Genomic DNA, 72089 nt, shown 5'->3' on the forward strand with positions numbered 1-72089 from the left:
CACCATCACCTCTCACCACCTCTGGTCATTTACAACTCAACTAAACACACACAATTCAAATTGGTCAACCATTTGAATTCAATCAAAAATAGACAAAATTCACAAATTGCAAATATGGAACTATTTGACACTATTTGAAATAGTGATCTACCTCAACCCTAATCTATCCTAACCTAGTCTAAATGGTTCCCCTGCCCCCTCTAAGCCATTCAATGATCAATAGAAACCCTAGGGAGAGAGAGAGCAAGGCTAGACATGGCCATGCCGGCCATGTCGCCACCTTGCCGCACCACCTCTTCTCCCCTTGCTTCTCTGCCCTGGCCACCGTGCCAAAGCTCGCCACCGCACACTCCTACACCTCCCTAGCCACGCCACTGTCAAGCTCGACGACGACCAATGCCGAAGGACGCGCGCCCAGAACGCGCCCAGATGCCGCTTGTGTCGCGCGTGTGCACGCTGTGGACACGCACTGGACACGCGCCGCGCCACCACCTCGCGCTCGCCCTGGCCCCGCTTGCTAGCCGTTGAGCATCACCGTGCCACCGCGACGCCGCCAGACATGCCCACGACCAGACCCTGGACCGCCGCCGCCGGAGAAGGAGAAGGAAATCCTGTGAACGCCGCCGCTAGACATGGAAACAATGCGAGCTATTCCGACGTCGCCCGACCACGCTGTCGCCACCATTCGCTTCGCCTGGACAAGGAGAACGTTGCCACACCCTCGCCTAGCTCGACCGCTCGCCAGAAATGCCGCGCCAAGTTCGACCACCTCACTGCCCCGCAACCCTCACTCGCCTCTATAAATACTGAGCTCCCCTGAGCAATCCAGGCACACCATCGCACTCCTCACCTCTCACTGCTTCTCAACCACCTCACCACTCACTCGATCGTCGCCGGAGCAAGCTCAATCGGGAGATCACCGCCGCGGAAGCCCTGCAGCAATCACCGGCGATCCCGACCACCTCAGGTGACGCCACCTGTACTAGGAGAACCGCCGTCGTCCACAACTTCGTCAAGCATACTGCCAACCCTAGCTGGAGCCGCCGTAAGCCCTCCGACCCCCTACCTGAGCCGCCGGCGAACTCTCTCTCTCTCGCCGGCGAGACGATGAACATGAGCCGTTGATCCGTGTTCTAATCCAACGCGCCAGAGTGATCCATACCGCTTCGGGTTTTAAGACTCGCTGACGGGTGGCCCCCGCTGTCAGGCAGCCCACGCGGGCACAGACGCGTGGTGGGCTGGCCTTGGGCCGTTTTAAATCGTTTCGGCCCAGTTAGTTTTCCCGCCGGCCCTTTTATTTCAAATCTAGTTTAATTAATTCCAAATGAATTACAATACTGCCCAAACTTGGAAATTGAATAGATTCAAATTGGCTTAACCAAATTCAATGAATTTTATGTTGTTGGAAATCTAATGAAAATATCTACACAATGCCACTGGTCCCATGACCAGATTAGTTGTAGAATTAATTTGACAAAAAGAAGAAGGCAGGGACTTTTCCCTATTCAAACAATTATTAAAAATCAACCAAAATAGATATTAAGTTAATTCCAACTCTAATACCTCACATTTGACTTACACTAATTGATTATGCAATAAAATGGTGTGGTCACTTTGCATGATCATGCCCTAGTTTAATTAATGGATAATATGGCTAGTTTAACTAGTTGATATTGTCCAAAACTATTAAGTAAATTATATGAAGTCTTATACTTCATTTAAACTTTGTCTCATTTGAATTCATGTGATGTTTGGACCCCTGGCCAAACTCTCTTATATGAATTACTTAGAGATTTAAATCATATTTAGTGTTATTAAATGTTATGAGGTGATCTACCTCATTTAAATCATTTTCTCAAATGATAATGATGAATATTTGACTTAGGTCAATATAAGTTCATCTATGATGATTTGGGAAATTAAATCTTAAGAAGATTTCAATGAGAGGAAATTATTTCTCAAGAACCCTATGGAAACTATCATTTACATATTAATTAAAAAGAAGTGAATTCTCCTCAAACAACACAACCCATGCACCTAATTAGATTATTTGTTGTGCATAGAATAGTTTGTGTGTTTATATGTGATACATGGAATAGCCATTGAATTAGTGAGTAATTATACTCGTATTCAAATTTAGACGCTAGCACCGGAGAGTACACCGAGGAAGAAGGTTGCTACCAAGAGGAGGAGGAGGAGAATTTTGAGAACTACCAAGGCAAGCTAATATTCTTGCAAAGTGCAAAGCCCCTTGGGGCAAGGCACCATGAATCTTACCTTTTCTTACATAAGCCTATCCCAAGTTTATACATTACAAGTTTTCTACTTGTTTTCTCAAGAAGTTACTTTTATAGTTAACTTTGGTCAAAGTAAGGAAGTTTACTAGAGTAGTAAAGTTAGCCTCCATCAAGCAAAGCAAGATAGCAACCCTCATGAATTAGAGCTAGTGTTAATGAAATAAAACTTGACTACTCTTGATGGGAACAATGTGACTTGAAATGAATTTGAAACCTTGGAATGATGAAGCATTCCATTGAATGATTTTTGAAGGTGAATATGACCAAGAGAAGATGGTGATTTTTGATAAACATGATGTTGGTTTGAATGCGATACCTTTCCAATAGTAAGTACCCCCACAATACCTGATTATGGGTAGGGCTTAACTGGAAGTTTATGCATCTTAGTATGGGTTCCCTCTGAACACACATCATAGGGGTTATGCTTGAGGCTGCCTCCGTTGTTGAGAAAAGATGTGAATTGAGGTGAATTGTACGGCCAAGCCTGTGCGGTTCCAGGTTGACAGTTGGTCTTCACTGGGAGGCCAAGCTCATGGGGAGAGGTGCTCATACTAGGATTTGTAAGTGAAAGGTTATGGTTGATGATCCGCGTACTGTGTTACGATGATTCGGGGTAATCCCGACGGATGAAATCAAATGTTGTGGCACAAGTGTGCAGCCTCTGCAGAGTGTAAATCTATTCGAATAGCCGCGTCCACGGTTACGGACGGTTGGAAAGGCCATACAGTTTCCGATGTCATATCTTTGAAAATGATGTTGAAAGAAGATGGTGAAATGACTTGTGGTGAATTGAATTGAAATCACCACTTGAATGGTGGGAATGACACTAATGTTCCCACTTGAGTTAGTTAGCATTTGAATACGCTTTTCTCAAATACTTGTGAACTAAAATTGGCTTTATGCAAATAAACTAGAGCTTAGCAAACCTTACTAGAATGTCTAGCACTTACATTAGTATTAGTTTGCGAGTACTTAAAGTACTCACGGCTTTGTCCCTGGCTATTCAAATGGCCAGAGTATGAAGATGAACAAGGAGATGACCAGCAGGACGCCTACGACAACTAGGAGTTTTCCGACGTCAAGCGTTGGCCTGTGGACTAGAGAGTCCTTGTATCTTATGCTTCCGCTATGAACTTGTGTTTGTTCGTTGATCAATAGATCAACTATTCGTGTAATATGGATGATGTGATTCCAAGTTGTAAGACATTATGGTTTGTAATGAATGATGACTGTGATACTTAACTATTATGCCTCGCAACAACAATATTCCTGGGATTGCGATGTATGACATAATAGGCATTCGGACTTAAAAATCCGGGTGTTGACAGCTGTCGACCAGAGAAGCAGAGGAGAGGCATACATAAGCTTTTCACAGCCAAAACCTAACCATTCCATCGACAAGGAGCATCTGGGTAAGAACAGCAAGAACACACAAGAACAACAAGAACAGCCACTGTTGTTCAACCTAGTCCAGCAAACCACAGAAATTAATCAAGCAGCACCAGCTTGCAAGGAGGAGCAGGGCAAGCACCAGCACATCATAGAAGCAATCCTCTACACGAACAATTAATTCTAGGAGCTGGAGTGAGGTATACACAAGAAATCATGGGCAAACATCTATTTTGCTCATAAATAAGCATGTGCATCAAACACACACAAGCCATAGGGTTGAGTACCCTGTTTGTGTCATCATCTGGCTACCAAGTCAGGTGGTGCAAGCAAATAAGGGTGAATCAAATAGGAAATCACCAAGGGAACACTGGTTAACCAAAACAGTGGCTTAACCAAGGAAATCCATCAAGGAAATTATCCTATCCAATCAACCAAAGTCACCAAGCACCTAAGGCTTAGCACACCATCAGACAGATAGACAACTTGTGTCTATTCTTGTTTGTCAACAGCAAAGATCACTGGAAATCCAACAAGGAATTATCCAGTGAGGTATTCACTAAGCCACAGCAAGCCAACACGGGGGTGGGAGCTTCCTGAACAGCAAAGAGTTGCTGTTGAGGCCACCTCAACCACAAAACCAGCAAACAAAGCCACCCATCATCACCCAGAGGGTTCAGAGTGAGCTAGGGTCCCCAACAACTGTTGGCATCCCTCTAGCTCAATCAAATTAACTGTAAGAGTCATCACTGCAAGCAGTTCATCTCATTTATCCAATAAACAATGACAGGCTATACAGATAAATGAAATACATAAGTCACCAGTAACTGGAACACTTGCACATGATCCAGAGGATCACTGCAAGCATCAACTGATGCTTAAGCAAGCACCAGCACACACCAGCACATGTCTGTGACACACACACACACATCACAGATTGAGCAGCAGTAAGGCACATACAGAAGCACAGCAGTTAACCATCAAGCAACTGATGATCATATGATCATCAGAGTTTGCTAGAACTTGCTACAGACTGATAGAGCCGAGCATGGCATCAGTAATTAGCCAGTTATTGAAGAAATACACCCAATCCATAACTGAATAAACAGAAACTGAATTAATGACTTTATAATTGTATCCAGAAGCACACCAAAGGCATGAGGTACCACTGGATCAAGTTACACAGGGATAACACACAGCACACATCACTGGTCCATGCTCACGCAAGGATTACTTAAAGTAATCAAGCCAGGGATGAGCCATATAATTACACAAGATCAGGCAGTAGCCTAGCAACATCTGGAGCAACATGGCAATGCCATGAGCATCACAGCATGCTCATGAGCAAGGGAAGAAGCTTCACAGCAACACAACAAGCATAGCTGGCACTTGCAAATGCAAGTATTGCAAGCAGCAGTAAGCCAGAGATGCTTAAACAGATGGCCTACACATATATCCAAACCACTGCCACAACTAGAGTGATCAAGCAAGCAATGAAGCAGGCAGTAGCATAGACAGTAGTAAGGAAGGAACAGCACAATAGCTAGGAACCATGGCAGCAGCACAGCAGCAGCATACGCATAGCAGTAGCGCAAGCACAACAGCTAGGAGTCATGGCGCATGTAGGCAGCAGCAGCTAACACAACACCAGAGCAGGCATGGCGCAAGGCACAGAGGCGTAGCAGCAACAGCACTACAAGATGGATGCCCAGGCATCCAGAGGAAGGAGAGGAGGTAGAGAAGACAGGAGAGAAGGAGGCGAACGTACCTGGAGCAGAGCACCGCGGCGTGCCCATGGCGGCACCGCGGCACAGACCGACTACGGCAGCGCCAGGCCGCAGCCAGGCCAAGCGTCGCCGGGCGCAAGCGCCCCAGCATCACCACGGCGAGGCACACGGCCGCGCCACGGCGCCAGGATCGTCGACGGCAACGAATCGCCGCGGATCACCACGGCCAGGCGAGCAGAGGAGTTGGGGGCGAAACGAGGAGGCGACGAAGAACAGATCGACGCGGTGGATCTGAAGCACCGTCGAACGGAGGTTCAGATGCGCCTCATCTCACCGCCGGCGATGGCCGGAGTTGGCCGGAGAAAATCGGCGAAGACGGCGGCGACACGGGAGTCGCTAGAGCACGGGGAAGGTTAGGGTTAGCGCGTGCGCGAGAGGAAGGGGACGGGTGCGTCCGACCGAGCCGGACGAGCGGCTCGGGTTAGGGTTAACCACTAGGCCACCCTGACAAGTGGGCCCAGGGGCATTTTAGACTTTTCATAAATCCATTTAACCCTGAAACTTTGAAAATGCATAGAAAATGATAAATAGCTCTAAAAAAATAATTAAAAATATGAAAACTACTCAGGATAAAATTCTCTATCATAATAAAATATGAAAAGGAATTTTTAGAGACAAACAAGATTAAGTCCAAATTTGATGATTAAAATAATCATCTAAATCACACCTTATATTTTCAATAATGAAAATAAGTCCATAAATGCTTTTGGACTTTAAAAACACCTTGACAACATTTCAAGGTAGTATTTTACCCTAAACAGAGTATCCCTAAATCATTCTTAGTATTAACCTCTCACATGAAATGATAAAAGCACCGGAAGGGGGGAAACAACCCTAAAAGCTAAATCATGCATAATTGCTTCTTTAACCATTGCCCTTATCGGACAATGATGCTATTTTTCAGCCACAGAGGACAAGGGTCAGTCCACACCATCCAACTACAACACTTTGCAGTGTTAAGGCAAGTTCATCACTTGCTCATGTCATTTGAGTATTTTTACCAAATTACTTGCAAAGTACTATGTTTATCACTATTGCATAAAAAGCAAAACCACTATTTTCATAACTATGAATATGACTATGTGGTGGGCAATGGAACCATGAATTGTTTTGATATGGTGGAGGTTCCATTGCAAGGGTTTATATCCATCTAGGATTAAACAACAAATGTCGTCCAGTGATTCTTGTGCCGTAATACCCGTGTTAACCATAAGATCCGGAGTGGGACGGAGTAGTCAAAAGTGTTTCCACCTCTCGTTCATCAACGGATGTGCATTACCGTAGGCACTTGATCTCGAGAGACAAGATGCAGGGTGGGGAACCCGTTGAAGTCCCCACGGTAATGTGGTCTATGATGGGTTGCAACTGCCGGCGAAGGAATTTATGGTAGAGCCCTGAATTGACGTCGTGGTCGGGGTCCATCCTTAATTGGTATTAGAGAACCGGCGAGGACCCAGGGTCGGAGATTGCAACAAAGGGTGGGTGTTCGAGGTAGCGGAGGAACATGATTGGCTAGACCTTATACCGGGCCTCACACCGAAGGAAGTGTGGACGGGAAAGCTGCCCGGTTGGCACCAAGGTTAAGATCTCTTATGGGTAAAGTAACACACCTCTGCAGAGTGTAATGAATCATGACCTGTCACTCCCTGTTCCGGGATTTGGAACTGCGAACGCTGCCGGAAAGGAACTCCATGAAGTTCTAGTAAACCGGTGAAGGCTGACGGACATAGTTCTTTGGAATAAAAGCAACCTCTTGAAGAAATGTTTTTAAAAATCTGCATTGGTATTAGACTTTCTGGTCTGATACCGTAGATAGTGCATTAAACACATCTTTTCTATAATGAACTTGTTGAGTACGCTCGTACTCATACCACTCTTAAATCCCCTGCTTAGATTGTCTGAATCGACTGGAGGAGGACAACGACGACCCTGAAGGAGCCGAAGTCATCGGCTATGAAGAACCAGATCTCTCTGGAGGTATCGAAGGAGTAGACTACCTCATAGTCTACGGAACCGGGGAGGGTTCCGGAGGAGAGCAAGCTTAGACCTACCGAGTAGTAGTAGTATCCGAGCAGTACGAACTCTTAGTACTTAACTGCTCGAGGAGAATAAAATGTATAACTTAGTAAGCCTCTTATATTGTAAGTTGAGTCGGGTTCGCCTCGAACCCAGGAGTATTCCTCTTAGGACCCAAGAGGAGCTCCGAGATGATATGTACATGTTGCTTGTAATAATAAATGAATGAGTTATGGACCTGCTATGTTCTGTTGTACTACTCCGAGGGATGTAATATTTGCGGATTGGTATTTAGTGAATGTTATATCAACGACTGGCATACTACAACATGCAGTGGTATGCAGGGTCACCATAGATCTTCTCCAAGGTGAAATCCCAATATCTAACCATGTTGATTAGTCTGGATGATGATGGTGTTTGTGCACTATTACCTTCTACTGGTATTGGTTTTGGAGAATTTTGTTTGGAGCAGAGGTGTTGTACCCACTAGTGATGACATTGTTGATGCAAGTCTCTTGTGGTGGGGTCTTTGTTTTCTTTTTTTCTTCTTCTTTTGTTTTTTAGGTGTGTGTATCATTCATGTCTAGATTTTCTCTAATCTTTTTGTTGTTGCATAGGCAAAAGATGCAATTGGCATTAATATATTTTCTTTATTAAAAAGGAATATTTGGTATCATTAAAAGGTGTTTTTAATACAAATCTAACCATACCAATTATGTACCATATAATTAAGATGTTGTTGTTCAAATCTTTCTGTCAAAGTTTATCTGAAACGACTATATGGAATGTACTCTAGCTAATAGCATTTAGAAGCAAATTCGTGCCTAGACACCTATGAGGTTTGTCTGAGCTGGCATATGGAAAAGCGTACAAGTACGAACCCACCCAAACCCGTTGCCTCCTCCGCTCCTCTTTTCTCCCACCTCGGCTTCTCCTCCTCCTGCCTCTCTCTCTGCTCTGCTTGGAGTGAAAATTTGCCATTTCGGGAAAGAAAGGTGGAAGGGAACTCAAGACGACGCCGTCGCCGCCTCGCCTCCTCCCCGGGAAGGAAAAGAAAGAAGAATCGGACGGATGTACATGGCCGCCGACGAGGCCGCCACGGCCTTCGTGGCAACGAGCCTCGACACCCGCATCGCCGTCTCCTTCACCGCCTCCGACACCACCGTCGCCGACCTCAAGCGTACGTTTCCTCCTCCCTTCCTAGCCTTAAGATGAACCCCCATCCATCCTCCTACAAAATCTCCGACATTTCTTGCCTCTCCTCCGCGAATTCGCCCAAATAATGCCTCATCAACTAACAAAAACCCCTATTTTGATTTATCTTCCTGATGATTGCTGTGTCCGGATCGTACGTGCGTGCCAGGCATAGTGAGCGACGAGCACGCCGCGTCGTTCCCCCACATCGGCCGAATCACCGTCGAATCCTTCAAGGTCCCCTGCCTGCCTGCTATTTCTTCTGTAAAACCCCAATCTTTATTATCTGTGTATGATTCAGGAATTTGGTTGATCACATCGCGCCTTGCCGCATCAATTTGCCTTCCGCAGGTCAGGCGCAGAGGTTCCTGGTACCACCTCGCCGACTCCGTGGCGCTCCGGACCGCCTTCCACGGGGTCAAGGGGGCCTGGCACCTCCAGGCGCATGTTCTGCCTCACCCTGCACCTCCAAGCTCCGGCAATGATGACATGATCCACCGTGTGCTCTGCTCTCAGCAGAATGCCGTTGGTGCCGTGCCGGCGGCGGCTCAAGGGGCCCTCTCCTACGCTCCATCGATGGACCGGCAGGAGGATGGACATGATCGCATTGGTGATGCCTCTGCACTGACTCCACATGTGAAGCGCAGCAGTACTGTAGAGGGAGGTGGGTACGCCATGCGTGGTGGAAATTCAGATGCTGATGCAGCAGATCCTGTGAGGGGGCAAAGGGCAGGTGTGATCGAGGATCCGAGAGGGAAGAAAAATTTCAGGGAGGGAGATGGAGACCGTGATCAGAAACTCCTCGTTGACTGCGATGGCCAGAACAAGTGCAGAGATAATTCAATGTCCAAAAGGATATGTGCGCGAGAGGATGAATCTTTTAATGAAGTGGATGCCGATTCTGCTGGTGGTGGTGGTGCGGTCGATGCGCACTCTTCTCATGATGACATGCTTGAAGACGAAGGTGCTTCATGTCAGCACGATGAAGGGCTCGATTCTGTTGAAAAGAAAGAGGAGGCAGTATCGACCAGGCCGGCAGATGAAGTTGAATCATCAGTGCAGCTGTGTACCCATGAGACCATGTCCATAACTGATGATAAAGCGTCACAACTCTGCTTCTCAGTGAACAAGAATGTCTCCACCCCCGCCACAGAACAACATGCTGATGAAGGAATGGCACAGGGGAAACTGGTTGAGCAACAAGATCACCTGGACAAGGACGATAAAGTACAAAAGGGAGATAACTCCAAAGATACCGAGGCCATTCATTCTGAGTATGTATCTGATTCTCACCAATATGAGGGGCCATCAAGGGTATTTGACTTAAAATGCCGCAGGAGTTCAAAATCTGAAATACTGACTGATCAGGTTGCTGGCCACAATTTTGTTGGTTCAGAAGTTGAAGTGACCCCCATTGAAAGGGCATCCCAGGAGAATCATGATAGATCGGTTAAGAGACATGGTTCCGTGTCTGCTACTGTTTTTGGCCCTTCAACTCCTAATTTAAAATTGTCAGAGATGAAAGTTAACAGCACCGAGCTAGATTATCATAGAAGTAATCCCCTGCCGCATGATTTGGATGATTGTGCGCGCAGTTTGAGGGAAAAGCTGGTCTGTGGCCACAAGGAACCATGGTTAGCTGAGGTGTGCAACAGTGCAAGCAGCAAGAAAGGAAGAGATCTTCCCCCTTGTGCCGAGTCCACGGAAGAAGGTAATTCTTCAGAAAAAGAAGCAATGGCGCGCAGAGTTAAGGGAAAGGAGCTATGGACAGCCAAGGTGTGCAATGGTGAAATGAGCAGCAGAGGAACTGATCATCCACCTCGTGCCGAGTCTACAAAACAATATAATCCTTCAGAAAAAGAAATGACGGCACACGAAGTTGTGGAAAAGGAGCCATGGACAGGAAGAATATGCAAGAGCGAAAGAAGCAGCATCAAAGGATTTGATCATCCACTTTGTGCCGGGTCCATGAGAGCAGGTAATTCCTCAGAAGCGAGACAAAGCACAAGAACAGTCACATTGGTCGATATGGATGGAACCAAATGGGAAATGCAATTGGACGAATCTTTCGAGCTCGGTCCGCAAGAAAGCAGCAGTTTCACCTGGTCAGAAAAGGAAAACAGCAGTTCAGATGCTAAAGAAATCCAGAGTCCTTCGGCGAAACCCCGTCAGAATGTTGAAGAACGTCCACAGGGTGCACCTGAGAATGGAGGAACTAGGGTACCGATCGAGAGGAGCAATCTTCTGCGACATGGTTCCTTCAAGACCCCAGCGTCCAGCGATCGAATGGTATCGAAGCATGCAGGGGCCACATCAGCTGATGGCGCTGAAGGGGCTTGGGACAAAAGAAGGCAACCGAGGCAGGTGGTTAGGAAAATACCCAATAGCAGGGCAGCGAAGATATATGGCTACAGGTAAATATTCAGTTCATCAAGATCCATGATACTCCCTCCGATTCATATTACTTGACACTAATATAGATGTATCTAGACATATTTTAATTATAGATACATCAATTTCATTGGAAAATAATATGAGTCAGAGGGAGTACCTTTTTTATTCATGTGTTCCCTTATTACTTTCTGTTTCTGCCCCTATAGTTCGTCTGAGAAATGAGCATCATGTTTTCCAAATTATTTTGAGGGGCCACTTGACAACAAAAAATAGAGTAGATTCACTTTATGGTTGTTCAGGTGTCTTTTCTCATTGCATATTTGTGTAATGCCCATGCTTTAATTTGATATCCCTATTTAAGCAACTAGTTTGTTTAAGAATGGAAAGTGTTAGAAGTGATGCAGCTTGGGGACATTTACTGCTTGTAGACATGCTCGTATATGCCATGGCTGAGTTATATGTGTTAAACTATTTTTGTGAATAGTTACATCATGGATCCCTTAGAAAAACTTGAAAGAAAGATACTAGGTAGTATGGTATATGGAGTTAGACATTTAATTTTGATCATTTTTTGTAATGCCATGCCTGCTATTCTAGATATCACTGCTGCTTGGGTGCCTGCTTCGTGTCTGAATGTGAGAATAAGTCTAGAGAATAGACTGTGGACCTGACTGGCAAGCATGAGAGATCCAGCATTTTTTATGATTTTCCTTGCGTCTGTTGTGACATTATATGTGCTGCTTCTGTTTCTGTGAAACAATTTTCTCAAAATAACAGTGGCCGATAAATGTGTAGGTAGGCTGAAGGTGAAGGCAGTGCTTGAGTTAAGATGTTGCTGAAAGCTGTGTCGCAGGTGAATAAAACCTACCCAGCAGGGCTGCAGGAGGACATTGCATTTTGGCTTGGAAACCATCTAACTAGACTGAATGCCACGGACGTTTATGGCTTTGCTTTATGCACTTGAGACTGCAATTCTACTTCGTGTATGTACGTAATGTGAATGGTTCATTCATCGTGTGGAACCTGAAACCAAAAAAGGCTTGAAAAACAGTTGCCAGCATCGTTTTGTCTAGCGCCCAACTCCAGCGTTGTTGTTGACAATCACCCCAGGTGGTTCATCCTCGCTAGATGTTCATCTGTTGCAGGTCAAGTCTCAAGGTTATGTCAAAACGGTTCTGTTCTAGCGGTGACTGCCATTCTCAGCTTTCTTTTGATACGACGTGGTCAACTAAACGATTTTTTTCAGGAATGTACGAGAATGTGCGTCTTTTTTTTATAGATAGATGAAAAACCAAATACAAAGTCTATACCTACAACACACAGGGCCAAAGCCACCTCTTAGACTAAGGAAACTGCTCACAGAACCCCCACAACTTTCCACCTATCCGCCTCTCCGACAATCGCATCATGAAGAAAGCCTTCCCGCTCAATTCAGATGGACCTGAGGGCAAGAGGGAGTGCACTTGAGGCTGCAGCATGGCCGGCCAAGTCAGAGTCACCTGCGGCCACCACTCAAGGAGACCACACACACTTGTCGTAAGAAGGGATGCATGATTTAGCCACTTGAGAACCTCGAACCAAACAGTCCTAGAGTAAGGGCATTGGAGTAAACGATCGATAGTGTCAGAGTGCTGCGAACATAAAGCACATGAATCAACATTTGATAGACCGTGCCTCCTTCTTTCTCCAGTCCAGCACCGATTCCACAACACTTTCCATGCAAAGATTTGAATTTTAGGGGCACCTTGCACTTTCAAATTGGATCATGCCACAGCCACAGGGTGCGGCCCTCAAAGAAGCAATTAAACAATTAAAAGGCATAGATTAAAAGTTGGATATGCCTATAAATTGGGAACCACTATGATCAAGATTTTTGGGGGTGTTTTCTCAGGCATAAGAATCGCCTTTTGAAGAAACTCGTTGGATGTCACAAATCTAGATTTTGAGTGGCGCATTAACTCATTTCAAATTCCATGTCAGCTGTCAAAGAAGACAAGCCCCTATAAATTATCAATGTTGCTTATTTTATAGGAATTTCTCTTGACTGCGTAAGTCCCAAGTCAGGTGAAGATGCAATTCAGTTTAATTCCTGACACAGAAGGATGAAAGGTAGAAACTCCTCATTGTACATCTAGCGATTATGAACTAGGACATGTTGCTGATCTTGACACAAATCTCAGCCTATCCCCAAAAAACACATAAAAGACGCGAAAGTGAATGCACAACCGGACGAACAGAAGCTCAGTTAGGCATCCAATGTCAAACCAAAAATGAATTATCACCACATAGTGCTAAGATATCGAGAATTCAAGATCAAAGTGTGCATGCTACTATTAGAAGATGTTTCCAGTCTTCTAGTCTAGCCTGGCGCATGCAACTTGTGTACGTCACCCTAACTGCAATAGAGAAAATATTGATTTTGGCATTTCAGTTGACAGCTACATCTAGCCAGATAGTCATGCCAAGATATCCAGATTACAGGTTTGCAGTTTAACTGCATGGACCAGACAATCTTCGTAGCTTTGAGCAGCTAATTGACAAAATGAGCCTTTTAAAATTGGAAAAAAAATGCTCAGAACGGAAATCCGACACAAACAGGCATGAGTAGCAAGTGACAAAAAGAATACGAGATCACCAGATGCTCCTCCTCTCTTCACACTGGCTCGGGTTAGCTGTAGCACCTGCAAAACAAACAGGACCAGGTTAGCCACATCAACAGCTAGTATTCACCACTTAGTGAACCAATTAGATATTATAGCTTATCTAAGTGCAGTTCCTGGTTGCAATATAGGGTTTACAAAAGACAGGTTTCATGGATTCTAATTTTATAATGGTCTATATTTATTCCACAATGTTTGGATTTCCTGGACGTTTTTGCCTACTTCATGCGACACATGAGCTTATGTGTTTCCTGCTTGCTTGTGGGCTCAAAGAATTGGAACTTTGCATGTGTTTCACGTGTTCTTTAAAGTTTGATTAACCTGCCTAAACATGTGTAGTTCTTAGTGCTTGCATCAAACAATTAGTTTTGGCATGTGATCAGAAATAGGGGTGGCAATATCATGGTTCTTTAAAGTCCAAGTCCATAGGAACCGAGGGATGAAGACACGGGAATATTATCTACAAGGGAAGTCCTCTCCGTGAAGACATGTTAGATAGTTGTAAGGACCTCGCCACGTAGTGGCGTCTACACAATGGTGCCTGGTTTTATTTTATTTTAATTTGATGAGAAAGCAGTTGTTGCTTATTCAATCCAAAAGGTTTTAATGGTAAGTGTTCGCTGAATATTGCAAAACGGTCATCACACTATTGGTTAACGATGAACTATCATCATATGACTACAAGTTTTTACCAATAGCTTTTTCCTGTTTCGGACATCTTTCCTTGTCTGTTTTCGGTACAAGTTACACAGCTCCGCTGATGTGTTAATTATTTGTTCAGGAGCTGAGTACATGATTAAGCTGCAAGTGCGGGTGTGCTCTTTTCTTTCAAATCTACCTAGCCTTTTGTGGAATGACATGAGCTTCTTATGCTTCACGAGTGGAGTTATTTGCATTGGCTAAAGTATTCGGATATGAATTGGTCTATGCAATTGCAACATACAATATTTTGATAATGGTTGGAAGTTGACTGACACCATGTACTTAACAATGCTATCTTTAAAACAATGGAAATGCTTCTCTATATGTATGTTTGAAGTACTTCATGATCCAATTTGATTATAATCATGGTTTTAAAGGCGTCGCTTAGGCGTCCAGGCGCTCCCCCTCCGCCATGCAAAATCAACCGCTTTAGGCACCTAGGCGTCCAAAGCGCCCGCCTAGGCATCAGAGCACCCCCTCTTCGCTCTAAGATGCCTTAAAGCCTTTAAAACCATGATTATAATAGAACGTTATCGGTTATCGTGTAGTTCTAGCAAGTGATCGAGCAAGGCATTCTCTGGATGGAGCTCTTTTGTGAATAAAGGGAACTTGTTTTGCACGATGCAATCTTGTTTCTATCGTAAGCCTTCATAGAAGTAAAATAATCTTTGTTCCACAAGAGTGGTTGATCATAAAAATGAGGTCGCTTCGACTATCGCAGCTCTTAGAATAACTCACCATCGTCCATGAGTGATTTTTACAACATTTTTTGCAACCATGCATATAATTTTCGTTTCGGCATGATACTGTAAGGTGGCGACAATTAATAGTAGGATGTAAACCTTGATGTATTTGTAAATCTCAGGCTGAACACACAAAAGCAGTCATACTTGTCAAAAATAATGTCATGGTATCGATGTTTCCCTATTTCAGGACTAATCAGTCCCCATATTATTCACTGAACATGATGCAATATAACTAATTAGGGTCGAGGAGCATACAAATTACCCCTGCATATTTGCATTTAAATAGGGTTGCTTCATCAGATACTGTTGTGCCATATTGCAAGTTTTCTGAAAGCCTGAACCATCCATTTGTACGGGACTGACGTTTAAGATTTATTACAGAAGTCAAGATGTGATTGATGGGTCTAGCTTTCAACTCCAATTAAAATTTTGTTTTACACAGCATGTTTCCGAGTATCACGTTCTGTGTTGTAGGTCCTTCCGAATGAATCCTCAATTATGGCGTTGGTGATTTGATGATGAACCAAATGTTACAGGCACAAAGACATAAAGTTCTTGGATGTGGTAAAGTATAATCACTACTGGAGTTAGGTTTAAGATTCATTGTTCATTAGAGGTCTGTCCCTTTGAACTTGATGTAGTTTACTATTCCCTCCGTTCCAATTAGTTGTCGCAGTTTTTTCTAAAATGAGTGACCCTACATACTGAAATGTGTCTAGATACAGACCAAGTCTAACCCAAGCTGCGACAACTAATTTGGAACGGAGGGAGTACATTCTTTACTGTTTTACTTCCGGCTCAAATCAAGAATAATTATAAATGCTTTGTAGGATCAACCACGAGCTAAATAACACTCTCTCCATGGATTAAAAGGAAGAAAGCCAGTAGTGTGGATTGTTGTTAATTGGATCCTTTTGTATAAACCTTAGCTCAAACATTTTGTGCTTCCATGGTTGTAGTACTTGAAACTCCACTCTTGGCAGGGCAAAAAGCAAGAACAAGACATGGGCTGTGACTATTGCCGTCGATCATGAATGCACAACAAGTTTCTATTTTGACTCCTCAATGCATGATTATTGTAATAGGGTTATCATGCTTATGTCCTAAACTGAGTGTTCCTTGTGTATCAATGGGCCTGAAGTAGTGAAGTTGTTACTACCCCCGTCCCAAAATATAAGAAGTTTTGGTAGGCTATTTTAGCCTACCAAAACGTCTTTTATTTTGGGACATAGGTGATAGAAATTAAGAACCTTGTGCTCTTCTATTGCCACTTTGGTTACAACCTTTTAAGCTGTAGAAAGTTTATACACTATTCTTAAGGTTCTGTGACGGGCATCCTACTAGTTGTATCAGAAAGATCACTGGCCCGAAAAGAAAATCACTGTTCAAGAGACGACAAGGTACCTGCAGTTGATAGCATCCACGTGGTAAACAGTATTTTACTGCTTCGCCCAAGTTCAGTGGTAAGTCGAGTCATACTGCATTCATAAGCAACAATAGATGTCATTCTAAAGACAGTGGTAAGTTGAGTCATACTGCTTCTGAACATTATGACTGTTACGCACTTGTTTCTTAGTGAGCTGGTCTGCTGGATGGTGGTATTTGCAGTTCATCTGAAACCTACAGGAGCCATGCCTCATGTAGTTGAAACACCGAGGTTCACCAGGCCTTTCAGGGTACATAGTCTGTTCTTGTTTCTGCACAACATTCTCTGGTCTTGTGAAATTATCATTTGCCAAGTCAGTTATGTGATCAAATGCTCCCTGAAACAGCATAAGATCCATGTGTCAAGCTTCATGCACTAGCCAACGCAACCAAAAGTCCGAACTGATGCCACGTATACACTTCAACAAGCGCCACATGTAGAAACTAACAAAAAAACAGAGGAACAATTGAGCGTCTATTTTGTTTCTATTGGGTGACATGACACAGTTCTTCTGATAAGTGAACAATATTCAACCAGATAACGATCGTTATAGTACAAAAAAAGGTCGAAGCATCTCACTTGAGGTTGTAGATAAAAAAAAAGTATTTGCTACTACACAGATAACCAACTTAGTATTCCTAGCAGCTCCATAGTCCATGGATAGAACAGTCATTTTCTTCCCAGTAAGCACTTTTTAGTAAATAGGAACCGAAAAGGTTCAAAATGGACTTCATTCATACAAGGAGGTAGTACATAGCACAACAGAAGCGTCTCATGTACACACAATCACATCAATAGTAACATACTCACTGCAAATTGAGCAGAAATTCTGACCACAGAAGTCATTATGTTTCTACTAGCATAAATGTCAACACTAGTGAACATCTCTATCAGCTAAAAAGGGCAATAGAATAGTGCATAAAGTTTCTATTGCCACTTTGGGATCAGCCAGGCAAAAGGGAACAATTGAAAACTAGTTATGACTGAATCAGTAGTGTCTACTTGAACATCAATAAGATAAAGACATACCTCTGTAGTTGAACACATATCTTTGGGATGACGAAATTCACATGCTGACCCAAATTGACATTTTCCAGATTTCATATAGAATGGGCATTCTGGCATGCCATGTATTACAGGTCTAATCTGATCAGAGTGAGCTGGACCTGAGGGATTCCACCCAACTGGAAGTCCATCTCTTGGATGGTGAAAGATACATGCAGACAGAAATTTACATTTCCTAAATTGCAGGTAGTACCGGCAGTCTGGCTGACCAGGTCTCTCAGGATACTGCTTTTGCTTGGGCATATGGTCTTCTAGTGTGACTCCCGTAGATTGATGATGTTCATCAGTGACAGCAGATTTTTTTGCAGTCGTTGGGCTCCGCGCGGTAGGGTTTGAATCCTTTGGGTGATTGAACCGACATTTTTCCATGAATTTACAGAACCGGTTTTTCATATAGAACGGGCAGTCTGGTTCCCCAGGTCTCTCAAGATATTTTGTCTGTTCCACTGACGGAATTTCCGGATGGTATCTAATTGGGTATCTGTCTTTTGGGTGGTGATAATTGCACGCTGACGCAAATTTACAATCACCGAACATCTTATAGAAGGAGCATTCTGATCTGCCAGGCCTCTCAGGGTAATCCACATGCTCCTGCTTGCACAAAGGACCATGTGAACTATCCACATGCTCCTGCTTGCACAAAGGCCCATCTGAACTATCTGCTGAACAGCAACCATCAGAATTATCTGAAGTAGATGACCAATTTGGATCCTACATGAATCAGATAGGATAAGAAATTATCACAAAGGTGTAGACCAGTCATAATCCATAAAAAGTACACAGTAGGTGTCACAGAAGTAGCAATATCGAAGCGATATGTGCAAATACAGATCTAAACATCGCAAAGATAAAAAAGCGTACCTTTTTCACCTGCATCACCTTTCCTTCTGTACCAGGCAATACTTTTTTGGGAGGTAAAAGCATTCTTAATATGTTTGGTGGTAGGACCTCTGAGCTAGATGATGTGTCATCTATGGTTGCATGGTCAGAAGACTTCTTTGAGTATGATGTGTCATCCAAATTTGCATGGTCAGAAGACTTCGTTGAGTAAGATGTGTAATCCAAGGTTGCATGGCCAGAAGACTTCTTTGAGTGTGATGTGTCATCTAATGTTGTATGGTGGTCATAAGATTTCTCCAATTTCAAAGTACTATCCTCCCACCCTGTTGGTGCATAGAACTGAGCATCAATGACATGCTCTGGGTGGTTAAAGTGACAGCGTTTGCCATATTTGCAAGCACCATTCCTCACATAATAGGTGCAATTTCTTGCTCCCTGAAAAGTAAATTTAGACTAAATTTCAGTTTCAGCATCTGCCAATATAAATAACCTTCAGTAGATGAAAAAAAATCATAAGCATACTTCTCGTATGGGGAGGCCAATGCGGTTCAGTTCCAGAATATCTTCAACGCCATGATTTCCTTGTTCAGAGGGACACCATGAATCATCAGGCTTGGCTTTAAGCTGTAGCAATGACAACATCAACAAAAAGAAGGAAAATAAATTACTAGATATCTCATGGACAAACTAGTGAATGAGGTATATAACCAGGCATTCAAATGTCCACGACATTTATCGGCAGATAAAACAATAAATTACTAAATCGTCTCCTGTTTATTCGGGACTAGAAAGGGTGCGACAGACTACATTTTTATAGAGAAAATTCAGGCACATATACTCGGTTCATGGATTTTTGTTGCATTTCCTTTCATGACCATGTCTGACAATCAATCCCTGAACACAATCATGTTGCATTCATGTTGTGTGTTATATCTGTGCCATTAAATCAAATAGGAAGATTTTGCAGTGCATAATCTACAAGGTAACCTCCAATTTATTGTTTACATATAACAAGGTGGATGTGTCTTATACTGAAAGCACAACTTCGCTGAAGAATTCTCTCAAAAATGAAAGAAATAAGTTAACACTGAAGATGCTGAAACCTATTGCCTATTAGCTCTTGTTTCCCATGGCTAATTTGCTGGAATCTCTGTGTCAATGATATTACCATGGAACTCTTTTGTTTCCACTGTCCCATGTGTAACCAAACAAAGTACATCTCATTGGGGAACTATAAGCGCTTTAATAAGAAATGAAGTATCTGGTGTGAGATATAAAATCATTTTTTCAATGTGGTGTGCCTAATTTCATAATTGTGTATTATTCTATCTTCGACGAAGGCGTGGCCAGCTCTAACAAAGTTTGCTACTCTTCACTTAGCAAATAAGAAGCAATGGTAATAATTAGCGTGCCATATAACCATTGGAAGTCTGAGTAAATCATGATACCTTAGTCTACGTTTGTTTACTCATTTTAGTCCTGTCCTATAGGAACAGGATGATTAATATGCTGAAAGGAAGGTTATGGAAACATGTGATAGTTATTTTCTGCTTCAGGGTTAGGTCAGCAGAGTAATTCCTACCATGGCTGATTCTTTATGAGCAAGATGAAGGTACACATTGATCTTTCACACAAATACACTATGGATAGGAATTTGTATATGTGCCTGTTCCTCATGTTTATGCAACAATCGAAGTTTTTTTATATTATACCAACTAACAAGGCTCACTTTCTAATATTAAATGGTATCATTGGCATCAGAAATCCTTCTAGGTAGTCTCATTTTGATGTACACAAACTTGCAAAGTAGTATGACATGAATGAAAGTCAAGTAGTTGCTAAATGGAGAATCGCCTTCTTTTGGACCCCATGCTCAAGCAAGCTAGGCTACTTTATTTTTTAGAACTATTAGTACTTTATTGCTAAAGTTAACTAAGCATTATCTGGAAACCCATAATGTGTATATATCAAGCATGCTGGCCATACCGAATAATGCTCTTAAAAGACAAAGGAAAAAGAAGTCTTATGATAAGACAAATTTACGGAGAAGTAATAGAGTAAGGTTTAAAAAAGTTTATTCTTAAAATGACAGGATTAAGGGGTATGTCTTGGAACAGTGAGGGTTTTAAGGATCCAGGGAAGCACCTATTTGTGAAGGAGGCTATCCGGGAACACCGACTAGATTTTATTGCTTTATTAGAGACGGGTCGGTCAAATTTTTCCAGGTCTTTCTTGAGTAGCCTAGCCGGTACAGCCGATTTTGGTTGGTTTTGTCTCCCTCCTTGTGGGAGGTCCGGGGGGGTTTTAATTGGAATCAACACTTCAACTCTTATGGTGAACAATGTGGACAATGGAGAGTTTTGTGTGAAATTATATCTCCGTTCCAAACATGATGGTTTTGAATGGATTTTGGTATCTGTATATGGAGCAGCCCAAGACTCAAGAAAACCAGAATTTCTATCGGAATTGGTTAGACTATGTGATAATGAAACCAAACCAATTTTGCTAGCCGGAGATTTTAATATTCTTCGTAGACCGGAGGACAAGAGTAATGATAATTTTAATCCTAGATGGCCTTTTATGTTTAACGCCATTATTGAAAATTTGAATCTTCGAGAAATTGTGCTCTCGGGTAGGCAATTTACATGGGCTAGTAGAAGGGCTAATCCGACTTTTGAAAAGCTTGATCGGGTTCTCGCGAGTGTGGAGTGGGAACAAAAATTTCCACTGGTTTCGGTTAGGGCACTCACACGGGCCGGTTCAGACCATACCCCCCTTCTTATTGACTCGGGCGATCATGCTCACATTGGGAACAATGCACGGTTCTCCTTTGAGCTCTCATGGTTCGAACAGGAGGGTTTCTATGATCTAGTTAAACGGGAATGGGCGGCGGTTTCTGCTGGGAAAACACCAATAATTACTTGGCAGAACAAAATAAGACACTTACGGAGATTTTTACGTGGATGGGCAAAGAACTTAAGTGGGAAATACAAAAAAGAGAAAGAAAGATTGCTCAACATCATTGACTTTCTAGAGATTCAGGCTGAGTCATGTCCTCTAAATGATGAGGAAAGAGCTGAACTAAGGAAGGCCAATGAACTGTTAAATAAGCTTAGAAGAGATGAAGAGACTAAATGGGCACAACGGGCTAAAATCAAACACATACAGGAGGGTGGCAATAATACTAAATATTTTCACCTAATTGCTAATGGAAAGCATCGAAAGAAGAAAATTTTCCAACTTGAACAAGAAGAAGGGACTATTGTTGGGGATGAGAATTTAAAAGTTTTTATTACGGAATACTATAAGAAGCTCTTTGGAGCACCAGAAGTGAACTCTTTTAACTTAATGGAAGATCGCACCAATGATATTCCTCAGTTGTCTGTTCAGGAAAATGAACTTTTATCAAAAACTATTACAGAGGATGAGGTTTTCAATGCTATTAACCAAATGGAACATAATAAATCACCAGGACCTGATGGTTTTCCGGCGGAGTTTTATCAAAGATTCTGGAGTGTGATTAAAGGGGATTTGATGGCCATGTTTGGGCACTTCCAAAATGGGGGTTTCCCTTTATTCAAACTAAACTTTGGGATTATTACTTTGCTTCCCAAAAAAGAAAATGCAGTCCAAATTCAACAATATAGACCTATATGTCTTCTAAATGTCAGTTTCAAAATTTTTACTAAGGTAGCCACTAATCGTGTGTCAGATGTGGCGCACAAAGTTGTGAGACTATCTCAGACTGCCTTTATGCCGGGTAGACATATTTTAGAAGGAGTGGTTGTGCTTCATGAAACGATCCATGAATTACATAGTAAAAAGTTGGACGGAGTCCTTTTTAAAATTGATTTTGAGAAGGCGTATGATAAGGTGAAGTGGCCTTTTCTCCAGCAGGTACTACGGATGAAGGGGTTTGATAACATTTGGTGTGAGCGTATCAGAAGTTTCGTAGAAAGGGGTAGTGTGGGAATTAAGGTGAATGATAATGTGGGACATAACTTTCAGACACGTAAAGGATTGAGACAGGGGGATCCACTTTCACCTATTCTTTTTAATATTATCGCCGATATGCTGGCTATTTTGATAGCTCGGGCTAAAGAGGAGGGTCAAGTTGGAAGTCTTATTCCACATTTAGGCGATGGAGGGGTATCTGTTTTGCAGTACGCTGACGATACCATCCTGTTTATGGAACATGATCTAGCTAAGGCTGTTAATATGAAACTCATTCTTTGTATTTTTGAGCAATTATCTGGTCTTAAAATCAATTTCCATAAGAGTGAGTTGTTTTGCTTTGGTAAAGCTGCAGAATTGGAACATCAATATAAGAACATTTTTGGATGTGCATCTGGAACATTACCTTTCCGATATTTAGGAATTCCCATTCATTATAGACGACTTCGCAATTCTGAGTGGAATCCGATGGAGATTCGTTTCGCCTCAAAATTAGGATGCTGGAAGGGTAAGATGTTGTCCTATGGGGATCGATTGGTGCTTGTAAATTCTGTACTTACGAGCTTACCTATGTTTATGTTGTCATTCTTAGAAATTCCTAAAGGGGTACGCAAGAGACTCGATTTTTATCGTTCTCGCTTCTTTTGGCAAGAGGAGGATGATAAGAAGAAATATAGATTATCTAAGTGGAATATAGTGTGTAGACCGAAGGACCAAGGGGGTTTGGGAATTGAGGTACTCGAACTCAAAAACATGTGTTTATTAAGTAAATGGCTTTTTAAATTGCTACAGGACGAAGGGGTGTGGCAACAATTGCTCCATAATAAGTACATCAAAAACAAAACGTTAGCACAAGTAGAGGTTAAACCCACTGATTCACCTTTTTGGAAGGGGCTTATGCGGGTAAAGCCAGAGTTTTTTAATAGAGGAAGATTCAGAGTAGGTAATGGTATGACAGTGCGGTTTTGGGAGGACACCTGGCTTGGCGAACACCCTCTAGCTATACAATATCCGTCGCTATATAATATTGTCCAACGGAAAAATGAGTTGGCTTCTACGGTATTGGCAAACCCACCGCTTAATATTGGATTTAGAAGAACTTTCAATGTTTACAAATACAATTTGTGGTTACATTTGTGCCAGCGATTAATGTCTGTCCAATTAACTAATGAACCTGACAATTTTGTATGGAACCTAAATGAATCTGGTTTATTTTCTGTTAAATCCATGTATCTTGATCTTATGAATGGTCATACTAGATTTTTGCGGAAATACCTATGGAAGATTAAGGTTCCTCTAAAAATAAAGATTTTTATGTGGTTTTTAAGTAATAGAGTGCTGCTTACTAAGGATAATTTGGCGAAGAGAAAATGGACAGGTTCTCAGAAATGTTGTTTTTGTAACAACAACGAAACGGTTGATCATCTGTTTCTTCATTGTCCTTTTACAAAAATTATATGGCGAATGATATTCTTTACATACAATATTCCACCCCCGTCTAATGTAACTAATATGTTTGGTAATTGGCTAAATGGTGTCAATAAGAAGGATAAAGTATATATTAGAATTGGTGTTTCGGCAATTTGTTGGTCGATTTGGACTAGCCGGAATGATATTATTTTTAACAAACAAAAGGGAACAAATTTCTTGCAAGTTATTCTTCGTGCGGCGCATTGGCTACAAACATGGGCATGTTTGCTTCCGGCGGACCAGCGGGATACCATGGCTACTGGATGCAACCGGCTCCTGGAGGTCACTCAGGACTGCTATTTCCAGGCTACTGGATGGCGACATATTAGTAGAATTCTGGATGGATAGTTTTTTTGTTCTACTCTCCATCGTTTGTGGTCGCTTCGAGTTTGTTTGTCTACTTTTCTTGAATTACCGGACTCCTTTTATGTAATAAGTACTTGACGTTTTTCGTTTTATTATCAATAAATGGCTGTATGCATCGATTGATGCAGAGGCCGGGGCTATGCTCCCATGTCTAAAAAAAAAATCAAGCATGCTGGCTAATGCATGATTAGGTGGCAGCAAGTGGATTTAAGGATGACTTGGCTGCTTGGAAGAACAGAAAAAATAGTTAGTACAAATTTATGATAATGTAGGACTAGAAGTTCCATTTTAATTTAGTGTTAACATTATCTCGAAGGTGTAAGGGTGTTACCTTCCGCCTGCTACGGGTTAAGTTCTAAAAAGACTCACATGCTGATCATTCTGCTTGCACGTTGCAGTAAAGGGTGACACACAGTAAGATGCATGAAAGTTGGTTAAGCGCAGGCTTTAGCTCAGTGATACTAAATGTTATGTTATTTAGCCTCTTTAGAAGTTAGCAGTGCACAATGTCTGTGTTTATTGATGTATCCATCTCCAATTTCTAACAGAATCAGAAGTCACGTGTTCTGTTATTCTCTAAAATTATGGGTCGAGTCATGACAGTTCAGTGTTTCTTGTCAGCGGATTTCACATTTTTATTTTACCGGCGCTGCGCCGGTTGTTCTAGTATATCATATATGTAGAGCAAGCATACCGTGTATGCAGGTGTCTGCCTAATGTAATGAACTATAGATCAAAGGAACAACTACAGAGCAGAAAGGCGAATGGCACGGATAATAACAGAAATAATATACACAGCCTATTGTGCTAAACCAAAATGCAGCATTCAACTACTCCCTCCGGTCTCTTTTAATTGACTCAGATTTAGTAAAACTTTATACTAAATTTGAGTCAATTAAAAAAGACCGGAGGTAGTAATAAGGATAGAAACAAACAGTGTTCAATTACAGAACAGTAAATCAAACGATATTAGATTTTACCAGCGGGTGATGTTTCTGGCAGGAGAAGCCCAATGAGCAGGTCCCTTTTGACATGTAAGAGGGGCAGTTGAGTTTCCCAGGCCTCTGTGGATATGGCAGCCTAACCTTCTCCTTCTTCCCTGTACCCATGTCACTGCCATTCACCGTGGCCGAAACAGCCTCAGAAGATGGAACCGTGGCGCCCACTCCCCTGTGTTGATCCTGGACATGTATGGTAGCGGCGTGCATTTTGATTTCAGTTCCAGCGATGGCGCTTTGCCCCACCAACACAAAGTCGTGATCTTTGACAGCATCATCACCATCCATGGATGTGTCGGTTGCACCTCGCTCCGCCGCCGGCTCCTGGTCGTTATCCTGGGCGTCATCGCCATCATCCTCAGCTGCTCCCAATTCACGGTTGCCACATTGCTGCACTGCCTTCTCTTCTTGATCACCAACAGCGGCAGTGGAACGGCATGTGGTTCCATCCCTCGGGTGGATGGCATCCTGGCCACCATCACTGTCAGCTCTCAGCTGATCAGCGGTGCAGACCATCTCTTGTTGATCATCCCCGGCAGCAGCAGCAGCGGCAGACGTGAGAAATGCCGCGCCTTGTCTGTGGACTGCACGTTGCTGCTCCCCCGGCGCCTTCTCCTTGTTCCCCCGACCACAAATTTGTCTTCTTGGGATGCCCCCGACTGCCTGAGCACGGCGCTGGTCGGGGTCGGCGCTGCATTGGTTGCTCACTGGCAGCGGCAGGTGCAGCGCTGCTCCGGCGGCGGCGTGAGGCCGTGCCGCGGCAGCGGCTCCGTCTTCATCCTCCTGGGAAAGAGACGGGGTTGGGGGGATGCGAGGTTGGTCGGGCGTGAGGTGGAGCAGCAGGCCGAGGCCGAGGCCGACCTTGGGGGCGGGGGCGGCGGGTGGAGGCGCGGGGCGGGAGGCGAGGGCGCGGATGGAGCCGAGCAGCCTCCTCCCGAGGCTGGTCGGCTGAGGGGGCGCAATCGGTGGCGGCGGAGGCGAAGGCGGGGTGGTGCGGTTGGAAGGCCGGACGTCCTCCGCGTCGTTCTCGTCGGCGGCGCCGATCATGGTCGGCGGAGTGAGGTCAGGAGATGGTGAGGGAAACCCTAGCGAGATGGGATGAGACGAACCTGCATTCCCCCGCCACTCACTCCCTCCCTTCTGCGCCTCTCTCTCTAGGCACGCACGCGCAGATGAGAATATGAGTGGGATGAACCACACTCTCTCTCTCTCTCTCTCAAACCTCTCTCAAGGAAACCGTACGGGAGTGAAGAGAGAGAGGAAGGAAGCGTACCTCGTAAGCCAACTGGGGTTTCGCACTGCAGCCCCTCTTGTTGTCCACAATTTGCACTTCCATGCACTGGCCGTGGCTCTCTTTCCCGATACACGCTCTTCTTTCAACTTTTCATTCTCACGGGTCAGGCCGTCAGGGTATCCAACCTTGTGTCTTCTCCGCAAGAGAAAATCTATATCTATACCTAAGAGCATCTCCAGTCGCTTCCCCCAAAGCGTTCCCCAAAGGGATTTGGGACGCGCCGGACAAAAAAAGCGTTCCAGCCGCGTCCCTCAAAGCCCATTTTTATCCGGCGCGGCCCGATACGGTGTCCGGCGCCCCGAGCCCGTCCCCGTCCCACAGGGGACGCTCCGGGGACGCCGGACACAACGAAAAGCGAGGCCAACCGACGCGGGCCCGACCCGTCAGCGACACGGAAGGCTAAAACCCCGTCGCCTACCTTTGGTCAAGCGACGTTAATGGCGTCCCTGTTTTCCCAGGCGACGCAGGGACGCGTCTCGTCGTGCATGGCCGCGTGGCCGTCCGCGCCGGAGTTATTGTGTGCAACCACCCGCTGCCGCCGCTGTTTTAAGACGCCCTGCAGTTCTCGCCGCTCATAATCCTTATCGTCGCCGCCGCCTCCCCCCCTCCCAGATCTTCTCCTCGCCGCTCAAAAAATGTCGACCTCGTCCTCCCGCAAGATCGCCGCGGCGAACGGCCGCCGCGGCAGCCTCACCGTGGCGGAGGCGTGGGCGCCGTACCACGCCGTATCCGCCCCGCCGGACATGCGGCTGCCAAGCAGCGGCGGCTGGAAGATGGCTGTGAACGGCATTGGCGTTCCGCCGCCGCCGAAGCCGCGCACGGACCAATGGAGGGACGCCATCAAGGCCCGTCGGGCTCAACTCACCGCCGAGGAGCGGTTGGATCTGACATGGGCGGTCAACAACAACGACGCCTGGTGGACGTCGTACTTCCAGGCGAAGTACGACGTCGAGATGCACAGCACCGACAACCTCGTCGGCGGCCCCAACAGCTGGAACAGGGAAGGCCGCGCCCTGTTCTGGGGCGTTCCGGGGCGCACCCTCGAGAACGTCATCCGCGGCCTCCGCAACGGCGCTCCAAGGCTGGAGATGCCGTCGTCGCCGCCGCCGTCTCCTCAATGGCAGCCGAGGAGGACGACGTACTCGTCCTCCTCGCACTCTTCTTCCTCGGGACCGGCGCGATCGACGCCGTCCTCGTCGTACCGGTCGGCGCCCTACACCGTCCCCAAACGGGAGGTCAAGGAGGAGCCGGCGACGCCCGTCAACACGAGGCGTGGCGGTAGCGGCAGCGGGCGGCAGCAAGGGAGGCGCGGCGGCGCCCTCCTCATCCCGAAGCCGGAGGTGAAGGAGGAGCCGGAGGAAGCGTCGCAGGCGGCGCTGCTGGCGGAGTACGAGCGGCAGCAGCGGCTCATCGCCAGCAGCGACGACCCCGAGGACTGCTCAGGGCTGCGGGCGGCGTTCTTGGCGTCCATGGACGACAAGGACGCCTGGAGGGGCGACCTGGACGCGGCGATCGCCATGTCCATCCGCGACTCCGGCAAGCCACTGGTGGACCTCACCGACGACGGCGAGGCAGGACCAAGCGGCTTGGTGAAGGACGAGCCCGTGGACGAGCCCATCGACGAGCGCGTCAAGCAGGAGGTCGTCACCGACGAGATGTACAACTTCCAGCAGTACTACGACGCCTCCGGCCGCCGCAAGTGGTTCTAGATTAGGTTTAGTTTTAAAGTTAGTCAAATTTCGTTCGAATCTATGTAAGTTTGGACGAATCTAATCGAATCTAGTTAAGTTTAAAATTTGCGAAATTTTGTTTGGGGGACGCGACTGGGGAGCGACGTCCCCCAAACGCGGCACGAACGAAACACGTCCCCCAAACGCTCAATCCGGCGCGGTTTGGGGGACGGTTTGGGGGACGCGACTGGAGATGCTCTAATAATAAAGGAGCTAGCGTTTCCTTGGTTTCGTCCGTTAAAAGTGTGATTTCGTCCGTCCATCTTCCTAATCATAAGTCAGGCAAGCATCTAAGTCCACCTCAAACACGATCTACCGTATTCAACACAGAAAGCAGAGTCCGGCTTTAACACGTTGAACCCTATCCTCAAATAAAAACTCGAGATCGGTTCGCTTCGCCAACTCACAAACCCCACGCGGGATAGATCGAGCCGGAGGCTTGTCATGGTCAGCGTCAATGAGTAATTGGGCAGCATCTGGCTCGCCATGGGTGCCATCAGCTAACGATGACGGTGTCGATCATCGAGCTGGAGCCGAACGACTCCCGGCGCGGGTCAAGGCATAGTTGGCCGCGCGCTCTGCGCCGGCGACTCCTAAACCGGGACGACATGATCGGAGGGAGAGGCCGCGCGCTCTGCATCGGCGACACCTGAACCGGGGCGACATGGTCAGAGAGGCAGCTATGCTTTGTCAGCAACTAAATGAGGCTTATACACACCATCGAAGACTGCTCGAGGAGGCCACATCACCGGTGGGCGGCGGCTCGAATCACTCGATACGAGTGCCTCCACCAGCCTTCAATCGGTCGCCAGGCTCAGCACCACTGTATATCTCCTCCCGTCCTAGCTCAATCTTTTCTTCTCACGTGGAGACCTCAGTCCTGCCGGCGTTGAAGAGGTAGTCTCAGGCGAGGCTGATGAGGGCTCAAGTGGAGGGGGGATATCAGATGGAATCATGGAATTAGCCGGGGCAGGATATTGCAGGACGGGAGACAGAGAGGAAGTTGACATCTCTGGTCGGGGTCTCCTGCCTGGGAGCATCCTCCTCCTCGAAATAGGCTTTCGCCCCGCTATATTAATATAGCAACCGACCGATACAACAAGCACGCTGGGGCCGCAGCACAACCAAAGCCCAAAAGAACACAAGAGAAAGAGGAAAAAGAAAATAATGCCAACACCGGCAGCTTGACAAGAACAAAAACGACTCGCAACCGCTGCGCCCTCCGGAGAATTCCACCACACTCCAAGCACACACCGAAACGCCGCATATCAAGCAACACCTTCAACAAGGAAAACGACGACAACGCCGCTGCTGCCCGGACTAATCCTAGGGTTTCCCCCGATACGCGGAAGGGATTGGGGAAGAGGGACAACCGACGCCCTTCAGGAAGGTAGGGCGACACCCACAGGCATCGCCGCGCCGGTGTCGGGCATGCCGACTAGGATTTCTCCCGCCCACCAAACCCACAAACCCGGACGATTCGGCGTGCTCCACCTGACGTGCCACCCACCAGCATACGCCACCACGGTCTTGAAGTCATCCTCGCCGTCTCGCTGTGGTCACCGGAGCAGGGCCTAGACGTAGAGAAGAGCAGCAGCCGGGTCGGGGGAAGCAGACACCTCAGCCGCATGGGAGGGAACTACCTCCACCGCGACACCTTCGCGGTCGCCGACCGGACATGGCAACGAGGTCACACCAGGCCCACACTGGCCCGGCCGGGCCCTCAGACCCGCAAAGTCCTCATGGCCATGCTGCAGCAGGGCGGCCGGAGCACTGCCGCCACCCAGCCACCGCCGCCGCGCTCCTCTACCTCCAGGGAGCTTCGCCAGCGCGCCAGAGGCAGGCGGCCCATCCAGCCCAGATGGGCCCCAACCTGGGCCCAGATCTGGGCCGAACAAGCCCTGCGTAGCACCACCGCCGGCGTCGCTCCGCCGCCAACGACGACGCCGCCGCCCCTCCTACCACCCGGCGTGCGGGTCTCACGCCGCCACGCCGAACCGCCGCCGGCCGAAGAGCACCTCCCGGCCGCACCCACCCCGCGCGGGCGCAGCGCCGAGAGGGGAATGTCGAGGGGCCGCCGGCGCCTCCCGGGCCTAGCCCGGCGACGCACGCCGATGACGGCGGGGGAGAAGAGGAGGAGGGGGGAGCTGGACGAAGGCGGCGGCGGCGCGGCTCCGTCGCCCGCGGGGGACGACGCGGTCGCGGGAGCGTTTTTTCCTTCTTAGACTGTTCTTCTACCTGCCTGGGAGCATCCAGGCGAGGGGTTTGGTCGGCCGTGAGTTGTGCAGGTAATAGGACACGGAACGCTTTTCAGATGTACGGTAGGGAGTGGCGACCAGATGTATTGATGTTGCTGGCCATATTTGGTTGTAAATGCCGCTGCAGAATCTGATCCATATATCTGATTATGCCCCGTTGATGATCAGTGACATGAGAAACGGGATGGCGATGAATTGGGCTGATCGAAACAAAAAGGAAGCTGTTTCCTAGGGTTGATTTCAGATAATTCTTTTGATGTGCTCTGAAAGTAGGACCAATTCTCTTTTCCCAACTACCAATCTTGGGTCACTGTAACACAATGGATTCCGTGGAATACAGGAGTTACATCAGGTGTCAATCATCCAGAATTCTATCAGCTTGCACCGTATTTGTAGAGCCCACAATTGGTAATGTTGTATATGTTTGAGGAATGCAGCCATCAATCAAAAGTAACACGATGTGATTATCAGGTGTGAGAGATGGCAAGGGTTTGTGGTATGGAACTATTTGTTCGTGCACTCATAATTTTTTTTTTGAATACTTGAAAATAATGAGTTCTAAGAGCAGCATATTACGATGGATACGAAGATGTAAAAACACACTACAGTGTTTCCTTTCTTCCAATTAGTGCACACTTTTTGTAAGAAGGAACCTCTCCGGATTCGGTAACAAGCATTTGTCAATGGACTGATTGCACAAAGGTAAAACCCTAGAGGTAGACTGCATTGTGCTGCATTAAATTTGTTCCATAAAGTTGCAAAAATTTCATGTGGTATTTAATTTATTTTGAAGGAAATTTTAAGTTTCTGGCGTGAATTGCTAAATTTTATTCATACAACTAGCATTGACCAATCATTTTAACTTCCTCCATGAAACTGTTTTTTTACAGGATTTGAGGGGAGGGGCAAAACGATTTCTTTTGCCCAAATTACCAACTTATAATTCATATATCTAGATCTAAATTTCAGGACCGTAGCAACGCACGGGTATTCTTCCTAGTTATAAATAAATAAAAAACACCACAATTCATGATAGGTCAGCCTCTAAGTGGGCACGGGCTGCCCACCGCACCGTCAAGCCCGTAACACTTAATCGGGTTAGTGGACACCCACGGATTGGTGTGGCGTGACCGCTACCACCTCGCATCGAGACCACATGGCGCTAGTGATGGTGCCATCCCTCCGCTTCCCCCACCCACCCCCTCTGCTACCCTTCTCTAGCCACATTCATCCCCATCGGTGGTGGCATCTCGTCAATGCCTCCGACCACGCTGGAGCAAGACGACCGGGAGTCTAGCTATTTGGACCAGTACCCGATGGGCGGCTTTTGTTTGGAGCGGCAGGTTTCCAGCGATTTGGTGCATCATAAGTTCAACATCGTCAATTTGGAGAAGCATCATGTGGGCATCGTCAATTTGGAGCACGGGCTCTCTGATGACCCACATTCGGGATTGGTGGTGGTCACGGCCGGCGAGCACGGGTTGGCAACCTGGAACGAATCGAGGTGACCCACATCTGAGCTTGGTGCCACCCGCGTGCACGCAGTGGAGCACCGGCAATGCAGATCTAATAAGCGACATAAAAGGGAGTAATTGGCGCCACATAATTAGCGATTAATTATGTGGGTTGTCGACATCGTCCCGTTAATTGTTTGCCGCCATACACGGGTTGTTCATGGGAATCCGTGGACGTGCCCACTTACACGCCTGAGGATAGGGTTTCAAAATACAATAAGGATTTTTTTTTTATAACTGGAAACTACCAATTTAGCGTATGAAGGTTGAAAATAACACCGATTAGCCTATTGAGCGGTGCTAATGATGTTTCTCACTTGTGGGAGCTGATGGAGGACTCAAACTGGCGTGGCCAGCGGTAATAGTCAGGGGGGCACATGAGAAGTAAACCTAACCACCCAGGTTCAAGTGGCTAGGGATGCAGATTTAGGTTCTTATTATTTCAAAAAAAAAAATCGCTATAGGGGCTTCCTCCATAGCATTCCTTTCAAAAAAAATAGTCAGGGGCACATACAATGATTAATAAGATTATCTTATCTTAGATATTACATGCGATTAGAGAAGACAAAAACAACATGTTATACAATGAATTATCTGCAAGCGTTATCTCCTATAACTTTGATTTACGTGGAATACTCTTTAAATTATTGCATGATCAAAAAATAAACTAGAAAAACGTGTCTAAGATGAGACATCTTGTTTCAAATATATTAGCTTTTCTCTCTAAAAGATGACCTCTTAGTTAAAAGAAGACAAATCTCCTTTTTTCATTTCTCTCTCCTCCAACTCAGTGATTACCTTACATAACCGCTAAGATAAGACTGTTGTACATTAGGGCCACTGACATCAAATCCACTTATCAAAATCACCGTTAGCACGGCTTAGCAGAGTGACATTGTCTTATGCAACATTCTTATATTCAGGTGTTTTTCGTCAAAAATATTCCTGTGATTTCTTGTTAAGGTAGTTCCAGTTGTGATGATTAACTATATTTGTGGCCCACACTACGAGAATGTACAAACACAACTCCAATTGAAGTTCATGTACAACCTCTGGATTAGGATTGATCGATGATTAAGAGATATAGGGAGGGTAGGAAAATGAGAATCGGTTTGTTGGGTTTAGGATAAACTACCAAGATGCGACCGAAATGTGACGTCGTCTATTGGGTTTAGGATAAACTACCACCGCCAACTTCTCCCACGTTGTCCTTTGCTGCCCTCTCCTATGCTGCCACTACCCTCCTCTTGTGCCATCCTTCATTGTCACGGTCTCCGCTCTCGTGGCCACAATTGACACCATCATGCCTCTGTCCCACTATAAGTAAGACGGAGTTCAAACTTTGTACAAATAGAGAAGAAAAAAGAAAAAACATGTTGATATGTAGGTCCCATGTGTTTTCTTATGGAAGGCAGTCATAGATACCTTTATAGGTATCAAGTAGAAGTTACATCGTCCACGAGAGTGAGTTCCGTAAAGGAAGCTAGGGGGTTCATCTACCTAATTACAAGATTTTTTAGAAGTAAAACATGACCTAGTTATTACTTCAGTTGGTTTATTGCAATCTCTCAACGGTGAATAAACTAGACCTTCTCAGTTGAGCCTAGGCTCGTGAAACAATTTGCACAAATGGTTGTTTCTTTGCTCTAGATTTGTTCCTCTCTCGTGCAATATTAGATGACCTTTGTCGAGTAAGACTCGCCTTCGATGGCACCACATCAAATATTTGCTAGTTATACGCCGTGTTACATAACTAGGGCTTCGGCCATGGATGTCGATGTCACATGTGATATGAATTTAGGCTACCACAAAAAAAGCCTTAGCAATCTATTAAAAGTTGTTGCAAGTATCCACTCCCATATCCGGCGATTATGTCGTGCAAGTTTAATGGAATGACTGTGTTCCATCTCAAAAAAATAGTATCCACTCCCATATCAACATCCAGATTACGGCTGAAAATAAATATATGTGATTCGGCCACGTTAACAGGTTATACCTAATTTGCACAATAATTATCAAGTACATGTTGCAATGAGTATGCATTACTCAAATTTGTCCTAGAGAATAATAAAAAATTAGCAAATAATAAGTGAGAACTAATGATGCACTTCTACACACCTTAAGCCCTTATATATGCCATCAATCTCCTCTGCATGCAACAAACACAAACAAACAAACAACTCGATACACCTTCTGGCCGTAGAGAAAACAGGTAAAGGAAAAGTAGGTCCCAGGTGTTGGTGAAAGGACAACAAAAATGTAGAGGCTGAATTTTAGATACTGCACCTAGAGTTTGATGCGTTATTTTTCTTGGGCCAGCCCCTAAAGGTAGGGCCTGTTTTATGGGTATTGCCAGAGATGCTCAAATAAAACTAATCCTGAAATGAACTAATCAAAAACACCCTCCTTCCAACAAAGGATGTCTCAATTTTGCCTAAGTTTTAATGTGATTTAAGTGTATAGATACATCCAAATTTAGATAAAGTTAAGACATCCTTTGTTGGACTTGCAGATGTGCACAAATGCATCAACCAGACACCATTACTCCAGAATCCATATCAATAGTTGTGAGCTCTGCTGGGCCAAATGTACTATACAACTATCACATGCAGCATTGGTTCAGGTACACTCATGCAAACTTATTTGTAAGTTTGGACCATCCAACAAACAGAACAAGGGAGAAGATCTACAACAACTGAAGTAACAATTTATGACCACAGATTCGTGACAGCAGATGGTTAACCCTGGCTAGGCGGCATTACATTACACGTGAAGATAAAAAAGAAAATTTCTTACATCCACCTTAAGCAGACATTTCCTGTGACCAAGTGAAATTAGAATCATCCTTGCTATCTTCTGCTCTGTCCTCAAACTGCTGGTATTTTTTGGCTACAAAGGGAGCTACAATTATATCCTGAGACCCAAAAACTTTAGAATTTGTGTTTCACATTTACTAAAGAATCAGAAGGAAATAGTCTGCTATGCTTGGAGGGGATATCTCGTGGGTGCCAACCGCCTCTTTTGGCCCCAATCATGGAATTGACAACAATGTTGTTTCCCTGGTTGCATGTGGAAGGCTAGAGCTTTCACGTTGAATAAACCAAAACTAGTGAATCTTCTCTGGCACATTCCCTATGCATAATACATGTACAAGCTATTTCCAGCAGCACACGCAATGGAATTCTCAGTTGGGTGCCACGCAAGATGGAGTAACTTTGTTGAGAAGTCATTAGAGTTCCCATTGCCATCAGCTCCTGCATTTTCACCACCTGTGCAATATTTTCTCAAGGATGAGAGATGGGCGTGGATGAAATTTTACAAAAAATAAGTGGATTAACCTAATCTACCTATGTGACAGAAATAATCAGATCTATTGTACAAGAGATTGAAATAATCTGGTCTATGGTACAGGAGACTTGCCTCTCCTCACAGCACGGGTCAAAGAGGACAGTGTTCTTGCAGGCCTTGTTGGATTAGCAACCTGACGCCTATCCAGTATTCAATCCCAATAACAGAAGAAGAGTTAGCAAGGTTAGAAAAAATATATTGCAATTTGTCCGGGTTGGTGAGCATGGTTGTGTTTGGACTACCAGTGGGTCACTGGTCACCTATGTTGACTGTTTGGTAATCCTACCAGCTTTCACATACGATTCATAAATGCAACATATAGAAGAAATGAAGATAGCCCCAGAATTAAAGGAGAATTAAGCAGCGCCACTTAGCTAAGTGGAGCAGAAAATTATGTTGGTGCAAGGAGCTTATGAACTACACACGAATTGGACTAGCTCATGTCCAAGTAGAGTATAGCTTACACTCATTCACAACAATATAAACTCTAATAATAATTCACACAATAAGGCATATACCTCATAGGGTTTCTGCTTGCTTCTAAAGTGGTTGCCTCTGTATTTCCAGAAGAACCACCAAAAACACGAAACAAATTACTGCAGTAGAGAACCATAAGAAGCATACAAGTTAGCATACAGAAGTTATGTATTCACCAATAGCAACCATCTTTTATAGCTCATGATGAGAATACCTATAAGAGCCCGTTGCAACACGAAGACCGTCCCCACTCAGACAACATTCAAATTTGTCAAAGATAGAATCGTTTTCGTATAGATCACAAAGCTGAAAAAGATGAGATCGATACATCATCAGACTATAACAGGTTTTGACATTGCTACTTTGCTATTCATTACAATGATAAATTTTCACCTTAGGCCTTAAATGTTCATGAACTTGGAATGTTGCTACTGGGCCTGAATCCATGTTGAGATCCCATAACTGAAGAAAGAGAAAGAAGATTGCACTAAAGTTACTTCAAGAAATAAAATCACTTTCATACAAGAAAACAAGGAGAAAACAAAAGGTACCAAGATCCAGAATTCCAATATTCAACTATTTTATTATATTATACAGAAATGTTGGAATCAACAGCTTGACATGCAAACATTACCAAGAAGATTTCACTTCCATTTTTCTTTAGTTTCGAATGTCATCAAACTTACAAATGTTACAAAAGGAAGACAAAATAAGAATAGCATCACTGATCCTAAGCCATTGGATGCGCACAAGTAACAGTACAGTTCACTGATCCTAAGCCCCACTGGATGCACGCAAGTAACACTAATGTCAAAACTACTATTCCATTCTAACCAGTCAGAGAGTCAAGATCAACATTTACCAGGAGCTATTGTTTGGTTTTGCAGAGAGCAAACAAAATATTATAACCTGTATTATAAAGAAACTTAGAAACCGAATAATAGTCGATGTCGACAACCATAGATTAAATACACTGGCCTATCAAGCTGCTTATGAAATCAATATACTGTGAAAGAACCAGCACAAGGTGAACACATGGACAAGGCATTTGCGTTCAATTTACATAGAAAGCAATAGGCCGGAAAGATTTAATACACTGGCCTATCAAGCTGCTTATGAAATCAATATACTGTGAAAGAACCAGCACAAGGTGAACACATGGACAAGGCATTTGCGTTCAATTTACATAGAAAGCAATAGGCCGGAAAGATTTAATACACTGGCCTATCAAGCTGCTTATGAAATCAATATACTGTGAAAGAACCAGCACAAGGTGAACACATGGACAAGGCATTTGCGTTCAATTTACATAGAAAGCAATAGGCCGGAAAGACGCTCATAGATCAGTTACAAACCTTGAGAGTCATATAATCACGACTAAGAATATGTCTTCCGTCCCTTGCAAACTTTATATCAGAAACCGATGCAATTATCTCTGTAAAAAAGGATTTCGATCCAGCTGCTTCATGCTCCTCAAATCTGTACAAAATGGTCTCATCAAATTAGAGAGAACAGTTTTTTTGCAAATTTTAGACAAATATATTAATTTAAATGTTTGTAATCTTCAAAATATACTGAGCATTGCCTTCAAAACAGGAACTGTTACATCAGGAAGTGCAAGGGTACTAACAGTTTAGAGTGGTTGTCACACAGTGCTGATTGCCGCAGGTCAATAAGCCTGATAGCGCCCTTTGAGCTACTATAGGCTAGTGTATTACAATGAGTTGGATGGAACTCCGCGCATGTAATCACCTCTGAAATTTCACAGATATGTAGCATGTGATGCATGTTGCCACAGGAAAAATGTATGGAGGAACGAAGTAACTGACATGAATCTTATCAAACATTCAAAAACAATCACATGCAAATAATTAAAAGTAGCAACAACGGCCAAAGGAATTGCAGTATTAACCAAGAAAAAATATTGGCCATCGCAAATTAAAGATAAGCTATCAGTTTTGTATCTGAGCAGCAACAGCTCATGCAGACTATCTTTGTTTTATCCACTTGTGGTTTTCCTATAAAGCAAGCACTACTCTGAATCTCCATTTCTCAATCAAATGAAAGCCGCAAAGCATTAATTGTCAACGAACTGCTAGCTATGATATGAACATATAGCTAGAGTGAGAAATCATCAAGAATTTAGTACTAGGTGAAAGTAAAGGAATTACTTCCATCCCATCTTCATTTATCCAGTCCATCGGGGAAATTTTGACTCCACTCAAAGATCCAATTGGTAGATAGAGATACATGTTGTTATCCAAGTTCCAAAAATAAGCCATACAGATGAGTTGATTTTAATTTTGGGGGACAACCAAAAAAACTTGGACACTCTGCATAATTCATGCAGCATGCCAATGCTTGCAAGATAAAAAAGGCTTTATGATTAAAGAAAAGGTAAAATGACCTGATCCTGCTTATGTTTTATGCATTTTGTCCCATTAATAGAGAATCCCATACATGATGTTAAGCTATTGGACAATTTGTCCACCAGTTAGATAACATTGCGCGCCTAACATATAAATTAACAGCTCATGCACGCAAGAATAGTTTTTATTGTGCTGACAAGCTTACCAGTTAGATCCTCCATGTTTGTAGGCTTCACATCAACAATATTAAAGCTCTGACTGTTAATTTCCAAATTCCACAGATTGATTCGCAGATCATCTGCTGATATGAATGTCTCGCCGTCACTAGAAGCAAAACAACATGAGAACAAGGTATCATCATAATGCCCATTGATTGTATCATTGTCATCCATAAATCAACAAGGCATATAAATAGGAAGTTGCAGAAAGTCAATCTCATGAAGTGATCGAAAGGGAACAACTTGTAGACGACACAGGTAACAAAAATTCATGATACTTGTATACTAGTCACAACTTCAGAAAGAAAATTAAATCACAACAAAGTCAGCATCTACAAAACACAACTGTGCAACAATACTAAGAGGCAGGTGGCCAACTCATAAAAAAGGACAAGAAAAGGTTAAAGCGCCATGAAGAGTATAATTCTGCGCATACACAACAGTAATGACTAATAAGAACAACTAACTCTCCCTTGATAACACAGAAGAAAGCTTAGGCTGCTTTTTAAATAGGAGAAATGGAGAAAAATACGTTAAGAGTAGTGTCGACGTAAAACAGAGAGAAGAGACACAAAATAGCAAGGGTGGCAATATAATAACGTCAAATGAAGGAAGCAGATATGTAAGCAGTGTAAAGTCAAGAGCCGGTAAAAACAAGAACACAAATTACAAAATCTTACAGTTTGATCAGACATCCATTTTTTGGACAGGTTTTGGACCAGACATTTATAATACCATGACGAGAGCTAACCTATTATTCGAAATGGAATTAATATGGTAATCATGGGCATGTGCATATACACGCCGGCATCTAGCGACAGGGTTTAAATCTTGGCCTGTAACCTGCAAACATAGTAAATGAAACTGGTCAGATTTGTTAACCGCAATTTGCATACAATTTGCCACGAAGCATATGCATGTATATCATGATAAAAGAAATTTGTTATATATGCATGCATTAGCGATGAACAATGCTATACAGAACTACAGATGTTGGATAAAATGGGTTAAGTACAACTACCACAGGCAAGCGCAGTGATGCGCATCCTCCATTCGGAAGAAGGCCTCTAGAGCTACTGGTACTGGAACTGGAAGTTGTACCATTGTCTGAACTTTGGGAAGCATCCAGATTCATCACTGAAACTCGTTTTACTTTCTTATCTTGCACCTACAGATATAACAAATCAGTAAGGCACAAATATCACATGGGTTTGCGCTTGGATTTGCCAAGCACAAACAAGCTTTTCATATAAGAAGGCAAAGCCATGGGATTGAGAATTTTTAACAGGGTAAATAATAAATTGAATACTTCACGTGTATATGTAAAAATTAAAAGCATTAAGAATATGTGTATCTTTGTTGAAAAAGTTAGTATGAATGGAAATAATGAATACTCCCGCTCGTATAAGCAGAAAGGTTGAAATAAGATTTACTGCAAATCCACCACAAGGTGCCCAAGAGTATCTGGTAAACCATGCACTTGATACATATTGCAAGAATGACATCGCTAGAGAACATTAGATAAGGAAAGAAGTCATAATCAAAAGAAATGAAAAAGAGCAAGTAAGCTTTCTGATGCAATTGGTTCGTACATACCTTCCAATACTTGATTGTTTTGTCATTTGTAGACAAGATAAAGAGTGCGTTGTTGGCTGTTTGGCCCCACTTGATCTTGTTTATCTTCTCCTCTATTTCCAAACTTTTTAGGTAGTCAAACTACATGAATTACATATAAATCAGAAAAAAATGAAATTTCAAGGATAATACTAAGCAACAGTTTCATTCAGAAGATAACATGCAGTAGCAGTACGAATAAGTGACATTGCTTATATGCTAGTAAGCTTATCCTGCAACTAGAGCTAAGGAAATATTTTTTTAGTGCATTGGTTGTCAAAACATGGAAGTTAGCTATCCACGTTCCGGAACCATGACTTGGCTTCGAGATCTTATGGGTTTCAACTCTAGCCTACCCCAACTTGTTTGGGACTGAAAGGCTTGGTTGTTGTTGTTGTTGTTGTATTGGTTGTCAAAACATAGCAAGATATGCATTTTAAATGTATATTGCAGTAAATTACTATGTTTACATTACAAAATGAGGAAAACACATTATGCAGACATGGCATAATTTCATTAAAGTTTTGCCACAAACCTTTAACTCTAGGGGTCTGTTGGGGCACAAGATTTCAAAAGATTTAGCACAAAAAGAAAACGTGCAGTTAAATTGGATGTTTCCTTTAACTCAAGAGGTAGAAAATTTTCCAAACCATATGGGGCCTAAGATGCTGAAGATATATAGGACATGGTAATTTATGGCCAAAGACACAAAGTGCTATACCTCCGGTTCATGACTTTGAAACTCAGTTTTATAGCGGAACTCAGGATGCCTAGCCACCGGGTAATCTTGTCTCTCAAGTTCTGTCCGACTAGCACTCTGCACATACCTTGATTTTATGAGCACAATAGATTTAAGCAAGAAAGAAGAGACACTTGGATACTATGGTACTTACACCCCTGGCATCAGTTCTTTCAAATAAAACAACACGACCACCTCTATCTCCAGTGGCAAGATGGTCACCGGATTTGTCAAATTCAATTGCAGAGATGATGTCAACTGAAACAAGTAACATACTTAATAAATATACAAATCAGACTTGGTAGATTAAAGTAAAGCACAAAAGTAAAGTGTAGAAACAAGTTGAAGTAAGATAGACAGATCTAGCATTTCTTATACTGTACAAACTAGCCATGCTTATGAATCCTGCATACCCGATGCCAATGCTCAAGATGTTATGGTATGTATTAATCACAAAAAGGCGCCGAATTACCCTACCCAGCTTCTCGCCCAACTAAACACCGTGCGCGCCCACAATTCATATGCCAAAGCTCACAAATTTACTGCCCAGCCATCACAAGGGCTCGGAAATATGAATGCATCCACAATCCCCACATGCCACCGGTTCATCGCACAAAAAGGTTTAAACTTTGACCACACCACTGGCATATCATGCTATAAAATGCCAGGCAAATCCATAAAGCGTTCCTAGCCCTACTGTAAACGTGGCTCCCTAGCATGGAGGCAATGCTGAGCCTCTAATCAGCAAAGCCTACAGCATGAACTGATCCCCACGCGTGGCCCTGCTCGACATTTAGCCACGAACCGTACCAGATCGCCGATAAACACGATGTGAGAAGAAATACTTGGTACAGTGCCTGGAACCAAGCGCAATCGCGGCAAAAGCCTCGACACAATCATCCGGTCGATTCGCAAAGGGCGGCGCTGCCCGAATCTAGGAGATCCCCGCATCCCCCGGCGAAATGCGCGGGGCGCGGCGGCATCAAACCCACACCAAGAAACTGAGTAGATCTCGCGAGGCGCGAGGCGAGGAGCAGAAGGCCGAGGCATGCGGGCGGGCGGGTTACCTTCCTGCACGTCCTCCCCGGCGCCGCGCTCGCCGAAGACCTGCGCGAACCGCCACTCCAGAGGCTGCGGCTGCGGCGCCGCCGCCTGGGGGCGGTCGTCGGGGGACTTGGGGTCCATGAGCGCCGTGTCTGCCGTCACGACGCCATGGAGCGAGGATCCCGGCGGCGTCGGCGCGGGAGATCGGGCGGGGGAGGGAGATTCCGGGAGAATGGGGTGCGGCGGCGACGGAGATCGAGGGGAGGTGAGGTGCTGCGGCGAAATGAGGTGGAGAGCGAGTTCCTTCCTGTATTGCTCGCGCTTTTCTGCTTTTCCTGTCTGTCTGCGGGGCGGAGGCACTTCGCGTTTCGTCCCCAAACAATGTACTAGTAGTAGTATCAATTTGCTATGTACTCGTATCATATTTTTTTTCTTTTACATAAACTATAAGGAATAGAGAAATACAGTACAAGTTGAGTTATTTTTATAGTCTTCACCATTCTTGGATTGGTCTTGGTGTGGTGTTCTTCCATTCCCTGCGGAAAAAATTTTAACACAAAATTTTCTTTTCATTCTTTCGATGGGTAACATTAATGGTAAAAAGAGTATCATGCTTGCTGCTCTTTTTTACATAAATAAAATTATATACTCCCTTCGTCCCAGTTCATAGGGCTTGCGCGTGTTTCTAGGTCGTAAATTTGACAATGATAATACAAGATATATATTGCAAAATATATATCATTAGAAAGCTCATGTGTTCTACTTTCTAATGATATGATTTTTGTGTTGTACAATTAATATTATGTTGGCCAAATTGAGAACTTAGGGATACGCGTAAGCCCTATGAACTGGGACGGAGGTAGTACTATGAATCAGAGAGCATATAATGTTCTACTCATTCTACTATATCAAAAGTTTCATGCAAAAATTATTTTAATTCTTAAAAGAATGGATCTAACATTGAAAGGCCAAATCTATCCACAATTTTTGCTGCAGCAAAACTAAATTTTTAATACTACTTAGACACATCAGGAATTTTGGCTAATTTACGTGCATATATCGGATGAAAAGCTACAACTACTGTGAATTTATCAAAATTTTAGGAGTTACAAAAAAATTAAAAAAAATCATGCACTAAAAAGTGCAGCGTAGGAATCAGCAACTCCATATTTTATTTGCAACTTTATCATTCAAATGGGTAAAAAATTTGGTACTTTATTTAGAAACCAGAGAGTAAACTAAAAGAAAACTAACATGCTACAGCAAGCATGCATATGAAAAACCAAAAACAAACAAAGATAATTAAAAATATGGTTCCGCAAACATTCAAATGGATCATGAAGATAAAACTAGAGCATGAGTTTCAAATGATTTACTTGAAATATTTGAAAGAAGAGGAGGATGCATGGGCATCCCCAAGCTTATGGTCTGCTACTTCTGGTCCTCTACTTCTTCCTCGTCATATCATGTTACTCATCTCAAACAAAGAAATATTTTCATCTCCATGATACTTCAATGCCTATAAAATTGTTAGTTCCTGATGAACCATAAGTATAGGGGATCGCAACAGTATTCGAGGGAAGTAAAATCTAAATTTATTGATTCGACACAAGAGGAGGTAAAGAATACTCATAAGTCTTAACAGCGGAGTTGTCAATTCAGTTGCACCTGAAAAAACACTAATAACAGGGGTGATGTGAAAGCAGCAGTAATATGAGAGCAATTGCAATACTAACACAGCAGCAGTAGCAGTACCACAGAGGAGATGGCACCGGAAAATATTTCAGTGCGTAGTTGACTGTAGAGCAATGATGATGATAGAATGACCGGGGTTCCCAACTATCTACACTAGTGGTAACTCTCTAAATAACATGTGTTGGGTGGACAAATTACAGTTGGTCAATTGGTAATTGTGAGGGCATGATAATGCATGCTATGACTAATAATCCACCTTCAGGTTATCATCCGAACCCCTTCCAGTATTAAGTTGCAAGCAACAGATAATCGCATTAAGCAATGTGTGTAAAGTAAACAATAGAATCATCCTTAGACAAAATATTGTTGTTTTCTCCCTAGTGGCAACAACACATCTACAATCTTAGAAGTTATTGTCACTCTTCCAGAAAACTAGAGGCATGAACCCACTATCGAGCATAAATACTCCATTTTGGAGATACATGCAACTACTTGATCAGGGTAACTACAGGTACCAGAGAGCATGCAAGATCTTAAATAACGGTAGTATGATAATATGATGAACAATCTGATCACAATTCCACAATTTATCGGATCCCAACAAACACAACACCGAATACATCATATGGATCTCAATCATGTAAGGCAGCTCATGAGATCATTGTATTGAAATACATGGAAGAGAGAGTACCAACTAGCTACAGCCGAGAACCCGTAGTTCAGGGGGAACTGCTCACGAACCATCATGGAGTAGAAGTGGAGGCAGTGGAGTCAATGGAGATGGCTCCGGGGGGTCAATCCCCGTCCCGCCAGGTACCAGAACAAGAACTTCTGACCCCCGAAACTTGTTTGGACGATGGCGGCGGGGACGAAACTTTTCGTGGACGGAGGCTGTATATTTCAGGGTTTTCTCGTCGAAGGGAATTTATAGGCGCAAGGGCGAGGTCGGTGGGCGCCAGGTGGGCCCAGACCACCCCTAGGCGCGTGCCAGGGCTAGGCCACGCCTAGGGTTGGTCTGGCCACCCTGCGCCACTTCTTCGACCCCCCCCCCCTCTAGACTCTATCTTCATTTCGGTAAAATAGCAACTTCGGCTTTTGTTTCGTCCAATTTCGAGAATATTTCCTGTACAACTTTTCTGAAATACAAAATAGCAGAAAACAGGGAACTGACACTGTGGCATCTTGTCAATAGGTTAGTTCCTAAAAATGTATAAAAGTACCACGAAGAGTAAACAAAACATATTGGAATTGGTGTAAAATAAGCATGGAGCATCAAAAATTATAGATACGTTTGCGACGTATCAAGCATCCCAAGCTTAACTCCTGCTCATCCTCGAGTAGGTAAGTGATTACAAAAATATTTTTTGAGGTGAGATGAAGCCAACACAATTTTGATCAAGTTATTGTAAAGCATTGTGAGCTGGGATCAAAGTACTCTAAACATAGACATGATAGATATCATTCACTAGAGTTTAGCAACTATGTTATAACATGAGTACTAACTCAAACAAAATATCATGAATAACAATGCACTGAAAGCAACTGTTTGTTTATTGGCATGGCGAAAACATAGCAAAGTGGTATTCAGCTTGTTCTTTATGAAGTAGCAAAACATAAATAACAGGACACCTTTAAAGTTTAGAAGGTGACTAGATACAAATATTTTGAGAACAAGCAATAATCATAATCATAAATCAATCAATAATAGATTTTGGGACTATGCACGTTATACTCAGAATGACAGCTATGCTCTCTTAGTGGTGCATAAACTAAGAAGATGAATACTCAACATAAAAGTAAAAGAAAGACCCTGCGCAGAGGAAAGCAAGATTACTCATGTGCTAGAGCTTTTTATTTTCAAAGCAATAGGAGTGTTGAAAATATATTTTTTGAGAGGTATGCATGTCTATGTCAATGAATGGCATCAAACAATCTATCATCCTTTCATATAGTGACCTCAAGAGCGGCTCTCATGTAGTTCTCCATTGCACACCACTATTTAGGATCTCTCCAGTACATAATGTGCAGAGCATTATTTATTTATTTGTTTATTTTATATTTTATTTAGGATGGGCACCCAGTTACCTTGCTCTTTTTGCAATATTCAGGACTTTAGCACATTATTCATGCTTAGTCAAGGTGTGAAATCATGAAAATATAATAAACCATTCAATACTTCCTCATGAGCTAAAACAAAACACAAAGCAGGTAGTGATTTTGAAGGTTTAAAGGTTTAAAGGTAGCACACAAGCAATTCACTTTGGAGTGGCAGTGAAATACCACATATAGGTAGTGACATAGGCATCCCCAATGGGCCTGCCGAAGATGGTACCCAGGGTTTACTGAAGGCCCATGACTCGAAGAATAAGAAGATTTGGAAGCCCAAGATACTAGTAAGGAAAGCTAGAGTTGTATTAGGAAGTATAATTTGTAAATCTTGCGGGACGGGTTAGAAACCCTCCCGGACTCTGTAACTTGTGTATTACGAAACCCTCGGCTCCACCTCCTATATAAGGGGGAGTCGAGGGACGAAGAGAGGATCGAATATACTGTCAACACAACCCTAGTTTCATAATCGTCGAGTACTTTTCGGCTGAAACCTTCGAGATCTACTTGCCCTCTACATCCAACGAAACCCTAGTCTACAATACGTAGGCATTGACGAGTTGATACCTCGTCAATTGGCGCCGTCTGTGGGATCTAGAGGTGACAAGTAGCTGATCTCGATGGCACGTTCAAGATCGTCGACTTCGTCGGTAGCAAGCAACAAGATGGATCGAGGTAAACAGATCGAAACTGGTCTAGTCGATTTTATACCTCACCCGCCCTCCCGTTTGGATGCATATGAGTATCTGGAGGAGCCCATGGAGATGACGGTCGGAAAATTCCGATTCTGCGTCAAGAAAGAAGGGTCGTATCGTATCGAAGTTCCGATTTCGTCGGGATTGTCAGCGGTCGACTCCGATTTTTCATCAGGCGAAAAGGAGACTTCGTCGCCACGCCTCATCAGCTCCATGGCAAGCGAAAATCTCGCCAAGATCTTCAGCGACATGTCCTTTGAGTCGCCTGCGGACTCTGATATAAGCAGCGACTCAGACAGCGTCGATAACTTCAACTTCATCGACAGATCTGTTGCTCTTGGAAAGGTCTTCGCCAATCTATATGATGGTGTCACCAATTCCTCCTATAAAAGTTCCAAGACTACCCAGCCAACCAGGCCATCTGAGAGGGGCAAACCAATCTGGTTCGTCCAATACGCATGCTACAGTAACTTCTCACATCCACTTTTCACAGCAGCCGTTGGATGCAGTGGTTTCTTTTTCACCTGCGGCTTCTCTGGATGAGTCCATGATAGCTGGGACCAGGCTCTTACGGGGCCGACAGACAGAGATAGCGAGGCTGCTCGTTTTGTGTCGCCTTCATTCACGCATCCGCGGGGCAGAAGTGAAAACCTAGATCGCCCGGGGCACCCTCCAATCCGCCACCTCCCTCTCTTCCCCCAATCACCGCACGAGCCCTCTCCTCGCCAATCCCTAGCTCTCCTCCTCCCCCAATCAGAGCACCGTCTCTGGCCCCTCCGGCGCCACCCCATCTTTCCCCTCCGCCATCCCCACCTCCTTGCCAAGCCCCTTGCACCAGATCGACCGGGACCGCCCAAGAAACGACGATGGGAGGAACGGCGCCGCACATATCAAGGGGAGGTGGCCGGCTGGACGCCGGTGAGATGTCTCCGGCCAGCAGGATGCGCCGGTAGCGGAGACGCGAGCCACGGTGGCCGTCGCCCCTAAACACCACCACTCGCTGCATGGAAACGGTGTTGGTATTCGGTGGTCTCCGCCTGGCCGGCAACGGCGGCTGGATGCTGCCAGGAGGGACGGTTTTTGGGGTGGTGGCTGATGAAGGACGGAGGATGGAGGAGGAGGAAGGGATGCGGCGGTCTGTCAAGATTGGGAGAAAAGGGGACATTACTACCCGTCGTCTTCTAGCTATGGGCACAGCCATCCCGTATCTGCTCGTCTGCACCTGGTTCAGGTGAGCTACTGCTCCTCACCTCCTCCACATGTGAGTGATTTTTTCCTTTTCCCATTAGTACTCACATCTAGCTTCCTTTTCCACTTCTCCCATCTAGATTTCTGATTTAAATCATGAAGCATGGAGGTGGATCCTATTTACCAAGGAAGAAGTTGGTTACAATATTCCTTTGAAGGATACATCTGCAAGATTCGCTGGTAAGCTTCAATATTTATGGTGCTCATGTGGTTTCCTTGCTTTGATTGTAAGATGAGTAGCCATAGGAGCTCACAAGATTGAGAGGATCTTCTAAAACTTTTGTAACAGGGTGCTCCTGAAGGTGGCCGCGGTTGGAGGATGGATTGCCTATTGTGGTACCTAATGTGGTTTATAAGTACAATACTTATTAAATGGCTGCCAACTCATAGTGTCTGAATAATTGTTTAGTATTGGTTACACCATTTTTGTTTTTACTTTAGTAACTTAATTTGCTACTGAATAATTATTTGGTACTGGATAATTATAGACTTATAGTATCTTAATAACTTTGCTGCAGAACTATGAAGATGCACTCTATGTCGGCTTATTTGGTTTGCCTCCGATAAAAGAGCACCAACGTCACATTTGAGAGCTGCAGCAGCAGCCATCCTTAAATTGACACTTCTTTCCAAAAACAGGTATATTCTAGATGTCAAAACTGGCCCAACGCTGGAGAGGATGGTGCTGCGGGTGTGTCTGGACCAGGCCTTAGAGCGCCGCCGTGTGCGCGAGGCCTTCAGGGATGCGCGGCTCAATGTTGACCACTGCCTCTTCAAGGTCTGTACCGCGTCCTTCCGTTTTCCGAAAGTTCCGTTCGCCTCTGTTCTTTGATATGAATATCAGTGTTACTCTCAATCTGACGGACTTAGAATTCTTGGGGTCACTTTTTATGTCTGCCTATTTTGCTTTGGTTATTTAGTGCAAACTACAATGTCTTCTGACGTGCATACTGATGCCAAAACACCGCTGCCTGGGCAAAAGAAACATTTCTTGTGTTTGCTTTGTGTCCACCATGTTCATCTCCCTATATTTGCCCTTCATAGGTCGTCCCATGTGAAGTTGCAGAAGACACCCTTCTGTGAGGGTTGCAACTGCCTAGGAAGGACCCGTGTGGCCAAATGTTCAGATGGTTGATGATAGGGGACATGAAGTTATTGCGTAGGTGGTTTCCTTCTTCTTTTCTCTTCTGAATTTGCAGATACATTTAATTTAGAATGCTTTTATGCTAAAATGATCTCATATTGCCTCCATACTCTTGTCACATATTCCAAAATATTAGGTTACATTAGGTTGCCTTTCCTTTTCATCTTCACTTGTGCTTGACATATTCATTTGTTTTCAGTTCTGTAATCTGTTGAATGTACAATACTAATCTGGAGTTTAAGAATGAGTCATTTCATTGAAGTCAAATAGTGTGTTTTGATTTAATGTCATGGCTATTTCGAATGACATTCATTTGGTTACTTTTTCAAGATCTTGCCGTGGAAGCGATGAGGAGCAGCAACAGCGGGAGGTGGGAGCTAGGAAAAGCAGGAGCTTCCAGGTGAGCTCCCCGCACTGCTAGGTTGCTCCGTATGGTTCTCGAAGCTCCTGTAGATCCACTAGCGGCTGTCTGTTAGCCCAACCTGGGTGGTCGTGGTTGCATGTTACGATTAACTCTCTGCTATTATAGGGTGCACCGTGTTTTGGAAGGGTGGTCTATATATTTGTATGTTAATTTTGAGTGGCATCATTCTCTGTTTGCTGAACTATCTCAGCTGATGAACTGGATGAGCCGCCGCCATTAAATTCAATAGTTCTATGCTGGTCCTTTCGTGTTACTCTAGGATTGTAGTCTGGGAGATCAGGTAGGTGGGTCCATTCTCTTGGTTTGACTTCTCTAATTTGACGCTAGCTATGTTGCATTGTATATTATTTTTGAAATATTTGGTTGTGGCATTTTATAAAGAAATTACCTATATTTATACTATTTGACATGTCTAATATATACTGAAGATTGGTAAGCCTACCACTAAGATAATGTGCAGCTGTTTTTTTCCTGGTGGTTTTTCTTGGTTACATGTCTGTATCGTGCCTCATATTATCTATAAGAAGATATGTTGGAAAAATCATTGGCATAAATTCTAGCAATTTTGCGTGCTATGTTAGATTATTGATCTCTTCCTCGAGGAAGAAGGGGTCGCATATCACCGAACTTTGTAGCCTGGGTTTAAGCTAGGGATTGGGTCATGTATCACCAGTATCAGGTTATTATTACCACATAATAGTTGCATCTGCTCCTATTTTATTTTGCATATTTAAAACAAGGAATGGTCCATTTCTGTGAAGCTTTATATTTCAGTTTTAGTAGATCATATGCTCTTGTCCAGTGCGCCTCTGCATTTAACAGAAGGACACACTTTTGAAGCTTTTGTTGATCTGGTTAAGTGATTATGTAATCTCAGTATCTCACGAAGAAGATTTAAAGAGGCTGCACATGTTCAGTGCCATGTAGTTGTAGTAAATCCACACGTCCAGTCTACACTTCTATACTTATGATAAGACATTTACCTTTTGCCCAAGTTTCCTTAACAGAAATCAAGTTTCCATGTTATAGCAACAGTAGGTACCTAGAGATATATTTCCTTTCCATGTTATTCACTTTCTCCTTGTTTCTGCAGTAATTAGCTACAGCGAACACGGCATATTGATTGTGAGGAGTTGGTGCTCCTTCATCTCCTCTCCTCGGACAAGAGATGTCTGCGGGATGTCTTGATCCAGTGATGCGCAGTGAGGATATGGTGGGGCCTTATGTCGTGTTTGCAGTGGTGGCTCCCCTGACAGTGCGGTGGCCTCAGCCAGAGCAAGGCGGCCTGCCAGCGACCTCGCCATCTCCGGCTTGTTCCTAGGTATACCATGTCCCTCCCGGCTCTTCTTTAATTCTCCAATGAAATTCATGATTTATGCTCAGTTGGCCTGGTGTTCTTAATGTTACTTGTTCAAGTTGTCTGGTGGCCGACACATGCAAAAGGAGAGGTGCAAGTTTTGGATCAATGATGCATTTTTAGTAAAAAAGAAGAGATCTATTTTTTATGAAGAGCTCTAAATAATTAGTGCTGAGCATTTCTGATGATAGGTCGTATTCTCTGTCAAGAATATTAATTTTCTTACTAAAATGTTTGGAAGCTTTTGGAACCAATAATGTGTGAGCCTGACCTTGTTGTTGCTTCTTTTCTTATCATGGTGCAGATGGATTATGTCGATCGTTGGCCAGCATTGGAAAGAACCATTCTTCCACTAAATACAATGCAGATGCTGTGATTCAACGGCTCACTTCCCACACAAAGCTTTTTACGTTCTTCTTCCAGGTATCATGGCTCCTAGAAGAAAATGCTTAATTGTATGCTAATTTTCTCTCTTTCAGTAGTCCTTTGTTGTTTTATAGATGTGGCATAATGCTTATTTCTACCTCTAGCGGGCTCCTTGTAATCACTCTTGCTGCCAATTCGCCTACTCCAGCTAAACGTACAGATTAAAGGCCTTGGTTTCTAATACTATTGTTGCAGCGCAAGTTGGTGAAACTGATTTGTTTAGGTATATGCAAATTATGCGAGTTTATCGACCTGAATTAATTCCGTAGGTGGCTTAACCTTCTCTGCTTACACTGAGAAAACGAGTAGTACATAGGTTTCCATTTAGTATTTACAACAGCCCTTGTTAACAGACATCAAATTGATTGATGATGTGTTTCTTCTTACATCGAGTTGATATGTTTTTTATCAGACGATGGCTAGATTACGTTATTCTTCCAGCTTTTTCAATTGTCAGGACATAGATGGGTCTCTCCATGGGAGCATAGACAGACAAAAGAAATAAGATCCAACTTGATGCTGCTCCATGTGAGGTGTGTTTCAGGTGTTTTCTGTAGTCTCTAAGTTGTTATTGTGAGTATTCAAGTGATTATTCTGTTTTTTTTTTGTATATTTTGGTAGACATGAATTATGAATTGATCTCGAAAACAGAACCTAGACAAAATCCATGGCACCTATGAGTTTCAATCTAAGAAGATCTCAGACAATTAGTTGGGCCAAATTACATTGAGTTGTGCTCACAGCTTACACGTGTGCCATTTTTGGTTCATATATAGTATCACTTGACTCGCTATTGTGATCTTTAGGGAAAAATAGAATTTTTTCAGAAATGTTACTAATCAAGCATGTTGTCTGAATTGTATTTTCTTACTTACCTTTCTTCTATTTAGTGAGTGATTTTTCTTGATTGAGTTATCTATTTCTGAATTGATGCAAGTCTTCCGGGAAAATTTAGTGCCATGTTTAGTACCACAAAATTGGCCATCATGCCATTATGTTATGATTTGGCTCCATACTGCTACGAGGGTTCGTACATGTCTCCTTTTCGTTTGATGTTAACTTGGTTGTGATTTAATGGAATGTCTTTAAGGAATGTGATGAGGCGCTGAAATGATTTTTGGAGTATACATTTCATTATGAGAATAGTAGTTAGGTACTGCAAACAAGCAAGTTTTACATTTGCCATCAAGTACTGCTACTTGCTCAAGTTCACCAAGCAGGAGAGTAAAGCACATTGAACTGATGCAAACAGAATTATTTAGTCAAGACTGTCACATTGAACTGGAGCAATATGTAATCTGAATGAATCCTTTTAAGTTTCATTTTAATTGATAAATATAGCTTCTTTTTCTGGGATGTAAAACCTGTTGTTTTGGACTCATCTTGTAATACTTCTAGCCACACATTCTTATCTAAGAACTGCCCTGTCTGTTTTCAAGCCTAGGTGCTGACGTGAGTTGATGATTTTGTTTTGAGGCTGATGCGGAGACCGACGAAGTGTACACGCAAATGACGCTGCATGTGTATCTAGACAAAGTGGAGTCAACCAATATGGGTCGGAGGGAGTATTAAATTTTGTAGAAAGATTGACACTGAGTAGACACTTCAAGTAAAAGTAACTTATTTCATGTTTTACTCCTGTCCATTTATAAAAAAATATAGAAATTTTGTATATGCATAAATTTACTTATTTAGTACTTAGGTTTGTGGTTCTAAATGCGCTTCAGTTTCAGATGGTATGTTCTAAACTTAACTTGGATGGTTTACGTAATTGATTGAGAGATTATACACCTTTCGGAGAATTGGTTCTAAACTTAACTTGCACGGTAAACTTAACATGCACCTGTAACACATTATCTGATGTTGTTTAAACACCTTTTGGTTCACTGTCAGTCTTTGTTTGAACTTCTTATGGTTCTGAAATCTTATCATCTATGAAAATTTTCCTGTTGCGTATTTCATGCTTGTTGTTTTACATAAATATAGTTAATGATTCTTTCTAAGGTTCATATCGCTTGAAGAATTAGTGAGACTGCTAGAATTCCTGAAATCCTTGTATCCATTTTGGTGGAATGTAATCCCTGTAAGGAACAAATTTCTGGTGTTCCAGTTCTCTGACATTCTAGAGGTCTGAAATTAATCTCCTGTGTGTAGTGATATTACTATTTACTCGTGAGCAGTTCCAGTTTAACATGAGAAGCTCTTTATTTGAGAAATCTTAAGTGCATTGACATTGTCTACTCAATGTTGTGTTATCTGAATGTTCTTTAGTATTATAATGATTTGTAATTACCTTTTCCCTTTTGCCTTCAGGTAAGAAACAAGCTCTGAAATAAGACATGGACTACACATGAACCAGGCGGCCTTAGACGTTTTAGTTCTCGTTGGCATTTTAATATGCACTTCTAATGAGTTCGTGTAACCTGCACTTTTTTTGGCATCGGTTTCAGATGTTCGTATACCGACTTGTTATAGTACTATGATCTACATTTAATTTCCTTTCATGTACTTCAATTACAGTCAGAACTTGAAATATATGTGATGCTTGTGGTAAAAAAATGTGTGGCCTGATTCAGCCATAGGTGACATTAAAGATCTATTCTCATGAAATACCGAGATCCAATATTTGCACCATTCGGCAGCATCATGAAATATACATAAGTTTATAGGTCAAGCCATCATCCTTGCAATGTAAACATCTTAATACGCTGCAACTTCTAACATAAAGCTTATGAGTTTTGATATGGCTGCCTTTGATCTTTGCGCTGTGGTGCAACAGGTTGTTTCCTGCAATGTTGTTTTCTATAGCACAATGCTATTGCCCATTATCCTTGCTTAAATGTTCATTGCTATTGTCATTGTTTGAAGTTGCCATTGTCATTGGTTGAAGCTGCTATCATGGCTTGCCCATTATATTATTTTTTCTTAAATGTGATGCCTATATTATTCAGAATTAAACATTTTATTTTCCTAAGCTATTGGTACTGAAATAAGTACTGGATCCTATCCCAGAGATAGGCCACATAAGAATATTGAATTCTCTGATTTCTATCTTTGCGTATGTGCTTTGCAATTATACAGTTTGTGTAATGCGATGATTTTAATTTGAGTTTGCTTTAGGATGTTTAGATGGCAATTAATTTGATGATGAAGATATTCAAAATAATAGCCATCAATATTTTTATTAGAAAATTTATTGTTGTCGTACCATCATTGATTCCAGGGCTAATAATTATTATTAATTGGTTATCTGCATTACACGATAAAAATTTCTATGTAAGAGTTCTCTTCCTTTCAAAAAATATTCTATTTCTTCAATACCTTAGAAAATAAGGTGTTGATTATGCTACTAAATTCTACCGGATGGACAATTATCTAAACCCTTTTTATTGCCCAAGAATGGCATCGGTCAACCTATCAAAAAGAGCAAAACCATGAATACATTTAAGCTTTGTATGAGTACTAAATTGAGATAAAACTTATATGGTTGAGATTCCAACCTGATTTTGCCACATGCCTCCTAAGACGTTTGGTAGTAATTTGTGCTGTAAGTAGGAGTTTTCATGCAATAAATTCAACTTTGGATCGGATACTTGGTCTGTACATAATGTTGTACAATGTTATTGGATCTTAGCTAAAATATGCAAAATGTTCATACAATTTTCACCACTTAGATCCTGGAATATGTTTATAATGGTCACAATATATTTATAATGGTTACCATCAATTGATACATGTCTTAAATTGTTGTACAATTAACCAAAATTTGACTGAGTGTGTCCAAGGGGTTGGAAAAGGAAGAGGAGGACATAGGAGGGGCAGAAGGAGCCATCACATCGGAGCAAAGTGAGTAGCCATAGGAGGATGGAAGGGCCGTCGAGGACATTTTCTCAAGCGCACAACATCGGATGTTGTTATAACTCAGCCTCGATGGCCACCCAACCCAAATGCCCTCCCTTTACCACTACTGTGGCGGCGACGGCGGGAAGAGCAGAGCTCCACTCCGAGCCTTCGGTGCTAAAATAAGCCAAAACTTATGGTTTAAATTCTGATGCGCCGTCTAATGTGGGCCTAAGGGGTCGGAATAGGAAGATGAGGAATTGAGGACGTATGAGAGACGGAAGGAGCCATCGAATGGGAGGCAGAGGGAGTAGCCAAAGGAGGGTGGAGGAGCCGTCGAGGACATTTTCTCCAAGCACATCGTTGGATGCTAATGGAGCTCAGCCTGGATGGCCAGCCAACCCAGCTGCCCTCCCTTTACCACAATGCTGGCGGCCGCGGAGGGAGGGGCAGAGCTCCGCTCCGAGCATCTGATACTAAAGCAGTTAAATTACATGCTAAATCTAAATACTATAATAAGCTAAAACTTATGGTTTAGATTCTGACTTGATTATGCCATTTGCGCGATAGCGCAACGGGTCATCTAGTCCTGACAAAAGTCAAAATTCAAAGTATCATCAGATCTACGCAATTGAAGAAACAAACCGAGCAGAGCCGGAGACGTCAGAGGCTTTCGACAATGTGGGAAACCCATATGTTGATCCCGCTGACCTTAGGCGAGGTTTAGGTACTAAATATGTCGGGCCTACACAACGTCTAAGAGTTCAACTCCCGCAAGAAGCATGGGATAGAGCCGCAAGAGCCATGGATGGTACAGAACCAATGACCACAACTGCTACGGCAGAAGAATTACAAGCTTATCAATATAGACTCGCTCGTGTTAGCAGAGAGTTAGAAAAACAGACAGCTGCATTAAATAGAATACAGGAGGCAGCCTCCGCGTCGAGCAGGCGAAGAGCAGATCTAAGTCGACAATCAGGAAATTCGGGAGATAGTCACAGAGAAGCTCGAAGGAGAGCGAGATCTCGGCTGCAAAATATACCCGAAGCAGAGAGGGAGAATTTAGTTCAAAACCTCGACATGTCTTTCATGTCAATCGACACGAGAGGAAATATTATCCCTAAAACACCGGAAGCTGGGTACATGGCAACACAAGCTTTCATCCTCGCGTCCAGGCCACCTCCCGGAGATCCAAGACAAGCGTTGTATAACATGGCCATGGCAGAATGTGGAGCCATGGGAGCAGCGTTCGCGGCTACACCTCCCGAAGGAACTGCAAGGCAAAATAGTCCGCGACCTACTGCGGCAGTGCAAGATCCACCGAGAGCAAGTGGAGTCAGAGATACAGCGACTCAGGCCAGGGTGGATAGAGCGCGACAAGATAGAAGGGAACGTCGGCAGTCACCAGAACTTGCTGAAGAAGATATGTGTGGACTCCCGTGTTTTACGCGACGGGTTCAAAAAACTCGAGTCCCGTCAGGATTCAAGTTGCCAGACAGTTTCAAAAAATTCGATGGCCTGCAAGACCCCGAAGATTGGCTCGTCGATTACCTTGAGACGGTGAAACTGATAGGTGGCACCAGAGCAACAGCCATGCAAAGTATTCAAATACACCTGAGCGGAGCCGCACGATCTTGGATCAAGAAACTTCCTCCAGGATCCATCGACAGCTGGGATAGTTTCGAGGATGTGTTTGTCAAAAACTTCCGATCAACCTGCAAAAAACCGGCATCACTAGAAGAGTTGAGGTCGTGTCGACAAAAGATTAATGAATCAATGAGAAAATACATCCAAAGGTGGAACATCATCAAAAACTCAGTAGAGAATATATCTGACGAGAGAGCAATAGATGCGTTCGTGGCAGGAATTCGACGAGGAGATTTTGTCGAAGACTTGGGGAGAACCAACCCAAGGACAGTGTCAGCATTGATGGAGATCGCAAATAGATGGGCGGATGGAGAAGATGATGTTCATAATAAGCGGCACAGGTCACCGGAAGAGGACCGTAGCCAAAATTTTCAAAATAGAAGACGGTTTTCTCGACAATTCTCGAGTTACGATGCTCCTGGCCAAATATCGGCTGGTTTTCGGGGAAACACTGGAGGAAACAATAGAGATGAATATCAAAGGAGTAACGAGCAGCGAGGCGATAGTAGAGATGACTCTCGAAACAACAGGCAAAATAGTGGGTCAAGGTTTCAGAGACCTTTTATAACTCCCGAGGATATGATGAACGGGCCATGCCAGATGCATTTCTATCTCGACAACAATGGGAAGAGGCAGTCAGGACATCTGCAGAAGGACTGTCGCAATTTTCAAGCAATGTTGCGGGTTGCAGGGCTAGCCAATGCTCAAGCAACAAATAGAAACCCCCAGGGGCCCAGGAGTGAGATCCACCCGCGATCACGGACGAAAATCGACACCAGCTCAGAATAGCGGCAACACCACACCCACCTCCATATGTTGATCCTAACTCCATTGGCGCGGTCTCGATGATTCAGAAAGCTAGGCCATCTAATAGGGCTCAGAAAGTAATCTCGCGACAAGTGTTCATGGCAGAGAAGATGCCTCCACCAACGATAGAATACTTAAATTGGTCGGGGCAAGATATTGGCTTCACAATTGCGGATCACCCGCAGCAAGTTCCTCGACCAGGGCAGTTAGCACTTATCTTACCAGCAGTGATCGCAGGATTCGACGTATCTCGAGTTTTCATAGATGGAGGCAGCAGTCTAAACCTTATGTATGCGGATACACTAAGGAAGATGAACATATCCCTGGCAAATCTAAAACTAACTGACACATGTTTCTATGGAATTACAACAGAGAAGCCGAGTTATCCATTGGGAAGGATCAATCTCGACGTCCAGTTTGGGACCCGAGAAAACTACAGGATAGAAAGGTTGGAGTTCGAAGTTGTGGATTTCCCGTCGCAATATCACGCTTTGTTGGGACGACCAGCATATGCTAGGTTTATGGCGGTACCACATTACACGTACCTGTTATGGAGGCTACCTGGACCTAAGGGACCAATTACAGTTAAAGGAAGTTTCGCGTTAGCTGATAAATGCGACAAGGATTTTCATCGACTGTCAGAAACCTTCGGGATGCAAGCGGAATATATGGCGTCAAGGCTCACGACTGATTATGATGTGTTGCCAGATGTGGGAAGGTCACTCAGGGAGCCAACCTTCAATACTACTAAGGATTCCAAGGAGGTGCAGATTCACCCGACAGACCCAAAGAAAACGACGTCCATTGCAACAAATATGGACCTCGCATAGGAAAGCGCGCTCGTCGAGTTCCTCTATGAGCACTGGAAAATCTTCGTATGGTGTCCAGCTGACATGCCAGGAGTACCTAGGGAACTTGCCGAGCACCACCTAAACTTGGATCCAATAGCGAGACCAATCAAACAACCTTTGCGGCATTTTTCGGAACCAAACAGCAAAGCTATGCTGTCAGAGATTGATCGACTCAGAGAAGCTGGTTTTATTAAGGAGATACATACAGAAGCCACATGGGTAGCTAACCCAGTGCTGGTCCCGAAGAAAAACACGAAAGTCCTTCGCATGTGTGTCGACTTTACGTGTCTCAATAAACACTGTCCAAAGGATCACTTTCCCCTCCCAAAGATCGATCAAATCATCGACTCCACGGCAGGATGCGAACGTCTTTCCTTCCTGGACGCATATTCTGGTTATAACCAGATCAGATTAAAAGAAGATGATGAAGTAAAGACAGCGTTCATAACACCTTATGGCGTGTTTTGTTACAGAACAATGCCTTTTGGTTTGAAAAACGCGGGAGCAACATATCAGCGGATGATGCAGAAGTGCTTGGCAACACAGATTGGGAAAAACGTACAAGTATACATTGATGATGTCGTCATAACATCAAAAAAGGGGACAACGTTGATCGAGGATTTGAAGGAAACTTTCGACAACCTTGACAAGTTCTGCCTTAAGCTGAACCCGACGAAGTGTTCTTTCGGCGTCCCTGCAGGAGAACTTCTCGGGTTCCTAGTATCAGCAAGAGGGATCGAGGCTAATCCAGAAAAAATCAAAGCCATCGTAACGATGCGGAAGCTGACAAAGTTGAAAGAAATACAACAGTTAACTGGGCGAGTCGCAATATTAAGCAGATTCGTCGCCAGGCTAGGAGAGAAGGTATTGCCGTTCTACGCTTTGATTAAGCAAGGAGAGAAGTTTCAGTGGAACGAAGAGGCGGACAAATCTTTCGAGGATCTCAAGCGCACAATCTCGACACCACCAATCTTGGTGGCGCCTAAAGAAAAGTAACCCCTCTTGCTTTACATTGCAGCCACACCTCAGGTGGTGAGCACAGCTCTTGTAGTTGAAAGCGAGGAAGAAGGAAAACTTCATGGAGTACAGAGGCCAGTATATTTCATCAGTGAAGTATTATCGCCTTCAAAATAGCGGTACCCGCAGTACCAGAAGCTAGCATATGGGGTGTTTACAACAGCAAGAAAGTTGTGACACTATTTTTCGGCGCATCCGATAATAGTGGTCAATGAGGCACCTTTATCCAATATATTAAACAATCCAGAAGCTACGGGTCGTGTCTCCCTTTGGGGAATAGAGCTATCCCCTCGGGACATCACGTATGAAAAAAGAAAAGCAATAAAGTCGCAAATTCTACCAGACTTCATCACAGAGTGGATGGAGCTGCAAAATACAGGACCCCCCAGATCTATCGAGAACCTGGACTATGAACTTCGACGGGTCCAAGAGACTAGAGGGAGCTGGAGCAGGCGTGATACTGATATCACCTGAAGGCGACAAATTAAAGTATGTCTTACGGATGACGTTTCCAAATGCGTCTAACAATGAGGCAGAGTACGAAGCTCTCATACATGGGATGAAGATGGCGAAAGCTTGTGGTGCAACCCGACTAAAAATCTTTGGCGACTCACAATTGGTGGCTCAGCAGGTCATGAATCAATGTGATGCAGTCAATGAAAGTATGATAGCATACAAGGAAATGTATAACGAGCTGGAGAAACTGTTTGATGGATGCGAGGTAAATCACATCAGCAGGCTAAGTAATGATGAAGCCGATGTTCTTGCAAACATTGGGTCGCAGTGTCTCGCGATTCCACCAGACGTGTTCTGGGAGGAGATAACAGAGAGATCTACAAAGCCGAAGAAACCAAAGAAGAAGGAGAAGGATGAGAAACCCCCAGGAGCTACGGAAAAAGCACTCGAAGAAGAAGAGGAACATGATTTAGTAATGATGGTGCAAATCCCATGGATGCAGACGTACATATCATACATCCTAAGGAAAATAATACCCGACGATCCAGTTGAAGCAAGGCGAGTTATTAGACGTTCTAAAGCCTTCATTGTGGTCAAAGGAGAGTTGTACAAGCGAAGTATTTCGGGTGTGTTACAAAGGTGCGTCACACCCGAAGAAGGAAGGGTAATTCTGAAGGAAGTACACGAAGGAGTATGCGGTCATCACGCAAGCAGCCGAGCTATCGCGGCCAAGGTTTTCAGAGCAGGATTTTACTGGTTGGCAGCAATCGAGGATGCGAAGGAAATAGTGCGAACTTGCGTCACGTGCCAGAGATTTGCCGCAAGGCCTCATTCTCCGGCAGCAGAGTTGATGCCAATACCGCTGTCTTGGCCTTTTGCTCAATGGGGTCTCGATATGGTGGGAAAACTACACAAGGCCTCGCCAGGAGGATACGAGTATATGCTCGTCGCTGTCGACAAATTCACCAAGTGGATAGAAGCAAAGCCGATAAATTCACCAGATGGAGCGTCGGTAATCAAGTTTGTGAAAAGCATTGTCTTTTGGTTTGGAGTACCTCATAGCATCGTCACGGACAATGGCAGTAATTTCACATCCAAAGAATTCAAGGCATACTGTGCAGAGATGGGCATAAAATTACACTTCGCGTCAGTTGCGCACCCGCAGACCAACGGTCAAGTCGAGAAAGTCAATGGTATCAAGAAGCGTTTGTTAGGACCATTGGAAAAAGCTCGACATACTTGGCCAGAGGAGTTGCCGAGTGTGTTATGGAGTATCCGAACAACACCAAATACAGCGACACAGGAGACCCCGTTTTTCCTGTTCCATGGAGCAGAGGAAGTGCTGCCGATAGAAATAGAGCATGACTCGCCAAGAGTCACGGAATATGACGAAGAAGCTTCCAGAAGAGCATTGTAAGACGATATCGACGCACTTGATGAGGTTCGAGACGAAGTGTTATCACGGGTCGCTAAATACCAGCAAGATATGAAAAACTACCACAGTCGACGTTTGCGACCAAGGTCTTTTCAGGTTGGAGACTTAGTTCTGCGACTCAATCAAAAAAGCCATGAAAAACTCGAGTCGCCGTGGCTTGGCCCTTACATTGTCACAGAAGTAATTGAAGGAGGAGCATACAGGATAAAGGACAAGAAGTCAGGAGCTGTCGAGCCAAATCCTTGGAATGTGGCACAACTCAGGCGTTTCTACGCCTAGAGTCGAAATATAGTCCTCCTTGTAAAACTACAATGTACTGAAACGCCCGCGAGTTTTCAGACGCACTCTTTTCCTTTTTCAGGGCACCGAGTGGGGCTGGAAAAGGTTTTTAATGAGGCGGACACGCGGTGCTGCAATATAATAAAGATAGTGGAGGTATACATCTTTTCCTTCGACATGCTCGGGGGCTTGCGCCCAGAAACTACAATATATATATATACAACGCCAACGCACAAAATATCTCGCCTTGGTGCAAAGTACCTCGCCAAATAAAAAAGACGATACAAAATAGTGGTCGACAAAAGAGCTCGGGGGCTAATACCCGCAAAAATAGTATAATTAAATATAGTTCATTGTTTTTGCCTTGGTTCAACCTCGCATACACAATAGAGAAATTTGTCACCAAAACGCTCGGGGGCCTGATGAGGAAAAACAAAAAAAAATTTACTGGCTTTACAATATAGATTATGTTTACAACATACAAGATGCAGTTCCTGAAAAAACTCGACAAGCTAAAAAACAAACTCTCAATTGCTGCCTAGTATATCATCTATGGTCATCCGTTCATTATTTGCAGTACGAGTACTATGTTCAGCATAGCTGCCCTTCACGAAGAACTCAGCGTCTATCCGAAGAAGTTCATCCATCATGTCTTCTGCTACAGGGGTCACAATATCATCAATTTTTCCAACGTTCCTTTTCCTTTTCGCCATCTTGGCCACGCACTTGGTAACAATTTGACTCATGTCAAACTTGGGATAGCAGATTTTTATCATCATCATAGCAAATCTGGCGCCGGCAGATAGTTGGGCCCGCATAAATCCATGGATTCGAGGTGCATCGCGAAATTTATCCATCAAAGCAGGAAGGGTCTCTGGCATCTTATTGCGTGGGAACATGGTGCTGTAAACTAAGGACAATGTCCTTGTACAGAAGTCGAGAAAATCACGGACCTGACTCGCACGATTTTGAAATCTGACGATTTAGCGAGTACGTTCAGGCGTAACCCAAAAGTTGGAACCATGTTCTTCGGCAAGTCTGAGAAGCACATTGGATCGAGCTTCAACACGTTGATCCTCAGCAGCGGTATCCAAAAAAGAACCTGTTTTCAGCGGAGGAATCAGAAAGGAAGGAAAAAACATGGGGAATAAAGATAATTATGGTCAAGTGAATGAAGTATACCCGCCATATCCAAGCTGGAATCAGGCATTAGCTCAAGCATGAAATTCTCTCGTCGAGAAGCTTCGGCACCTGCAGCAACCGCGTCCTCTTTTACAGCTATAGCATCTTGGGCTTGCTGAAGCGCAATCTTTTCCCTCTCCAATGATTTACGAGACTGCTCCATTATAACAAGTGCTTGCTTCTTCATAGACTGCAGCTGCTGGCGGAGATCTCTCAAATCTTGTGTGGAATCCTTACGCGAGGAATCTCCAATAAAGTCATCACCGACAGATATTTTCTTCGGGTACGAGCAAGCAGGCAAAGTATCGTGTAATAACCCAGAACATAGGAACAACGAAGGGTAGATTTAGAAATGGGATGTGCATTTCATCGCAAAACGGGGGAAATTTTCGCGCTTTATTGCAACTAAACCTAAGAGGGATCGAGGTTCTCTCTCATTTTGCACTTAAGGTTAGGCAATGTGAGTTAGGGAAATTTCGACATGATCTCTTTTGTATCTTGTTGATTTGGGGATTTGATTTCATTTGACAAGTGTTAATACAATTAACAATAAGCATTGAACAATATAAAATGGAATTCATAATTTAAACACAACTTATGAATTCAAACAACTTTGAATTTCAAAGTGAATCATAAATACAATGTTTATTCCAGAATATAAATATTACATAAATCAAAAGCTCATAAACAAAAACTTGGGCTTTATTGATATCACAACACAAATTACATTGTCTTTACAAAATTCTTGATACAAGAATTGGTGAATAATAAACAGAAATGAAAATAAAGATTACAATATTATTCCTAAAACTAAAACCTAGACTATATGACTTGAAGTATTTCTTCATAGCCATGTCCATCTTCAAACCTGCAAAACAAAGAATCAACACTAGCTAGAATGTTAGTGTTAGCCAAAGATTCAGTTTGGACAGTGTAAACTATCACAGCACACTTGTGCTTGTCCAAAACCATGGACAGCACAAGATAAGGGCAGCAGCAGACCAAACCTGAGCACACACCAGGGGCTCAAGTTTCAGCATATGAGAGCACACAGCTCAAGTGTGCTGGGCAGCAACAGCAAGGCCATGCATCAGCTTAGTCACCAAAGCAAGCCAGGCTTGTGTGTCAAAGCAAGGATAGAAGCAGGGTTCATATAAAAGGGCACAAACCCTAGAAATCATAACCAGTCGACCAGATAAGATTCACCAGGTAAGGGTGAAGCAAGAACCAGCTCAGTTCATCCAGTTCTTGCTCAAGAACAGAACCAAACCACACAACCACTTAAGCCACCAGAAATCATGGTGACCTAGAAGATCAACTAGACCTGGAGGTGAAGGGCTGTGAACAAACCACAAGTCTGCATCAACACAAAATCTCATACTAGGAGCTGGAACAAGGTATACCAAGTTCCTGGAGAAGATCCAATGGATCTAATCCATCATATGCATGACATAGTCATGGGGTTGAGCAGATGCTCAACAGGGTGAATCATCACTTGGTTTTCACCAAGGATCACTGCTAGTCTAAAAAGCCACCAAAATAGAAACCATCCAGATACAGATCTTGTGCACAGAAGCAAGATCTGATGCACAGATAGCACCAGTAGATGTATTGCAATAAATAGCAGCTAGTATAGACTACACAGAAAATCCTAGGCACATAACCATCAGTAAAACCCTAGATTTCATCACAGGCAAGCATATTGGCATTCATAGTTAGTATGATCCCCAAATATGCAAGCAAAGTTGAGTAGCCCACAAGATCCAACCAAATAAGTGAGCAACCAATCAGTAGCAAGGCTACTGAGGTCACATCACACTTAGCATCAAATAAGAGAAAGCCAAATATATCACATCACTATCCAGAAATGGATTCAGATTCTATTTTGCTTGCTAGATAATCATGAACAGTCAAATCATTTGCAAGCAAGTAACTTAATCATCACTGCATAAGCAGTTCATCATAATTTAAGTAATACAAGCATGAATTTATCACAGATCCATGCTAAGCATGAGTAGCACCTTTGTTAAGCAACACGATTAATCTATAGCCACTAGAACAAGTCTAGGTAGCTAAGATAAGCAACAAGACAAGTAAGCAAAGACAAAGTGATGCTTGAGCATCAAGATCACCAGATAATTAACTCATATAGCCACGGTATTAGACAAAGAAGCAATTATCGACAATCAATTGATCAAATGGATCAATTAGAGCAAGCCAAGTTACACAGAGAAGTTAGCCAACAAGCAAGGAATGATCCAAGGGATCATTGGCTTACAGAGATAGTACTGGAGCATATCAGGCACCACTGGCACACACACAAGTGTCACAGATGCAACACAAGTACACCTAGACAAGCAAGCATGATAGACCAGTAAGCATAGCAAGCCCATAAGCATGAACAGCAGGGTATATCAAGCCATAAGCAAGCACAAAGATAGCATAGCAAGGTCGAGCATGCTAGAAGCAATAGATAATTACCACCTGGCATGTACAAGAAGCAAGGCAAAGACCGGCCAAGCACTGAGAAATTGGTAGATTGGCCATAGCTTGCAGAAAAATGGAAGCACAGGCTACTTAGGCAGCCATGGCAAGGCTCTATGTGATCACAGGATCACCAGAGAGCAGTAAAACAGGAGGAAGAAGAGGCACAGTAGCTTGGGAGGAGCACAGGCATGGAGAAGAGAAGGAGGAGGAGCAGAACACTTACATGTGCCTGGTGGCAGAGGCTATGGCATGGCGAGGCAGTGCTCGCGCGGCCATAGCAGCTGCAAGACCCAGGGTAGGCGCCGGCGTTACACCGACGAGCACGAACACCACCACAGCAGCACGGCACGGAGACGATGGCACTGGTACTGCAAGCAGCACCGCACCAGGTCGGTCTCAGGGGGCGCGTACGTCGACGGCGAGGACGAGAGTTCGCCGAAGACCACCAAATCGTCCGAGGCGATTCTCTAGTGGATCCAGATCGGAGGCGATTCGCCAGGAGAGGACGAAAAGGGAGAAACTGCACGGACAGATCGATAGATCTGCTCGTGGCGGTTCAGGTTCGGTAGGTGGATACGGCGGGGGAGCCCGGCGATGGCCGGAGCAGGGCAGCGGCCATGGCGGCGACGCCATCGCCACGGGAGTCGCCAGACGGTTAGGGTTAGACGAGCGAGTGAGAGGGCCGAGTGAGGAGAGTGAGGTGGGCCGCTTCGGCGCCACCGAACCCAAAAGGGGGCCAGCCTTATTGGGCCGTCCCTGGGTTAAGTTATTGGGCTGGGCCCAATAGGGGTCCAGAGGGGTATTTTGGTCTTTTTACATTTAATCAAAGATCAAAACTTTACCAAATTTTAATAAATCATAAACAACTCTAAAAAATCCAATAAAAATAGGATTTATGAATGAAAAATAAATCTTAACAAGAATAAAATATGAAATGGAATTTATGAAACAAATTCAAAATTATGAATTTTCAGAATTTAAATAATAACGTGGAATTTAAAATTATTATTTCCTTGTAATTAAAATTCAAGGAAAAATCTCAAATAAGTTCAAATACTTATTTTCAAACATTTCAAAATGAAATTCTACTAATCCAAGTCATTTCTTTTGAAAGAGGGTATTTTTCCCAGAAAAAAATACTATACTCCTTTTTATTCCAAAAACTATAGAGTTCACTCTATAATTTCAAATTATTTTGGAATGACTAAGGTAATCATAGTGTAAAATCATTTTACTTTGAATTGTTGTACTTTGTGTGAATCACGATGATTAATACTTTTAAATCAATTGTAAATTACCGTCAAAGACATAAATCTTAAATACAACCCTAAATTGTAATAACTCATTGGGGTAAAGGGATTCAACATAAAATAATCCATCCATGATTGCATTATTTGGATTTTTATAACATTGTCCTTACCGGACAATGATGCTTCTTCTGAGAACCCGAGGTCCAGGTTCCATCAATCGCATTGAATCGCACTATCTCGCAGTCCACAGGCAAGTTCACCCTTGCTCATGTCAACTTGATTATTTTCTACTACTTTAATGCAAAGCTATATACTTATCATTCCTGCATCGCAAATGAAATGTTATTTTCCAACTATGAATATGACTATGTGGTTGGCAATGGAACCATGGTATGTGTTGATATGGTGGAGGTTCCATTGCAATGGGTTATATCACCCTAGGATTAAATTACCAATGCCGTCCAGTGATTCTAGCGCCGTACAAACCGCGTTGACCATGAGATCTATAATGGCTCTGGAAAAGCCAGCTGTATCTTTTCCCTTCTGCACGCCAACGGATTGGTAGAGCCGGCGGGGTGCTGGAGGCACTGCCGTAGGTTGGGATAGCCTTTTAAATCCCCATCCATTAGTGATGATGGCTCTACGATCTATGAAGGATTGTCCAAAGTACACCATGAGTAAAGCCGTATTATCGGGGGAAGTCTACTGGAGGTGTGCGGGTGGACAAAAGGGTGGGTTTGCAGTCGCGGAGAAGGCGGTGTGGGCTTGGATCTTTATACCTGGCCTCACACCAAAGGAAGTGTGAACGGGGGCAAGTCCCTGCGGATGGCAAAAAGGGTGAGATCTCTTGTGGGAAAAGTAACGCACCTCTGCAGAGTGTATCAAATTGTGGCTGTCACTCCTTGTTCCGGGAAGGGAACTGCGAACGCGGCAGGAAAGGAACTCCACGAAGTTCTGGTCAACCTGTGAAGACTGACGGGCATAGTTTTCATAATAAAAGCAACCTTTTGAAGAAATGTTTTCAAAACATGCATTGACCTGCGATTTCCTGATCAATGGTCGTAGCTAGTGCATCAAACACCTTTTATTCTTTTAGAACTTCTTTGAATACCTCTGTACTCACTTTCTTTCGACACCCTTGCTAGACTGTGATCCGGAAGTGGAGGCTATCAACGATGGAGCACCAGAAGGAAGCTACGAGCTGGTCTACGAAGAACCTGATCTTACCGGCGGAGTGGAAGGCGTAGACTATGGGATAGTCTACGGACCAGATGACACGGAGGTGGAGGAGTAGTGACATACCCTAGCATCATAGAGCTGAGCAACGTAGAACTTACCTAAATTAGTTGTTGAGCTCTTTATATTTGTTATGAGTTGTAATCGTACTTAAGTAGTATCTTAGGGTGTTCTCATAGGACCTGTGAGAATACCAACTTGTTAAGACAATGTTTGTAATAAAGTATGGAGTGTTATGACCTGCAATGTTTGTTGTACCACTCGAGGGATATGGCAATTTGTGAGGAAGCCCCTTCACAAAGATCATATCAACGACTTGTATACTACAACATGCGGTGGTATGCTTTGGGTCACCGCACTGGTATCAGAGCAAATGTTGCGACCTTAGGTTGGAAAAACCTAGTATAGGGAAGAAACCTGTAGGAGTCTAGTAGAAATAGTAAAGGATTCTCTAGAAATATGGTGATTATTCACTTGAGAATAGCAAAACCATATATTTTAGTGCGATAATTCTTTATTATAGCTATTATGCTGCATTATCACCACTAATATTCTGCTTTTGTATACAGCCATAATGGCGAATACTTTTCCTAAGAGGACTTTGAGGAAGGTTGAGGGTTGGCTCGGTGATTATGATGGACCAATAACAGCTCTCCTGTGTGGGATGCTGAAGGAACTTCATTGTGATCCACGGATACCTGTTATCAAGTATACTTACTATGATGGGGAAATCCTAGCCAAGTGCGAGTATCGGTCCAACTACGGAAAAACTGCTGATGAGTCGTATAATGCCATACGGAGAAGCCAAAACTATCACCACGACCTACCATATGGGCCTATTCAAGGCAATCCTTGAGATAAGGCAAGACAAGTCGCAGAATCGGCTATGTTCGTAGTTTTCTCATATACCTCATGCCGAGGAAGATGAGGATCCCACTCTTAATCATTTGGTGTTAGCACACGTAAGTCCCGAATGCTGTGACAAAGACATGGATAGCTGTAAGTCTTTATTGACCACGATGTATCTTTTACACATGAAGATGAGAGGTGAGATTGACCACATGCTAGCTGAGTTCACGGACCCTGATAAAGTCCAAACTCGGATGCGTGATTTGAGGGCACAACCACAACATACTACACCTTTCTTTAACCCGGACAGCAATGTAGATTTGAGCGACCAGTGGTCCAAGAGAAATCCACTTACAAGAGATCCACTTACACCTAACTTTGTTCCGCACTATCCACACGTGTCAGCATCATATGATACTGGATATGGGGGAGACCATTCATGGAACATAAACTGCTCGGAGTCACCGATCGAGAACTCGACGGGTTGGCGTTTCGGGGAACCTTTCGGTGATGAGGAGGAGCCAATTCCATGTGATACAGGAGATGAGAGTGATGCGGTTAACCAGAATGTTAACCAAAGCTATGGGCAGAAAGAGAAAGACACCAACTCCATTTCGTTAGATTTGGAGATGGGGTTACCCAAAACATCCCAGTACGTCGTAGGTGAGAGTTCTGGAACCAAGAAAAAGAAGAAGAAGAAGATGAGGGGTCAAGTGAATAGGAATCCTCCATGGATGACTGGAGAAGAGGAGCTGTATTCCACTGGGGATATGTATGAGTCTTTATCTAGTTACTTTGGCATGACAGATCTCTGTCTCGGCACTTCGTCCGATTCCGACTACATACCTACGGAAGAACTTTCATTCGGACGGTCTTCGGAGGACAGAACCGCTGTCGGATGGACCCCAGGAATGTATGCGGAGGCGAATGAAGACGATGAGGAGTAGAGCCCAGGGAAGAATACAGTAATCTAGGTGGTATTGTAATAGAACGTATTTTAAATTCCCGTTGGCTTGGGCTTTGAGCCAAATAAGTGGTTTATATATACCACATGTAATATAAGTTTGTGAGTGTGTTATGTATTATACGGTGTATATACATAATAAATGTTTGTTTTGGATTTGCTTCTTGATTTTATTGTGTGACTAGTTACGGGCAATGAGTTGAGCTCGAAAACATTCGCATGGTGTAATTATGAGTAATCGCTCTTTGTTACTGAGGACTAGGGGAAATGGCGTTAGTAGAAACCGAAGAGGCTCGCAGAGCGGGAAGCCGAGAGAGAAAGAGGAGGCAGATGCAGCAGCTAGAGCAGAGAATGCACCACCACCACCACACCCAATGTTGCACCCAGACTTCCAACAGTATATGAGGTCAATGGAGGAGGATAGGAGGCGTTACCAGGAAAGTCAGAGCAAGAACATGCAGGATTTCTTTACCCATGTCATTAATGATAGGGGTAATGAAGGCAAGGGAGTAACACTATCGGACTTCCAAAATGCAAGACCACTACCATTTACATCAGCTCCAGAACCAATGGACGCTGAAGATTGGCTCATGGATACGGAACGGAAGTTGAAGACCGTTGGTTGCAACGATGAGGAGAAGATTAGATACACCACTTATCTGTTGTCAGGACCAGCAGCATCATGGTGGGAGAACCTTGTAGCAGTACACCCTCCAGATAAGGTATTCACCTGGGAGGAGTTCAAGAAGAAGTTTCGGGATGCTCATGTTCCGGACAGCGTGGTGGAGCTGAAGAAGAGGGAGTTTGAAGAACTAGGACGAATCGCACCAATTATGCAGTATGTTCGGGATTTCAATAGGTTATCCAGGTATGCACCGAGGATGTAGATACCGAGGAGAAGCGGAAGAAGCGGTTCATGAAAGGCATGAATCCATACATGAAGATGCAACCGAGGTTGGCACGATTGCCGAATTCCAGAATCGATTGACTCGGCAATCACTTTCGAGGATGATTACCGGCAAGTCCAAGAGGACAGGAGGAAGAGGGCTCGTATAGAGCCAAGGAAGTACCCAATCAGTAAACCAACACCTGATCGGAGTTTCAAACCCCGATACCGACCTACTACTGGTAACCATTACAACCGGGGAGGTCAGAGTCAGAACCCAATCAACCAGATCATCTGCAACAATTGTGGCCTAAAGGGTCATTTGCAGAAGGATTGTCAGAAACCCAGAATCATCTGCTATGGTTGTGGGAAGGAAGGACACATCAAGCCGGAGTGTCCCAACAAGTCATCCTGGAGCGGACAGAGCTCTGGAGGACGAGGTGGAAACAACAACAACAACCGCAACAACAACAACAACAACCGCAACTACAACAACAACAACAATAAGAGGGGAAAGCCTTATGGAAAGCTGAATTGCACATCTTTGGAACAAGCGGAAGAGTCGGATCAAACAGTCTTAGGTACGCTAAGCATTCTTACTCATCCTGGCAAAGTATTATTTGATACTGGAGCAACCACATCATTTCTTGCATTGGAATTTGTGGAAAAATTCGGGCTTAGATGTTCTAAGTTAGAAACCCCTATAACTGTTCTATCTGCGGGGGGAACGATCTTAGTAACCCACGTGAAAGAAGCACAAGTCCTAACCATATGTGACTGTGTGTATTTCGACCACGGTCTTCCTCTGGCGACCTGTGCCGTTTGTTGTGGACAGCGTCTTCTCCATCTGCCCATTTGTTTGCTATCTCCATTAACGCAGATACTGTCTTTGGGTTGGTCCTTCCCAAGTCCTCGACAAAATCTCCACGCCTGACCCCTGCGACAAACGCATCTATTGCTCTCTCGTCAGATATATTTCCTGCCGAGTTTTTGATGATATTCCACCTTTGGATATATTTTCTCATTGGCTCATCTGGCTTTTGTCGACATACTCTCAACTCCTCTAACGATGCAGGTTTTTTGCACGTGGATCTGAAGTTCTTGACGAACACATCCTCGAAACTTTCCCAGCTGTCGATGGATCCTGGAGTGAGTTTCTTTATCCAAGATCGTGCGGCTCCACTCAAATGCACCTGGATGCTTTGCATAGCTGTTGCCCTGGTTCCTCCTGTAAGCTTCACTGTCTCAAGATAATCAACTAGCCAATCCTCTGGATCTTGAAGGCCGTCGAACTTCTTGAAATTATCGGGTAACTTGAATCCTGAGGGGACTCGAGTTTTTCGGACTCTCCTCGTGAAGCATGGTAAGCCGCACATATCTTCGTCGTTAAGCTCCGGAGATTGCCGATGATCCCTTCTGCTTTGCCGCGCTCTGTCGACCCTCGCTTGTGCTGCTGTGTCTCTTGCTCCACTTGGTCCTTCAGGTGCTACCGCTGTTGCTGCTGCAGGTCGTGGACTATTTTGCCTTCCGCTCCTTCGGGAGGCGTTGATACAAACGCTGTCCCCATAGCTCCAACTCCTGCTACCGCCATATTGTACAGTGTTTCCCTTGGATCACCTGGAGGTGGTTTAGATGCAAGGATAAAAGCATGTGTCGCCATATACCCAGCTTCTGGTGTCTTAGGGATGATGTTTCCTCTTGTATCTATCGACATGAAGGACATGTCGAGGTTTTGGACCAAGTGTTCTCTTTCTGCTTCGGGTATGTGTTGCAGCCTTGATCTTGCTCTGTTCCGCGCCTCCCTGTGGCTATCACCCGAAGTTCTAGATTGTCGACTTAGATCTGCCCTTCTCCTGCTGGATGCAGAAGCTGCCTCCTTTCTCCCGTTCAACTCAGCTG

The 72089-nt window shown here is 43.8% G+C and overlaps 3 protein-coding genes across 6 annotated transcripts; 1 reads left to right on the forward strand and 2 right to left on the reverse strand.

Annotated features, from left to right (window-relative positions):
- Positions 1–8402: 8402 nt before the first annotated feature.
- LOC127307801 (uncharacterized) lies at positions 8403–12139 on the forward strand. Its single transcript, XM_051338581.2, has 4 exons — positions 8403–8669; positions 8853–8920; positions 9035–11097; positions 11873–12139. Exons 1-4 carry the CDS (start codon positions 8561–8563, stop codon positions 11874–11876), a joined length of 2244 nt encoding a protein of 747 aa, XP_051194541.1. The 5' UTR covers positions 8403–8560; the 3' UTR covers positions 11877–12139.
- A 1224-nt stretch (positions 12140–13363) lies between these two features.
- Positions 13364–26493, reverse strand: LOC127307800 (uncharacterized). Of its 3 annotated transcripts, none has more exons than XM_051338579.2 (7): positions 25287–26493; positions 19039–19140; positions 18538–18951; positions 17641–18387; positions 16751–16948; positions 16591–16663; positions 13364–13760 (listed from the first exon to the last, which is right to left on the reverse strand). In XM_051338579.2, the coding sequence occupies exons 1-6, from the start codon at positions 26349–26351 to the stop codon at positions 16643–16645; spliced, it is 2547 nt and encodes an 848-aa protein (XP_051194539.1). In that variant the 5' UTR covers positions 26352–26493; the 3' UTR covers positions 13364–13760; positions 16591–16642. The 3 variants fall into 3 exon arrangements, with proteins under 3 accessions (XP_051194539.1, XP_051194540.1, XP_051194538.1); XM_051338580.2 differs by having other exon boundaries at positions 18556–18969; XM_051338578.2 differs by having other exon boundaries at positions 18538–18969.
- An 8294-nt stretch (positions 26494–34787) lies between these two features.
- Positions 34788–42270, reverse strand: LOC127307802 (serine/threonine protein phosphatase 2A 55 kDa regulatory subunit B beta isoform). Of its 2 annotated transcripts, none has more exons than XM_051338583.2 (14): positions 41933–42270; positions 41020–41123; positions 40848–40943; positions 40109–40228; positions 39534–39680; positions 39264–39355; positions 38500–38618; positions 37556–37679; positions 37281–37404; positions 36319–36387; positions 36140–36231; positions 35967–36044; positions 35521–35588; positions 34788–35369 (listed from the first exon to the last, which is right to left on the reverse strand). In XM_051338583.2, the coding sequence occupies exons 1-14, from the start codon at positions 42048–42050 to the stop codon at positions 35233–35235; spliced, it is 1488 nt and encodes a 495-aa protein (XP_051194543.1). In that variant the 5' UTR covers positions 42051–42270; the 3' UTR covers positions 34788–35232. The 2 variants fall into 2 exon arrangements, with proteins under 2 accessions (XP_051194543.1, XP_051194542.1); XM_051338582.2 differs by having other exon boundaries at positions 39531–39680; positions 41933–42269.
- Positions 42271–72089: the final 29819 nt, after the last annotated feature.

The sequence above is a fragment of the Lolium perenne genome, chromosome 6 (genome assembly GCF_019359855.2).
Source record: "Lolium perenne isolate Kyuss_39 chromosome 6, Kyuss_2.0, whole genome shotgun sequence".
NCBI lineage: Eukaryota > Viridiplantae > Streptophyta > Magnoliopsida > Poales > Poaceae > Lolium > Lolium perenne.

Excerpts from the sequence above, each read along its gene's own strand:
- LOC127307801 (XM_051338581.2), top strand. The coding sequence starts at position 8,561 with ATGTACATGGCCGCCGACGAGGCCGCCACGGCCTTCGTGGCAACGAGC. Across the intron at positions 8,670-8,852 it reads CACCGTCGCCGACCTCAAGC|GCATAGTGAGCGACGAGCAC; the intron begins GTACGTTTCCTC and ends CGTGCGTGCCAG. Across the intron at positions 8,921-9,034 it reads TCACCGTCGAATCCTTCAAG|GTCAGGCGCAGAGGTTCCTG; the intron begins GTCCCCTGCCTG and ends TGCCTTCCGCAG.
- LOC127307800 (XM_051338578.2), bottom strand. The coding sequence starts at position 26,351 with ATGATCGGCGCCGCCGACGAGAACGACGCGGAGGACGTCCGGCCTTCC. Across the intron at positions 18,970-19,038 it reads TTGGCCTCCCCATACGAGAA|TCTAAATTTACTTTTCAGGG; the intron begins GTATGCTTATGA and ends ACTGAAATTTAG. Across the intron at positions 18,388-18,537 it reads AGGTGATGCAGGTGAAAAAG|GATCCAAATTGGTCATCTAC; the intron begins GTACGCTTTTTT and ends TGATTCATGTAG.
- LOC127307802 (XM_051338582.2), bottom strand. The coding sequence starts at position 42,050 with ATGGACCCCAAGTCCCCCGACGACCGCCCCCAGGCGGCGGCGCCGCAG. Across the intron at positions 36,232-36,318 it reads ATGAACATTTAAGGCCTAAG|CTTTGTGATCTATACGAAAA; the intron begins GTGAAAATTTAT and ends CATCTTTTTCAG. Across the intron at positions 36,045-36,139 it reads GTTGCAACGGGCTCTTATAG|TAATTTGTTTCGTGTTTTTG; the intron begins GTATTCTCATCA and ends TCTCTACTGCAG.